This window comes from Acomys minous, assembly GCF_964271855.1.
Source record: "Acomys minous genome assembly, contig: scaffold_89, whole genome shotgun sequence".
Classification (NCBI taxonomy): Eukaryota; Metazoa; Chordata; class Mammalia; order Rodentia; family Muridae; genus Acomys; species Acomys minous.
Genome location: NW_028182122.1, coordinates 34,404 through 106,492, shown reverse-complemented (window position 1 = coordinate 106,492; position 72,089 = coordinate 34,404). Strand labels below are relative to the sequence as shown.

General features: G+C 39.7%; 1 protein-coding gene across 1 annotated transcript; it reads left to right on the top strand.

Annotated features, from left to right (window-relative positions):
• Positions 1-29,546: 29,546 nt before the first annotated feature.
• On the top strand, positions 29,547-63,364 carry LOC311591826 (protein disulfide-isomerase TMX3-like). The gene is made up of 16 exons (XM_084803446.1): positions 29,547-29,744; positions 30,602-30,656; positions 34,279-34,318; positions 35,570-35,693; positions 40,810-40,855; positions 42,079-42,159; positions 44,499-44,598; positions 45,235-45,312; positions 48,483-48,549; positions 49,932-50,030; positions 52,074-52,131; positions 52,280-52,333; positions 54,318-54,374; positions 57,153-57,282; positions 58,819-58,887; positions 60,423-63,364. Exons 1-16 carry the CDS (start codon positions 29,648-29,650, stop codon positions 60,678-60,680), a joined length of 1,413 nt encoding a protein of 470 aa, XP_084659572.1. The 5' UTR covers positions 29,547-29,647; the 3' UTR covers positions 60,681-63,364.
• The last annotated feature ends 8,725 nt before the right edge of the window (positions 63,365-72,089 follow it).

The following is a 72,089-nucleotide window of genomic DNA, read 5'->3' as shown; positions in this document are numbered from 1 at the left end:
GAAACACACTGTTTCTAAGGAAATGGGAACACACTGAGGAGACACTTGTGGGAGCTACTGTGACTAAAACTGAGCTTCCCTACGCACAGGGAAGCAAGAGAAATGCTGATTTCATCAAGCCCAGTTACATACTCAGAATCTGTACTACTGCGCAAATAGGCATGTCTCTTTAGGCAAAAAACTCATTTCTGACAAAGTTGCCCAAATGCATCTCAGAAGTGTGCAACTTGTTCATGGAGTTAGAAAACGTCGAGAAACCTTCGTTTCTGCCAGCGCTGTGCTTCTACACATGTATTTGCTGAACGGTGAAAGCGTACAGTAATGCAATTTTCTCCCAGCAAATACACTGTTTCTAAGGAAGTGGGAACACACTGAGGAGACACTTGTGGGAGCTACTGTGACTAAAACTGAGCTTCCCTACGCACAGGGAAGCAAGAGAAATGCTGATTTCATCAAGCCCAGTTACATACTCAGAATCTGTACTACTGCGCAAATAGGCATGTCTCTTTAGGCAACAAACTCATTTCTGACAAAGTTGCCCAAATGCATCTCAGAAGTGTGCAACTTGTTCCCTGAGTTAGAAAACGTCGAGAAACGTTCGTTTCTGCTAGCGCTGTGCTTCTACACATGTATTTGCTGAACGGTGAAAGCGCACAGTAATGCACTTTTCTCCCAGCAAATACACTGTTTCTAAGGAAATGGGAACACACTGAGGAGACACTTGTGGGAGCTACTGTTACTAAAACTAAGCTTCCCTACGCACAGGGAAGCAAGAGAAATGCTGATTTCATCAAGCCCAGTTTCATACTCAGAATCTGTACTACTGCGCAAATAGGCATGTCTCTTTAGGCAAAAAACTCATTTCTGACAAAGTTGCCCAAATGCATCTCAGAAGTGTGCAACTTGTTCCCTGAGTTAGAAAACGTCGAGAAAAGTTCGTTTCTGCTAGCGCTGTGCTTCTACACATGTATTTGCTGAACGGTGAAAGCGCACAGTAATGCACTTTTCTCCCAGGAAATACACTGTATCTAAGGAAATGGGAACACACTGAGGAGACACTTGTGGGAGCTACTGTGACTAAAACTGAGCTTCTCTACGCACAGGGAAGCAAGAGAAATGCTGATTTCATCAAGCCCAGTTACATACTCAGAATCTGTACTACTGCGCAAATAGGCATGTCTCTTTAGGCAAAAAACTCATTTCTGACAAAGTTGCCCAAATGCATCTCAGAAGTGTGCAACTTGTTCCCTGAGTTAGAAAACGTCGAGAAACGGTCGTTTCTGCTAGCGCTGTGCTTCTACCCATGTATTTGCTGAACGGTGAAAGCGCACAGTAATGCACTTTTCTCACAGCAAATACACTGTTTGTAAGGAAATGGGAACACACGTAGGAGACACTTGTGGGAGCTACTGTGACTAAAACTGAGCTTCCCTACGCACAGGGAAGCAAGAGAAATGCTGATTTCATCAAGCCCAGTTACATACTCAGAATCTGTACTACTGCGCAAATAGGCATGTCTCTGTAGGCAAAAAACTCATTTTTTACAAAGTTGCCCAAATGCATCTCAGAAGTGTGCAACTTGTTCACGGAGTTAGAAAACGTCGAGAAACGTTCGTTTCTGCTACCGCTTGCTTCTACACATGTATTTGCTGAACGGTGAAAGCGCACAGTAATGCACTTTTCTCCCAGCAAATACACTGTTTCTAAGGAAATGAGAACACACTGAGGAGACACTTGTGGGAGCTACTGTGACTAAAACTGAGCTTCCCTACGCACAGGGAAGCAAGAGAAATGCTGATTTCATCAAGCCCAGTTTCATACTCAGAATCTGTACTACTGCGCAAATAGGCATGTCTCTGTAGGCAAAAAACTCATTTCTGACAAAGTTGCCCAAATGCATCTCAGAAGTGTGCAACTTGTTCCCTGAGTTAGAAAACGTCGAGAAACGTTCGTTTCTGCTAGCGCTGTGCTTCTACACATGTATTTGCTGAACGGTGAAAGCGCACAGTAATGCACTTTTCTCCCAGCAAATACACTGTTTCTAAGGAAATGGGAACACACTGAGGAGACACTTGTGGGAGCTACTGTGACTAAAACTGAGCTTCCCTACGCACAGGGAAGCAAGAGAAATGCTGATTTCATCAAGCCCAGTTACATACTCAGAATCTGTACTACTGCGCAAATAGGCATGTCTCTTTAGGCAAAAAACTCATTTCTGACAAAGTTGCCCAAATGCATCTGAGAAGTGTGCAACTTGTTCCCTGAGTTAGAAAACGTCGAGAAACGGTCGTTACTGCTAGCGCTGTGCTTCTACACATGTATTTGCTGAACGGTGAAAGCGCACAGTAATGCACTTTTCTCCCAGCAAATACAGTGTTTCTAAGGAAATGGGAACACACTGAGGAGACACTTGTGCGAGCTACTGTGACTAAAACTGAGCTTCCCTACGCACAGGGAAGCAAGAGAAATGCTGATTTCATCAAGCCCAGTTACATACTCAGAATCTGTACTACTGCGGAAATAGGCATGTCTCTTTAGGCAAAAAACTCATTTCTGACAAAGTTGCCCAAATGCATCTCAGAAGTGTGCAACTTGTTCCCTGAGTTAGAAAACGTCGAGAAACGGTCTTCTCTGCTAGCGCTGTGCTTCTACACATTTATTTGCTGAATGGTGAAAGCGCACAGTAATGCACTTTTCTCCCAGCAAATACACTGTTTCTAAGGAAATGGGAACACACTGAGGAGACACTTGTGGGAGCTACTGTGACTAAAACTGAGCTTCCCTACGCACAGGGAAGCAAGAGAAATGCTGATTTCATCAAGCCCAGTTACATACTCAGAATCTGTACTACTGCGCAAATAGGCATGTCTCTGTAGGCAAAAAAACTCATTTCTGACAAAGTTGCCCAAATGCATCTCAGAAGTGTGCAACTTGTTCCCTGAGTTAGAAAACGTCGAGAAACGTTCATTTCTGCTAGCGCTGTGCTTCTACACATGTATTTGCTGAACGGTGAAAGCGCACAGTAATGCACTTTTCTCCCAGCAAATACACTGTTTCTAAGGAAATGGGTCCACACTGAGGAGACACTTGTGGGAGCTACTGTGAATAAAACTGAGCTTCCCTACGCACAGGGAAGCAAGAGAAATGCTGATTTCATCAAGCCCAATTACATACTCAGAATCTGTACTACTGCGGAAATAGGCATGTCTCTGTAGGCAAAAAACTCATTTCTGACAAAGTTGCCCAAATGCATCTCAGAAGTGTGCAACTTGTTCCCTGAGTTAGAAAACGTCGAGAAACGGTCTTTTCTGCTAGCGCTGTGCTTCTACACATGTGTTTGCTGAACGGTGAAAGCGCACAGTAATACACTTTTCTCCCAGCAAATACACTGTTTCTAAGGAAATGGGAACACACTGAGGAGACACGTGTGGGAGCTACTGTGACTAAAACTGAGCTTCCCTACGCACAGGGAAGCAAGAGAAATGCTGATTTCATCAAGCCCAGTTACAAACTCAGAATCTGTACTACTGCGCAAATAGGCATGTCTCTTTAGGCAAAAAACTCATTTCTGATAACGTTGCCCAATTGCATCTCAGAGGTGTGCAACTTGTTCTCTGAGTTAGAAACCGTCGAGACACGGTCTTTTCTGCTAGCACTGTGCTTCTACACATGTACTTGCTGAACGGTGAAAGCGCACAGTAATGCACTTTTCTCCCAGCAAATACACTGTTTCTAAGGAAATGGGAACACACTGAGGAGACACTTGTGGGAGCTACTGTGACTAAAACTGAGCTTCCCTACGCACAGGGAAGCAAGAGAAATGCTGATTTCATCAAGCCCAGTTACATACTCAGAATCTGTACTACTGCGCAAATAGGCATGTCTCTGTAGGCAAAAAACTCATTTCTGACAAAGGTGCCGAAATGCATCTCAGAAGTGTGCAACTTGTTCCCTGAGTTAGAAAACGTCGAGAAACGTTCGTTTCTGCTAGCGCTGTGCTTCTACACATGTACTTGCTGAACGGTGAAAGCGCACAGTAATGCACTTTTCTCCCAGGAAATACACTGTATCTAAGGAAATGGGAACACACTGAGGAGACACTTGTTGGAGCTACTGTGACTAAAACTGAGCTTCCCTACGAACAGGGAAGCAAGAGAAATGCTGATTTCATCAAGCCCAGTTACAAACTCAGAATCTGTACTACTGCGCAAATAGGCATGTCTCTTTAGGCAAAAAACTCATTTCTGACAAAGTTGCCCAAATGCATCTCAGAAGTGTGCAACTTGTTCCCTGAGTTAGAAAACGTCGAGAAACGGTCGTTTCTGCTAGCGCTGTGCTTCTACACATGTATTTGCTGAACGGTGAAAGCGCACAGTAATGCACTTTTCTCCCAGCAAATACACTGTTTCTAAGGAAATGGGAACACACTGAGGAGACACTTGTGGGAGCTACTGTGACTAAAACTGAGCTTCCCTACGCACAGGGAAGCAAGAGAAATGCTGATTTCATCCAGCCCAGTTACATACTCAGAATCTGTACTACTGCGCAAATAGGCATGTCTCTTTAGGCAAAAAACTCATTTCTGACAAAGTTGCCCAAATGCATCTCAGAAGTGTGCAACTTGTTCCCTGAGTTAGAAAACGTCGAGAAACGGTCGTTTCTGCTAGCGCTGTGCTTCTACACATGTATTTGCTGAACGGTGAAAGAGCACAGTAATGCACTTTTCTCCCAGCAAATACACTGTTTCTAAGGAAATGGGAACACACTGAGGAGACACTTGTGGGAGCTACTGTGACTAAAACTGAGCTTCCCTACGCACAGGGAAGCAAGAGAAATGCTGATTTCATCAAGCCCAGTTACATACTCAGAATCTGTACTACTGCGAAAATAGGCATGTCTCTGTAGGCAAAAAACTCATTTCTGACAAAGTTGCCCAAATGCATCTCAGAAGTGTGCAACTTGTTCCCTGAGTTAGAAAACGTCGAGAAACGGTCATTTCTGCTAGCGCTGTGCTTCTACACATGTATTTGCTGAACGGTGAAAGCGGACAGTAATGCACTTTTCTCCCAGCAAATACACTGTTTCTAAGGAAATGGGAACACACTGAGGAGACACTTGTGGGAGCTACTGTGACTAAAACTGAGCTTCCCTACGCACAGGGAAGCAAGAGAAATGCTGATTTCATCAAGCCCAGTTACATGCTCAGAATCTGTACTACTGGGCAAATAGGCATGTCTCTGTAGGCAAAAAACTCATTTCTGACAAAGTTGCCGAAATGCATCTCAGAAGTGTGCAACTTGTTCCCTGAGATAGAAAACTTCGAGAAATGTTCATTTCTGCTAGCGCTGTGCTTCTACACATGTATTTGCTGAACGGTGAAAGCGCACAGTAATGTGCACTTTTCTCCCAGCAAATACACTGTTTCTAAGGAAATGGGAACACACTGAGGAGACACTTGTGGGAGCTACAGTGACTAAAACTAAGATTCCCGACGCACAGGGAAGCAAGAGAAATGCTGATTTCATCAAGCCCAGTTACATACTCAGAATCTGTACTACTGCGCAAATAGGCATGTCTCTTTAGCCAAAAAACTCATTTCTGACAAAGTTGCCCAAATGCATCTCAGAAGTGTGCAACTTGTTCCCTGAGTTAGAAAACGTCGAGAAACGGTCGTTTCTGCTAGCGCTGTGCTTCTACACATGTATTTGCTGAACGGTGAAAGCGCACAGTAATGCACTTTTCTCCCAGCAAATACACTGTTTCTATGGAAATTGGAACACACTGAGGAGACACTTGTGGGAGCTACTGTGACTAAAACTGAGCTTCCCTACGCACAGGGAAGCAAGAGAAATGCTGATTTCATCCAGCCCAGTTACATACTCAGAATCTGTACTACTGCGCAAATAGGCATGTCTCTTTAGGCAAAAAACTCATTTCTGACAAAGTTGCCCAAATGCATCTCCGAAGTGTGCAACTTGTTCCCTGAGTTAGAAAACGTCGAGAAACGGTCGTTTCTGCTAGCGCTGTGCTTCTACACATGTATTTGCTGAACGGTGAAAGCGCACAGTAATGCACTTTTCTCCCAGCAAATACACTGTTTCTAAGGAAATGGGAACACACTGAGGAGACACTTGTGGGAGCTACAGTGACTAAAACTGAGCTTCCCTACGCACAGGGAAGCAAGAGAAATGCTGATTTCATCAAGCCCAGTTACATACTCAGAATCTGTACTACTGCGAAAATAGGCATGTCTCTGTAGGCAAAAAACTCATTTCTGACAAAGTTGCCCAAATGCATCTCAGAAGTGTGCAACTTGTTCCCTGAGTTAGAAAACGTCGAGAAACGGTCATTTCTGCTAGCGCTGTGCTTCTACACATGTATTTGCTGAACGGTGAAAGCGGACAGTAATGCACTTTTCTCCCAGCAAATACACTGTTTCTAAGGAAATGGGAACACACTGAGGAGACACTTGTGGGAGCTACTGTGACTAAAACTGAGCTTCCCTACGCACAGGGAAGCAAGAGAAATGCTGATTTCATCCAGCCCAGTTACATACTCAGAATCTGTACTACTGCGCAAATAGGCATGTCTCTTTAGGCAAAAAACTCATTTCTGACAAAGTTGCCCAAATGCATCTCAGAAGTGTGCAACTTGTTCCCTGAGTTAGAAAACGTCGAGAAACCGTCGTTTCTGCTAGCGCTGTGCTTCTACACATGTATTTGCTGAACGGTGAAAGCGCACAGTAATGCACTTTTCTCCCAGCAAATACACTGTTTCTAAGGAAATGGGAACACACTGAGGAGACACTTGTGGGAGCTACAGTGACTAAAACTGAGCTTCCCTACGCACAGGGAAGCAAGAGAAATGCTGATTTCATCAAGCCCAGTTACATACTCAGAATCTGTACTACTGCGAAAATAGGCATGTCTCTGTAGGCAAAAAACTCATTTCTGACAAAGTTGCCCAAATGCATCTCAGAAGTGTGCAACTTGTTCCCTGAGTTAGAAAACGTCGAGAAACGGTCATTTCTGCTAGCGCTGTGCTTCTACACATGTATTTGCTGAACGGTGAAAGCGGACAGTAATGCACTTTTCTCCCAGCAAATACACTGTTTCTAAGGAAATGGGAACACACTGAGGAGACACTTGTGGGAGCTACTGTGACTAAAACTGAGCTTCCCTACGCACAGGGAAGCAAGAGAAATGCTGATTTCATCCAGCCCAGTTACATACTCAGAATCTGTACTACTGCGCAAATAGGCATGTCTCTTTAGGCAAAAAACTCATTTCTGACAAAGTTGCCCAAATGCATCTCAGAAGTGTGCAACTTGTTCCCTGAGTTAGAAAACGTCGAGAAACGGTCGTTTCTGCTAGCGCTGTGCTTCTACACATGTATTTGCTGAACGGTGAAAGCGCACAGTAATGCACTTTTCTCCCAGCAAATACACTGTTTCTAAGGAAATGGGAACACACTGAGGAGACACTTGTGGGAGCTACAGTGACTAAAACTGAGCTTCCCTACGCACAGGGAAGCAAGAGAAATGCTGATTTCATCAAGCCCAGTTACATACTCAGAATCTGTACTACTGCGAAAATAGGCATGTCTCTGTAGGCAAAAAACTCATTTCTGACAAAGTTGCCCAAATGCATCTCAGAAGTGTGCAACTTGTTCCCTGAGTTAGAAAACGTCGAGAAACGGTCATTTCTGCTAGCGCTGTGCTTCTACACATGTATTTGCTGAACGGTGAAAGCGGACAGTAATGCACTTTTCTCCCAGCAAATACACTGTTTCTAAGGAAATGGGAACACACTGAGGAGACACTTGTGGGAGCTACTGTGACTAAAACTGAGCTTCCCTACGCACAGGGAAGCAAGAGAAATGCTGATTTCATCAAGCCCAGTTACATACTCAGAATCTGTACTACTGCGAAAATAGGCATGTCTCTGTAGTCAAGAAACTCATTTCTTACAAAGTTGCCCAAATGCATCTCAGAAGTGTGCAACTTGTTCCCTGAGTTAGAAAACGTCGAGAAACGGTCATTTCTGCTAGCGCTGTGCTTCTACACATGTATTTGCTGAACGGTGAAAGCGGACAGTAATGCACTTTTCTCCCAGCAAATACACTGTTTCTAAGGAAATGGGAACACACTGAGGAGACACTTTTGGGAGCTATAGTGACTAAAACTGAGCTTCCCTACGCACAGGGAAGCAAGAGAAATGCTGATTTCATCAAGCCCAGTTACATGCTCAGAATCTGTACTACTGGGCAAATAGGCATGTCTCTGTAGGCAAAAAACTCATTTCTGACAAAGTTGCCCAAATGCATCTCAGAAGTGTGCAACTTGTTCCCTGAGATAGAAAACGTCGAGAAATGTTCATTTCTGCTAGGGCTGTGCTTCTACACATGTATTTGCTGAACGGTGAAAGCGCACAGTAATGTGCACTTTTCTCCCAGCAAATACACTGTTTCTAAGGAAATGGGAACACACTGAGGAGACACTTGTGGGAGCTACAGTGACTAAAACTAAGATTCCCGACGCACAGGGAAGCAAGAGAAATGCTGATTTCATCAAGCCCAGTTACATACTCAGAATCTGTACTACTGCGCAAATAGGCATGTCTCTGTAGGCAAAAAACTCATTTCTGACAAAGTTGCCCAAATGCATCTCAGAAGTGTGCAACTTGTTCCCTGAGTTAGAAAACGTCGAGAAACGGTCGTTTCTGCTAGCGCTGTGCTTCTACACATGTATTTGCTGAACGGTGAAAGCGCACAGTAATGCACTTTTCTCCCAGCAAATACACTGTTTCTATGGAAATTGGAACACACTGAGGAGACACTTGTGGGAGCTACTGTGACTAAAACTGAGCTTCCCTACGCACAGGGAAGCAAGAGAAATGCTGATTTCATCAAGCCCAATTACATACTCAGAATCTGTACTACTGGGCAAATAGGCATGTCTCTTTAGGCAAAAAACTCATTTCTGACAAAGTTGCCCAAATGCATCTCAGAAGTGTGCAACTTGTTCCCTGAGTTAGAAAACGTCGAGAAACGGTCGTTTCTGCTAGCGCTGTGCTTCTACAGATGTATTTACTGAATGGGGAAAGCGCACAGTAATGCACTTTTCTCCCAGGAAATACACTGCTTCTAAGGAAATGGGAACACACTGAGGAGACACTTGTGGGAGCTACTGTGACTAAAATTGAGCTTCCCTACGCACAGGGAAGCAAGAGAAATGCTGATTTCATCAAGCCCAGTTACATACTCAGAATCTGTACTACTGCGCATATAGGCATGTCTCTGTAGGCAAAAAACTCATTTCTGACAAAGTTGCCCAAATGCACATCATAAGTGTGCAACTTGTTCCCTGAGTTAGAAAACGTCGGGAAACGGTCGTTTCTGCTAGCGCTGTGCTTCTACACATGTATTTTCTGAACGGTGAAAGCGCACAGTAATGCACTTTTCTCCCAGCAAATACACTGTTTCTAAGGAAATGGGAACACACTGAGGAGACACTTGTGGGAGCTACTGTGACTAAAACTGAGCTTCCCTACGCACAGGGAAGCAAGAGAAATGCTGATTTCATCAAGCCCATTTACATACTCAGAATCTGTACTACTGCGCAAATAGGCATGTCTCTTTAGGCAAAAAACTCATTTCTGACAAAGTTGCCCAAATGCATCTCAGAAGTGTGCAACTTGTTCCCTGAGTTAGAAAACGTCGAGAAACGTTTGTTTCTGCTAGCGCTGAGCTTCTACACATGTATTTGCTGAACGGTGAAAGCGCACAGTAATGTGCACTTTTCTCCCACCAAATACACTGTTTCTAAGGAAATGGGAACACACTGAGGAGACACTTGTGGGAGCTACTGTGACTAAAACTGAGCTTCCCAACGCACAGGGAAGCAAGAGAAATGCTGATTTCATCAGGCCCAGTTACATACACAGAATCTGTACTACTGCGCAAATAGGCATGTTTCTTTAGGCAAAAAACTCATTTCTGACAAAGTTGCCCAAATGCATCTCAAAAGTGTGCAAATTGTTCCCTGAGTTAGAAAACGTCGAGGAACGGTCGTTTCTGCTAGCGCTGTGCTTCTACACATGTACTTGCTGAACGGTGAAAGCGCACAGTAATGCACTTTTCTCCCAGCAAATACACTGTTTCTAAGGAAATGGGAACACACTGAGGAGACACTTGTGGGAGCTACTGTGACTAAAACTGAGCTTCCCTACGAACAGGGAAGCAAGAGAAATGCTGATTTCATCAAGCCCAGTTACAAACTCAGAATCTGTACTACTGCGCAAATAGGCATGTCTCTTTAGGCAAAAAACTCATTTCTGACAAAGTTGCCCAAATGCATCTCAGAAGTGTGCAACTTGTTCCCTGAGATAGAAAACGTCGAGAAATGTTCATTTCTGCTAGCGCTGTGCTTCTACACATGTATTTGCTGAACGGTGAAAGCGCACAGTAATGTGCACTTTTCTCCCAGCAAATACACTGTTTCTAAGGAAATGGGAACACACTGAGGAGACACTTGTGGGAGCTACAGTGACTAAAACTAAGATTCCCGACGCACAGGGAAGCAAGAGAAATGCTGATTTCATCAAGCCCAGTTACATACTCAGAATCTGTACTACTGCGCAAATAGGCATGTCTCTGAAGGCAAAAAACTCATTTCTGACAAAGTTGCCCAAATGCATCTCAGAAGTGTGCAACTTGTTCCCTGAGTTAGAAAACGTCGAGAAACGGTCGTTTCTGCTAGCGCTGTGCTTCTACACATGTATTTGCTGAACGGTGAAAGCGCACAGTAATGCACTTTTCTCCCAGCAAATACACTGTTTCTATGGAAAATGGAACACACTGAGGAGACACTTGTGGGAGCTACTGTGACTAAAACTGAGCTTCCCTACGCACAGGGAAGCAAGAGAAATGCTGATTTCATCAAGCCCAATTACATACTCAGAATCTGTACTACTGGGCAAATAGGCATGTCTCTTTAGGCAAAAAACTCATTTCTGACAAAGTTGCCCAAATGCATCTCAGAAGTGTGCAACTTGTTCCCTGAGTTAGAAAACGTCGAGAAACGGTCGTTTCTGCTAGCGCTGTGCTTCTACAGATGTATTTACTGAATGGGGAAAGCGCACAGTAATGCACTTTTCTCCCAGGAAATACACTGCTTCTAAGGAAATGGGAACACACTGAGGAGACACTTGTGGGAGCTACTGTGACTAAAACTGAGCTTCCCAACGCACAGGGAAGCAAGAGAAATGCTGATTTCATCAGGCCCAGTTACATACACAGAATCTGTACTACTGCGCAAATAGGCATGTTTCTTTAGGCAAAAAACTCATTTCTGACAAAGTTGCCCAAATGCATCTCAGAAGTGTGCAAATTGTTCCCTGAGTTAGAAAACGTCGAGAAACGGTCGTTTCTGCTAGCGCTGTGCTTCTACACATGTACTTGCTGAACGGTGAAAGCGCACAGTAATGCACTTTTCTCCCAGCAAATACACTGTTTCTAAGGAAATGGGAACACACTGAGGAGACACTTGTGGGAGCTACTGTGACTAAAACTGAGCTTCCCTACGAACAGGGAAGCAAGAGAAATGCTGATTTCATCAAGCCCAGTTACAAACTCAGAATCTGTACTACTGCGCAAATAGGCATGTCTCTTTAGGCAAAAAACTCATTTCTGACAAAGTTGCCCAAATGCATCTCAGAAGTGTGCAACTTGTTCCCTGAGTTAGAAAAAGTCGAGAAACGTTCGTTTCTGCTAGCGCTGTGCTTCTACACATGTATTTGCTGAACGGTGAAAGCGCACAGTAATGCACTTTTCTCCCAGCAAATACACTGTTTCTAAGGAAATGGGAACACACTGAGGAGACACTTGTGGGAGCTACTGTGACTAAAACTGAGCTTCCCTACGCACAGGGAAGCAAGAGAAATGCTGATTTCATCCAGCCCAGTTACATACTCAGAATCTGTACTACTGCGCAAATAGGCATGTCTCTTTAGGCAAAAAACTCATTTCTGACAAAGTTGCCCAAATGCATCTCAGAAGTGTGCAACTTGTTCCCTGAGTTAGAAAACGTCGAGAAACGGTCGTTTCTGCTAGCGCTGTGCTTCTACACATGTATTTCCTAACGGTGAAAGCGCACAGTAATGCACTTTTCTCCCAGCAAATACACTGTTTCTAAGGAAATGGGAACACACTGAGGAGACACTTGTGGGAGCTACTGTGACTAAAACTGAGCTTCCCTACGCACAGGGAAGCAAGAGAAATGCTGATTTCATCAAGCCCAGTTACATACTCAGAATCTGTACTACTGCGCAAATAGGCATGTCTCTGTAGGCAAAAAACTCATTTCTGACAAAGTTGCCCAAAGGCATCTCAGAAGTGTGCAACTTGTTCGCTGAGTTAGAAAACGTCGAGAAACGGTCATATCTGCTAACGCTGTGCTTCTACACATGTATTTGCTGAACGGTGAAAGCGCACAGTAATGCACTTTTCTCCCAGCAAATACACTGTTTCTAAGGAAATGGGAACACACTGAGGAGACACTTGTGGGAGCTACTGTGACTAAAACTGATCTTCCCTACGCACAGGGAAGCAAGAGAAATGCTGATTTCATCAAGCCCAGTTACATACTCAGAATCTGTACTACTGCGCAAATAGGCATGTCTCTGTAGGCAAAAAACTCATTTCTGACAAAGTTGCCCAAATGCATCTCAGAAGTGTGCAACTTGTTCCCTGAGTTAGAAAACGTCGAGAAACGGTTATATCTGCTAACGTTGTGCTTCTACACATGTATTTGCTGAACGGTGAAAGCGCACAGTAATGCACTTTTCTCCCAGCAAATACACTGTTTCTAAGGAAATGGGAACACACTGAGGAGACACTTGTGGGAGCTACTGTGACTAAAACTGAGCTTCCCTATGCACAGGGAAGCAAGAGAAATGCTGATTTCATCAAGCCCAGTTACATACTCAGAATCTGTACTACTGCGCAAATAGGCATGAATCTGTAGGCAAAAAACTCATTTCCGACAAAGTTGCCCAAATGCATCTCAGAAGTGTGCAACTTGTTCCCTGAGTTAGAAAACGTCGAGAAACGGTCGTTTCTGCTAGCGCTGTGCTTCTACACATGTATTTGCTGAACGGTGAAAGCGCACAGTAATGCACTTTTCTCCCAGCAAATACAGTTTCTAAGGAAATGGGAACACACTGAGGAGACACTTGTGGGAGCTACTGTGACTAAAACTGAGCTTCCCTACGCACAGGGAAGCAAGAGAAATGCTGATTTCATCAAGCCCAGTTACATACTCAGAATCTGTACTACTGCGCAAATAGGCATGAATCTGTAGGCAAAAAACTCATTTCTGACAAAGTTGCCCAAATGCATCTCAGAAGTGTGCAACTTGTTCCCTGAGTTAGAAAACGTCGAGAAACGTTCGTTTCTGCTAGCGCTGTGCTTCTACACATGTATTTGCTGAACGGTGAAAGCGCACAGTAATGCACTTTTCTCCCAGCAAATAGACTGTTTCTAAGGAACTGGGAACACACTGAGGAGACACTTGTGGGAGCTACTGTGACTAAAACTGAGCTTCCCTATGCACAGGGAAGCAAGAGAAATGCTGATTTCATCAAGCCCAGTTACATACTCAGAATCTGTACTACTGCGCAAATAGGCATGTCTCTGTAGGCAAAAAACTCATTTCTGACAAAGTTGCCGAAATGCATCTCAGAAGTGTGCAACTTGTTCCCTGAGTTAGAAAACGTCGAGAAACGATCATATCTGCTAACGCTGTGCTTCTACACATGTATTTGCTGAACGGTGAAAGCGCACAGTAATGCACTTTTCTCCCAGCAAATACACTGTTTCTAAGGAAATGGGAACACACTGAGGAGACACTTGTGGGAGCTACTGTGACTAAAACTGAGCTTCCCTACGCACAGGGAACTAAGAGAAATGCTGATTTCATCAAGCCCAGTGACATACTCAGAATCTGTACTACTGCGCAGACAGGCAAAACTAGTGCATTCTAAAGCACGTCTCTTTAGGCAAAAAACTCATTTCTGACAAAGTTGCCCAAATGCATCTCAGAAGTGTGCAACTTGTTCCCTGAGTTACAAAACGTCGAGAAACGGTCGTTTCTGCTAGCGAGGTGCTTCTACACATGTATTGGCTGAACGGGGAAATCGCACAGTAATGCACTATTCTCCCAGCAAATGCACTGTTTCTAAGGAAATGGGAACACACTGAGGAGACACTTGTGGGAGCTACTGTGACTAAAACTGAGCTTCCCTACGCACAGCGAAGCAAGAGAAATGCTGATTTCATCAAGCCCAGTGACATACTCAGAATCTGTACTACTGCGCAAATAGGCAAAAATAGTGCGTTCTAAAGCACGTCTCTTTAGGCAAAAAACTCATTTCTGACAAAGTTGCCCAAATGCATCTTAGAAGTGTGCAACTTGTTCCCTGAGTTAGAAAACGTCGAGAAACGGTCGTTTCTGCTACGCTGTGCTTCTACACATGTATTTGCTGAACGGGGAAAGCGCATAGTAATGCACTTTTCTCCCAGCAAATACACTGTTTCTAAGGAAATGGAAACACACTGAGAGGCCACTTGTGTGAGCTACTCTGACTAAAACTGTGCTTCCCAACGCACAGTGAAGCAAGAGAAATGCTGATTTCATCAAGCCCAGTTACATACTCAGAATCTGTACTACTGCGCAAATAGGAAAACTATTGCGTTCTAAAGCACGTCTCTTTAGGCAAAAAACTCATTTCTGACAACGTTGCCCAAATGCATCTCAGAAGTGTGCAACTTGTTCCCAGAGTTAGAAAATGTCGAGAAACGGTCGTGTCTGCTAGCGCTGTGCTTCTACACATGTATTTGCTGAACGATGAATGCGCACAGTAATGTACTTTTCTCCCAGCAAATACACTGTTTCTAAAGAAATGGGAACACACTGAGGAGACACTTGTGGGAGCTACTGTGACTAAAACTGAGCTTCCCTACGCACAGGGAAGCAAGAGAAATGCTGATTTCATCAAGCCCAGTTACATACTCAGAATCTGTACTCCTATGCAAATAGGCAAAACTAGTGCGTTCTAAAGCACGTCTCTTTAGGCAAAAAACTCATTTCTGACAGAGTTGCCCAAATGCATCTCAGAAGTGTGCAACTTGGTCCCTGGGTTAGAAAACGTCGAGAAACAGTCGTTTCTGCTAGCGCTGTGCTTCTACACATGTATTTGCTGAACGGTGAAAGCGCACAGTAATGCACTTTTCTCCCAGCAAATACACTGTTTCTAAGGAAATGGGAATACACTGAGGAGACACTTGTGGGAGCTACTGTGACTAAAACTGAGCTTCCCTACGCACAGGGAAGCAAGAGAAATGCTCATTTCATCAAGCCCAGTTACATACTCAGAATCTGTACTACTGCGCAAATAGGCAAAACTAGTGCGTTCTAAAGCACGTCTCTTTAGGCAAAAAACTCATTTCTCACAAAGTTGCCCAAATGCATCTCAGAAGTGTGCAACTTGTTCCCTGAGTTAGAAAACGTCGAGAAACAGTCATTTCTGCTAGCGCTGTGCTTCTACACATGTCTTTGCTGAACGGTGAAACGTCATAGTAAACCTAACCCTAACCATAATCCTTACCGTAACCCTAACACAAAACACTAACCCCTATCCCTAACCCTAACCCTATCCCTAACCGTAACCCTAACCCAAAACCCTAAACCCGAACACTATCCCTCAATCCTAAACCCTAACCATAACCCTAACCCAACCTTAACCCTAACCCTTACACCTAACCCTAACCCTAACCCGTGCCCTAACCCCAACCTCAACCGTAGCCCTAACCCTAACCCTAACTCTAACCCTAACTCTAACCCTAACCATAATTCTAATCCTAACACTAACCCTAACCCCAACCCTGACCCTGACCCTAACCCTAACCCTAACCCTAACCATAGCCCTAACCCTAATCCTACCCCTAATCTTAACCCTATCTCTAACCCTAATCCTAGCCCTAACCATAAACCTAACCCTAACCCTAATAATAACACTAACTCTAACTCTAACCCTAACCCTAACCCTAACCCTTACTTTAACCCCAACACTAACACTAACACTAACCCTAACCCTGAGTCCTAAACATACCCCTAATCCTAACCTTACCCTTAGCCTAAAACCTTACCCTTACCCTAACCCTAAACATAACCGTAACCCTTACCCTAACCTAACACTAACACTAAAAGTAATCGACGACTAACACTAACCCTGAGTTCTAAACCTAACACTAACCCTAACCCTAACCCTAACAGTAACCCTTATCCTAACCCTAACCCTGAGTCCTAACCCTGAGTCCTAACCGTAACCCTAACACTAACACTAAACCAAACCTCAACCCTAACCCTTACACTAACCCTAACCCCAACCCTAACCCCAACCTCAACCCCAACCGTAGCCCTAACCCTAACCCTAACCCTAACTCTAACCCTAACTATAACACTAACCATAATTCTAATCCTAACACTAACCCTAACCCCAAACCTGACCCTGACCCTAACCCTAACATTAACTCTAACCCTAACCCTAACTCTTACCCTAACCCTAACTCTAACACTAACACTAACCCTAACCCTGAGTCCTAAACATACCCCTAATCCTAACCTTACCCTTAGCCTAAAACCTTACCCTTACCCTAACCCTAAACATAACCCTAACCCTTACGCTAACCTAACACTAACACTAAAAGTAATCGAAAGACTAACACTAAGCCTGAGTTCTAACCCTAACACTAACCCTAACCCTAACAATAACCGTTATCTTAACCGTAACCCTGAGTACTAACCCTGAATCCTAACCCTAAACCTAACACTAACACTAAACCAAACCTCAACCCTAACCCTTACACTAACCCTACCCCAACCCTAACCCTAACAATAACCCTAAGCCTAACCCTAACCCTAAACCTAAGCCTAAGCCTAACCACAAGCCTTACCCTAACCATAACACTAACCCTAACACTACCTCTAATCCTAACCGTAAACCTAATCCTTACCCTAAACCTAACACTAACCAAAACCCTAACAATAACCCTAAACATAAGGCTAACAATAACCCTAACACTAACACTAACCCTAACCCTTACCCTAACCCTAAACCTAACCCTAACACTAACCCTAACCCTAAGAATAACCTTAAGCCTTAGCCTAAACCTAACCCTACCCCTAACCCAACCCTTACCCTAAACCTAACCCTGACCCTTACACAAACTCTAACCCAAACACTAACCCTAATCCTAAGCCTAACCATAAACAAAACCCTAACCCTAACCCTAACCCTAAAGTAACCCTAAGCCTAACCCTAATTCTGAGTCCTAACCCTAGCCCTTTCCCTAACCCTAACACTAACACTAACACTAACACTAACCATGACCCAAACCCTCCTTCCTAACCCTAACCCTAATCCTAACCCTTACCCTAAGCCTAACCCTAACAACAACCCTCACCAATATTCTAACCATAACCCTAACCCTAACCTTAACCCTGCCCCTAACACTAACCCTAACCCCAAACCCAACCCTAACTCTAACCCTAACCCCAACAGTTACCCTAAGCCTAAACCTAAACCTGAGTCCTAAACCTAACCCTAACCATAACCCAAACCCTAACTCTAACCCTAACCCAAAACCTATCCCTAGCCCTAACCCTAACACTAAACCTAAACCTGACCATAACCCTGAATCCCATCCTTTGCCCTAATCCTAACCCTAACCCTAACCCTGACCTTAACCCTAACAACGCTAAACCCTAACCCCTAACCCTACCTCTAACCCCATCCCTAACCCTAACCCTCACCCTAAACCCTAAACCCGAACACTATCCCTAAATTCTAAACCCTAACTATAACCCTAACCCAACCTTAACCCTAACCCTTACACCTAACCCTAAACCTAACCCGTTCCCTAACCCCAACCTCAACCCCAACCGTAGCCCTAACCCTAACCCTAACCCTAACTCTAACACTAACTATAACACTAACCGTAATTCTAATCCTAACACTAACCCTAACCCCAACCCTGACCCTGACCCTAACCCTAACCATAGCCCTAACCCTAATCCTAACCCTAACCATAAACCTAACCCTAACCCTAACACTAACACTAACTCTAACCCTAAATCTAACCCTAACCCTTACCCTAACCCTAACCCTAACACTAACACTAACCCTGAGTCCTAAACATACGCCTAATCCTAACCTTACCCTTAGCCTAAAACCTAAACCTTACCCTAACCCTAAACATAACCCTAACCCTTACCCTAACCTAACACTAACACTAAAAGTAATCAAAAGACTAACACTAACCCTGAGTTCTAACCCTAACACTAACCTTAACCCTAACCCTAACAGTAACCCTTATCCTAACCGTAACCCTGAGACCTAACCCTGAGTCCTAACCCTAACCCTAAAACTAACACTAAACCAAACCTCAACCCTAACCCTTACACTAACTCTAACCCTAACCCTAACAGTAACCCTAAGCCTAACCCTAACGCTAAACCTAAGCCTAAGCCTAACCCTAACCCTTACCCTAACCATAACACTAACCCTAACCCTAACCCTTACCCTAACCATACCACTAACCTTAACCCTACCCCTAATCCTAACCGTAAACCTAATCCTCACCCTAACCCTAACACTAACCCCAACCCTAAACCTAACCCTGACCCTTACACAAACCCTAACCCAAACACTAACCCTAATCCTAAACCTAACCATAAACAAAACCATAACCCTAACCCTAAGAGCAACCCTAACCCTAACCCTAATTCTGAGTCCTAACCCTAACCCTAACCCTAACCCTAACCCTAACACTAACACTAACCATGACCCAAACCCACAGAACGAACCCTAACCCTTACCCTAAGCCTAAACCTAACAATAACCCTCACCAATATTCTAACCATAACCCTAACCCTAACCTTAACCCTAACCCTAAAACTAACCCTAACCCCAAACCCAACCCTAACTCTAACCCTAACCCCAACAGTAACCCTAAGCCTAACCCTAAACCTGAGTCCTAAACATAACCCTAACCATAACCCAAACCATAACCCTAACCGTAACCCAAAACCTATCCCTAGCCCTAACCCTAACACTAAACCTAAACCTGACCATAACCCTGAATCCCAACCTTTGCCCTAATCCTAACCCTAACCCTAAATCTAACCCTAACCCTAACCCTAACGCTAAACCCTAACCCCTAACCCTAACTCTAACCCTATCCCTAACCCTAACCCTAACCCTAAACCCTAAACCTGAACACTATCCCTAAATCCTAAACCCTAACCATAACCCTAACCCAACCTTAACCCTAACCCTAACACTAACCCTAACCCCAAACCCAACCCTAACTCTAACCCTAACCCCAACAGTAACCCTAAGCCTAACCCTAAACCTGAGTCCTAAACATAACCCTAACCATAACCCAAACCCTAACCCTAACCGTAACCCAAAACCTATCCCTAGCCCTAACCCTAACACTAAACCTAAACCTGACCATAACCCTGAATCCCAACCTTTGCCCTAATCCTAACCCTAACCCTAACTCTAACCCTAACCCTAACCCTAACGCTAAACCCTAACCCCTAACCCTAACTCTAACCCTATCCCTAAACCTAACCCTAACCCTAAACCCTAAACCTAAACACTATCCCTAAATCCTAAACCCTAACCATAACCCTAACCCAACCTTAACCCTAACCCTTACACCTAACCCTAACCCTAAACCGTTCCCTAACCCCAACCTCAACCCCAACCGTAGCCCTAACCCTAACCCTAACCCTAACTCTAACCCTAACTATAACACTAACCATAATTCTAATCCTAACACTAACCCTAACCCCAACCCTGACCCTGACACTAACCCTAACCCTAACCCTAACCATAGCCCTAACCCTAATCCTAACCCTAACCATAAACCTAACCCTAACCCTAACACTAACATTAATTCTAACCCTAACCCTAACCCTAAACCGTACCCTAACCTAACCCTAACCCTAACACTAACCCTAACCCTGAGTCCTAAACATACCCCTAATCCTAACCTTACCCTTAGACTAAAACCTAACCCTTACCCTAACCCTAAACATAACCCTAAACCTTACCCTAACCTAACACTAACACTAAAATTAATCGAAAGACTAACACTAACTCTGAGTTCTAACCCTAACACTAACCCTAACCCTAACCCTAACAGTAACCCTTATCATAACCCTAACCCTGAGTCGTAACCCTGAGTCCTAACCCTAACCCTAACACTAATACTAAACCAAACCTCAACCCTAACCCTTACACTAACCCTACCCCACCCTAACCCTAACCCTAACCCTAACCCTAATAGTAACCCTAAGCCTAACCCTAACCCTAAACCTAAGCCTAAGCCTAACCCTAACCCTTACCCTAACCATAACACTAACCCTAAACCTGACCCTTACCCTAACCATAACACTAACCCTAACTCTAACCCTAATCTTAACCGTAAACCTAATCCTTACCCTAACCCTAACACTAACCCCAACCCTAACCCTAACCCTAAACATAAGGCTAACAATAACCCTAACACTAAAACTAACCCTAACACTTACCCTAACCCTAAACCTAACCCTAACACTAACCCTAACCCTAAGAATAACCTTAAGCCTTAGCCTAAACCTAACCCTACCCCTAACCCTAACACTTACCCTAAACCTAACCCTGACCCTTACACAAACCCTAACCCTAACACTAACCGTAATCCTAAACCTAACCATAAACAAAACCATAACCCTAACCCTAACCCTCAGAGTAACCATAAGCCTAACCCTAATTCTGAGTCCTAACCTTAACCCTTACCCTAAACCTAACACTAACACTAACACTAACACTAACCATGACCCAAACCCTCAGTCCTAACCCTAACCCTAATCCTAACCCTTACCCTAAGCCTAACCCTAACAATAACCCTCACCAATATTCTAACCATAACCCTAACCCTAACCCTAACCCTAATCCTAACCGTAACCGTAACCCTAACCCTAACCCTAACCCTAAACATAATTCTAACAATAACCCTAACACTAACACTAACCCTAACCCTTACCCTAACCCTAAACCTAACCCTAACACTAACCCTAACCCTAAGAGTAACCTTAAGACTTAGCCTAAACCTAACCCTACCCCTAACCCTAACCCTTACCCTAAACCTAACCATGACCCTTACACAAACCCTAACCCTAACACTAACCGTAATCCTAAACCTAACCATAAACAAAACCATAACCCTAACTCTAACCCTAAGAGTAACCCTAACCCTAACCCTAATTGTAAGTCCTAACCCTAACCCTTACCCTAACCCTAACACTAACACTAACACTAACCATGACCCAAACCCTCAGTCCTAAGCCTAACCCTAATCCTAACCCTTACCCTAAGCCTAACCCTAACAATAACCCTCACCAATATTCTAACCCTAACCCTAACCCTAACCCTAAGCCTAAGCCTAACCCTAACCCTAACCCTAACCCTAACACAAACCTCAACCCCAACCCTAACCCTAACCCTAACCCTAACCCTAACCCTAACGCTAACCCTAACCCTAACCCTAACCCTAACCCTAACAACCCTAACCCTAACCCTAGCCCTAACCCTAACCCTAACCCTAAACCTTACCCTAACCCTAACACTAACACTAACACTAACCCTGAGTCCTAAACATACCCCTAATCCTAAACTTACCCTTAGACTAAAACCTAACCGTTACCCTAACCCTAAACATAACCCTAACCCTTACCCTAACCTAACACTAACACTAAAAGTAATAGAAAGACTAACACTAACCCTGAGTTCTAACCCTTACACTTACCCTAACCCTAACCCTAACAGTAACCCTTATCCTAACTCTAACCCTGAGTCCTAATCCTAACCCTAACACTAACATTAAACCAAACCTCAACCCTAACCCTTACACTAGCCCTAACCCAACTCTAACCCTCACCCTAACCCTAACCCTAACAGTAACCCTAAGCCTAACCCTAACCTTAAACATAAGCCTAAGCCTAACCCTAACTCTTACCCTAACCATAACACTAACCCTAACGCTAACCCTTACCCTAACCCTAACCATAACACTAACCCTAACCCTAACCCTAATCTTAAGCGTAAACCTAATCCTTACCCTCACCCTAACACTAAGCCCAACCCTAACCCTAACCCTAAACATAAGGCTAACAATAACCCTAACCCTAACACTAACCCTAACCCTTACCCTAACCCTAAACCTAACCCTAACACTAACCCTAACCCTAAGAATAACCTTAAGCCTTAGCCTTAACCTAACCCTACCCCTAACCCTAACCCTTACCCTAAACCTAAACCTGACCCTTACACAAACCCTAACCCTAACACTAACCGTAATCCTAAACCTAACCATAAACAAAACCATAACCCTAACCCTAACCCTAAGAGTAACCATAAGCCTAACCCTAATTCTGAGTCCTAACCCTAACCCTTACCCTAACCCTAACACTAACACTAACACTAACACTAACCATGACCCAAACCCTCAGTCCTAACCCTAACCCTAATCATAACCCTTACCCTAAGCCTAACCCTAACAATAACCCTCATCAATATTCTAACCATAACCCTAATCCTACCCTTAACCCTAACCCTAACACTAACCCTAACCCCAAACCCAACCCTAACTCTAACCCTAACCCCAACAGTTACCCTAAGCCTAACCCTAAACCTGCGTCCTAAACCTAAACCTAACCATAACCCAAACCCTAACCCTAAACCAAAACCTATCCCTAGCCTAACCCTAACACTAGACCTAAACCTGACCATAACCCTGAATCTCAACCTTTGCCCTAATCCTAACACTAACCCTAACCCTAACCCTAACCATAACCATAACGCTAAACCCTAACCCCTAACCCTAACTCTAACCCTATCCCTAACCCTAACACTAACCCTAAACCCGAACACTATCCCTAAATCCTAAACCCTAACCATAACCCTAACCCAACCTTAACCCTAACCCTCACACCTAACCCTAACCCAAACCCTAACCCTAACCCTAACCCAAAACCTATCCTTAGCACTATCCCTAACACTAAACCTAAACTTGACCATAACCCTGAATCCCAACCTTTGCCCTAACCCTAACGCTAAACCCTAACCCCTAACCCTACCTCTAAGCCTATCCCTAACCCTAACCCTAACCCTAAACCCTAACCCGAACATTATCATTAAATCCTAAACCCTAACTATAACCCTATCCCAACCTTAACCCTAACCCTTACACCTAACCCTAACCCGTTCCCTAACCCCAATCTCAACCCCAACCGTAGCCCTAACCCTAACCCTAACTCTAACCCTAACTATAACACTAACCATAATTCTAATCCTAACACTAACCCAAACCCCAACCCTGACCCTCACCCTAACCCTAACCCTAACCCTAACCATAGCCCTAACCCTAATCCTAACCCTAACCATAAACCTAACCCTAACCCTAACACTAACCCTAACTCTAACCCTAACCCTAACCCTAACCCTTACCCTAACCCTAACACTAACACTAACACTAACCCTGAGTCCTAAACATATCCCTAATCCTAACCTTACCCTTAGCCTATAACCTAACCCTTACCCTAACCCTAAACATAACCCTAACCCTTACCCTAACCTAACACTAACACTAAAAGTAATCGAAAGACTAACACTAACCCTGAGTTCTAACCCTAACACTAACCCTAACCCTAACCCTAACAGTAACCCTTATCCTAACCCTAACCCTGAGTCCTAACCCCGAGTCCTAACCCTAACCCTAACCCTAACACTAAACCAATCCTCAACCCTAACCCTTACACTAACCCTAACCCCAACCCTAACCCTAACCCTAACCCTAACCCTAACAGTAACCCTAAGCCTAACCCTAACCCTAAACCTAAGCCTAAGCCTAACCCTAACCCTTACCCTAACCATAACACTAACCCTAACCCTAACCATAACCATAACACTAACCCTAACCCTACCCCTAATCCTAACCGTAAACCTAATCCTTACCCTAACCCTAACACTAACCCCAACCCTAACCCTAACCCTAAACATAAGGCTAACAATAACCCTAACACTAACACTAACCCTAACCCTTACCCTAACCCTAAACCTAACCCTAACCCTAACACTAACCCTAACCCTAAGAATAACCTTAAGCCTTAGCCTAAACCTACCCCTACCCCTAACCCTTACCCTAAACCTAACCCTGACCCTTACACAAACCCTAACCCTAACACTAACCCTAATCCTAAACCTAACCATAAACAAAACCATAACCCTAACCCTAACCCTAAGAGTAACCCTAAGCCTAACCCTAATTCTGAGTCCTAACCCTAACCCTTACCCTAACCCTAACCCTAACACTAACCATGATCCAAACCCTCAGTCCTAACCCTAACCCTAATCCTAACCCTTACCCTAAGCCTAACCCTAACAATAAACCTCACCAATATTCTAACCATAACCCTAACCCTAACCTTAACCCTAACCCTAACTCTAACCCTAACCCCAACGGTAACCCTAAGCCTAACCCTAAACCTGAGTCCTAAACCTAACCCTAACCATAACCCAAACCCTAACCCTAACCCTAACCCAAAACCTATCCCTAGCCCTGACCCTAACACTAAACCTAAACCTGACCATAACCCTGAATCCCAACCTTTGCCCTAATCCTAACCCTAACCCTAACCCTCAACCTAACCCTAACCCTAACCCTAACGCTAAACCCTAACCCCTAACCCTAACTCTAACCCTATCCCTAACCCTAACCCTAAACCCGAACACTATCCCTAAATCCTAAACCCTAACCATAACCCTAACCCAACCTTAACCCTAACCCTTACACCTAACCCTAACCCGTTCCCTAACCCCAACCTCAACCCCAACCGTAGCCCTAACCCTAACCCTAACTCTAACCCTAACTATAACACTAACCATAATTCTAATCCTAACACTAACCCAAACCCCAACCCTGACCCTCACCCTAACCCTAACCCTAACCATAGCCCTAACCCTAATCCTAACCCTAACAATAAACCTAACCCTAACACTAACACTAACTCTAACCCTAACCCTTACCCTAACCCTAACACTAACACTAACCCTAACCCTGAGTCCTAAACATACCACTAATCCTAACCTTACCCTTAGCCTAAAACCTAACCCTTACCCTAACCCTAAACATAACCCTAACCCTTACCCTAACCTAACACTAACACTAAAAGTAATCGAAAGACTAACACTAACCCTGAGTTCTAAACCTAACACTAACCCTAACCCTAACCCTAACAGTAACCCTTATCCTAACCCTAACCCTGAGTCCTAACCCTGAGTCCTAACCGTAACCCTAACACTAACACTAAACCAAACCTCAACCCTAACCCTTACACTAACCCTAACCCCAACCCTAACCCTAACTCTAACCCTAACAGTAACCCTAAGCCTAACCCTAGCCCTAAACCTAAGCCTAAGCCTAACCCTTACCCTAACCATAACACTAACTTTAACCCTAACCCTTACCCTAACCATAACACTAACCCTAACCCTACCCCTAATCCTAACCGTAAACCTAATCCTTACCCTAACCCTAACACTAACCCCAACCCTAACCCTAAACCTAAACATAAGGCTAACAATAACCCTAACACTAACACTAACCCTAACCCTTACCCTAAACCTAACCCTAACCCTAACACTAACCCTAAGAATAACCTTAAGCCTTAGCCTAAACCTAACCCTACCCCTAACCCTAACCCTTACCCTAAACCTAACCCTGACCCTTACACAAACCCTAACCCTAACACTAACCCTAATCCTAAACCTAACCATAATCAAAACCCTAACCCTAACCCTAACCCTAAGAGTAACCCTATGCCTAACCCTAATTCTGAATCCTAGCCCTAACGCTTACCCTAACCCTAACCCTAACACTAACCATGACCCAAACCCTCAGTCCTAACCCTAACCTTAATCCTAACCCTTACCCTAAGCCTAACCCTAACAATAACCCTCACCAATATTCTAACCATAACCCTAACCCTAACCTTAACTGTAACCCTAACACTAACCCTAACCCCAAACCCAACCCTAACTCTAACCCTAACCCCAACAGTAACCCTAAGCCTAACCCTAAACCTGAGTCCTAAACCTAACCCTAACCATAACCCAAACCCTAACCCAAAACCTATCCCTAGCCCTAACCCTAACACTAAACCTAAACCTGACCATAACCCTGAATCCCAACCGTTGCCCTAATCCTAACACTAACCCTAACCCTAACCCTAACGCTAAACCCTAACCCCTAACCCTAACTCTAACCCTATCCCTAACCCTAAACCCTAAACCCGAACATTATCCCTAAATCCTAAACCCTAACCATAACCCTATCCCAACCAGTGGAATCGCTCCGAAGAACTGAGTCTAAAAAGGTCTACTTCTCCTGTTCACATTAACCTCTTTTCTCTCCTATCTAGAGTAGGTAGGTTGGAAGGGAGGTAAAGCATTAAAGAACCCCAAATAAAGTAGGTTTGAAAAAGTTCAAAGCCTACATGCTCTGGCAAGGAATAACATCCAAAGGCCTTCCAGGTCTGGGTGATCTGGCTGGAATGATACACTTTTAATCCCTCTGACTGGAATACAGACATGCCCTTGGTACACACCTTTCATCTCAACAACACCATCTAATTGAAGGGCAAACAAAGTGACAAATCAGAGAAAATACTTGACAGAATGAGTCAGAGATAGGATATGCCCAACTCTCACAGGAACAGACAAAAAATAGAGGCTACTTAAGAGCAGTGCAGAAAGAGTAGAGAGAAGGAGAGGGAAGCTCAGTGAGCTCAGTTCAATTGAGTTCAGGCAACACAGTGGAGTTCAGCTGAGTTCATTTTGGTGCAGTTCAGCAAAGTGCAGTTTAATTCAGTTGAGTTCGTGTGGCTCCAATTCACTTCATTGCAGTCAGTGCAATCTGTTAAGGTAGTCTTTTACTCTCCTGAAGAAACTGATGTCTCCAAAGCTTATTGCCTCTGTCTGCTAATGTAGGCCTAGTGTTTGAAGCTTCTAGCCTCTGTACAATTTTATCTACATCTAGAATGTTTTCAGCCTCTGAGATTTACCGTTGAACAAACTCACCCACTATTGGTCTTTCTGAACTCTTGCTGGCAGGTTCAACTCAGCTGTTGTTGCTCAACTTTCTCTCCAAGATGACTTATTCAGCCTGGCTTCTCACTCAGCCTCTGACTGAATTGCTCTGCTTGGCCTCAAGCTAACTCTAGCAATCTGTCCTAATGTTTTGGCTCCTCCTCATTCTCTGGCTCATTCTGTCTTCACCTGTGTCTAGCTTGTTCTATCTTCAAGCCCTGTCTGTAAATCTCTCCTAGTAAAACAATTTCTGAATTCCACAAACTGAACTGCCACGAACTCAACTCCACTGCCTCTCAACTCATAACTCAACTGAATTGACTAGAACTCAGAGATCTACATATGTAGCTTTGGCTCTCCTGGACTCACTCTGTGGTCCAGGCTGGCATCAAAATCACGGAAATCCAACTGCCTCTGCCTCCTAAAGTGTTAGGTTCACAGGCATGTCTGCCACCATGCCCAGCTGCTGCCCTGAGTTCTTAGGTTTCAGAATTCTATCACTGGTTTACACCTTCAGATTATGGGTCTTACTTATCTTGTGAACCACATCCAATAAATCTTTTCCTACTGTTTTTGTTTTGCTGGAAAAGTATTGGTAATAACTGTTTTTTAATAAAAATAGATAGCATATCAGCACATTTTAGAAACTGATTCTACTGCTTTCTTTATGGAATTATTTAAAATCTGAATTAATTTATCTAAAGGCTAATTCTAAAATTGATTTCATTCTTGAATGTGTTTTCTTTATTTTTAATGTTTGAGCTTTAACTTTTTATATATTTACAAAGTTGTTCATCCTGCTAATTTATGCTGTATGTACAGCTGTATTAGTTACTTTTCTCATAGCTGTGATAAAATACTTGAAAGAAGTAATTGGATTTTCTTAAAAAATTGGTTTCAGAGGGTTTAGTGCAACATGACTGGGGAAGGTGCTGAGGCAGAGGTGGGTATAGGGCAACTGGTCACATTGCACTGGCAGTGAGGGAGCAGAGAGCCCAGGTGGTGTGAAACATGTAAGTCCTGATCCTAAGGCTCTGTTTCATCCAGCTAGGGACCATGTCCAACCAAATATTAGAACTTCTCTAAAGAGCACTACCAGCTGAGGAATAATTAATATACGAACCTGTGAGGGACTTTACTCACATATTCCTTTTTCCCTTTCTCCTTCCTCTACTCTTCTGCCTTTGTATGCTCGGTTTTCATAATATAAATTCTAAGAACTAATGTAATCCAAATCCTCTAGCACTTCATTCCTACTAAAAAAAATTTTTTTTCATCAAAGTCAGTGACTAACACAGGGACCGACTTACAAGTGTATTGTTTTCATAAACGTGTCGTAATAAAGTATGAAGGATGCTACAAACATTTTATACTAAGGATTTCGGTCTACAGATAATCAGGAAACAGTAAAAAACATAACCAAGAAGATATTATAATTAACTTCCTTTTTTTAAATTTCAGAAGAAGCAATTCTCTTTTTATTCTTTCACATTTTAAAAAGTATGATGAACTTGGATCAGTGTGTGCGTGCGTGCGTGCGTGCGTCCGTGTGTGTGTGTGTGTGTGTGTGTGTGTGTGTGTGTGTGTGTGTGTAAAATGCACTGAGTTTCACTGCCGCTGCTTACATAAGCATAACAACCTGCCACTTAAGAAAATGACACATACAACACTGGAGCAACCATTAACTGTTCATTGTTCTCCCATCCATAATGGCATAGTAATTAACCTATTTATAGGATTCTAAATAAGTATTTACACAAAGGGTGTCCGAGCTCAGCAATCTAGCCCTCTATTTTAAAGCACGATTTCCACCTATCAGTGTAACATCTCGGTGTACAAGTGAGTTCACTGGACTTAGTAGCAAGTTTAAAACATGAGACAAAACTCAAGCTTACAGTGCATGTTGGACCCTACCTCACCTACAGCATTAAGTTCACCCGACAATGCCGTATGTACATTCTGAGGAGAGTCCCATGGCACACTCGCACCGTCACAGGAAGAAGCCCACGCCTAGACCCACGCTCTTCAGAGCTCTGAGGGAGAAAAGGCTCCGTGGGAACTCGAATGCGCCTGCGCCTGCGTCGCGCCCTGCGCCTGCGTCGCGCCCTGCGCCTGCGTCGCGCCCTGCGCCTGCGTCGCGCCCTGCGCCTGCGTCGCGCCCTGCGCCTGCGTCGCGCCCTGCGCCTGCGTCGCGTCCTGCGCATGCTCAGCGGCTAAGACCTCCGGACTACCGGGACCCTGAAGGGCACCAGCCCGCCCCGCCCCGCCCCGCCCCGCCCCGCCCCGCCCCGCCCCGCCCCGCCCCGCCCCGCCCCGCCCCGGCGTTGTCTACCGCCCAGGTCTTCCTTGCTTTCTTTTCCGGGCAGGCGGGCCTTGGCTCCGGGGTTTGTATGTCTCCGGGCGCGCTCATCGCGGGGTCCACGCCACGCTCCATGGCGAGTGCTGCGGAGCGCAGGAGCTGGGCCGCCCTCTGGCTCTGCGCAGTGGGTGAGGAGCGCGCGGGGCGGTGGGGAACGGTGGGAGGTTGGGCCGGGTCGGGGTCGCGCCGCGGGGTGCTTAGAGTGTTCATCCGACCTCCTCCGTGGGTCGGGCTTCCTCAGCGGGACTCTGCGCTCGCAGACGCCCCGAGAGTACGGCTACCTTCTCTGCCACCAGGAAGTTTCCGTGACTCCATTGGTAGACGGACAAGGAATGTCGAGCCCCAATTAGCCATAGGTTACAGGGTCTTGTTACAGTAAAAGGCTTTCCTTGCCCAAGCTAAAGAAGAGGATGATGCCTAAGGGCAGATCCTAGTCAGATATCCAGAACTGTGGTATAAAGAGAAACCATGCGTCTTTTAAGCTCTCAGCCCTCTGCTGTCACGGATATTTGGGTTCTCTGTGGTTCACCCCTTGATTCAGCCACCTACTTAAAACCCTCAGTGAGCCAGTGTTAGAGGTGTGAGTCTTTTTCCTACCTATTTTGGTGAATTGTATTTGGACTTTATATCGAAGGGATAAATGCTACTAGAGAAAGGGGAAATTATTTTAATGTCTAGGGCAGAAAAATAGCGAAAAGGAAAAATAAAACGAGAGTGGAAATATGTAGAACAAACAACTATTATTATATGTACTTTCATAGTGCTTGTCCCTTGCAATATGATTGCATGCAGAGTAAATTTTTACTGATTGGATGAACTAATTATGCTTTTGTGTCACTTAAATCTTGTAATGGATCATTGGTGAGGTTTGGTTTTTTTTTTTGATAGATAGTAAAAAAAAAATTCAAACATTGAATAGGCAATTTAGACTAAAGGTAAAAACAAAGTAATGAATCATTTATCTTCTACATTTTGTCCTTTCCAGTTATTTTACTTGACCTGGCTGTCTGTAAAGGATTTGTAGAAGATCTAAATGAATCGTGAGTATACATATATGTGTAAAATACTGTTAAATACTGTTTAACTTTGCCTAACTCAGATGCCTTCTAAATATCCACACATGAATCTAATCTTTTAATAATAGGTGCTGTGGTGACTGATATTAACATTGTCAGTTTTGTTTCAGGAGTTGTATAGAGTGCCTGCCATTTACATGCAAAATGGAAGAGTGCTGCAGAGAGTTCTGCTAATAGTTATAAGGTGAAAACCCAACAAAAGTCTCCTTATTGTTTTTTTTTTTTTTTTTTTTTTTTTTTTTTGGTTTAATCATACAAAGTTAGCGCTGGAATTCGGTGCTTAATCTATAGTATAACAGGTTTATTCGTGAGATCTTGCTCACAATAGGTGGGAAAACTAGCTTCATTGCAAAATTCAAGGTCAGTATTTCTGCCTTCACGGCAACTGACAACAATCTCTTCCTTGGCAGGCCACATGGGTGCCTCTCCCATACCAGATTTGGTGTGCAATCAGTCTCTGGAGGGACTTGTAGCCAAGGACTCAAGCTTCCCATGCCAACCAGGCTCAGAAGTATACCAGCATTCCTAGCCTACTTGTTGGTACATTTTTTTTTTTTGGCATTTTTTTCATATACTTTGCTACTAAAATGTTCTTTTTGAAGTCTTTAACTTAGTTACTTTTCTACTTATAGAGAGGCAGAAATCTTTTCTTCTGTGTTCTTCATCAGTGAGATAGATTTCCCTGTCTGTACTTCATCTGCATGATACTTGTATGGTACTATTTCATGATGGAAACAAACACCACCTACCAAGGAGCTACTATCTTTTTTATCTTATATCTTTCATTGTTAACAGTAGATGAATCAGTACTTATTACTTCCAGTTTTGCTTTTCTGTGTGAAATGGTGTGGGCGTGTGTTTGTAGTTTGTATATGTGAGCACAGCCTTTGTATGCTTGTGCAGAGGACAGACGAATACTCTGGTAGTCCTGCTCTACTGCTTTATGTCTTTGAGACGGGGTCTTTCCATTAACCTGGTTCTGGCCAGTATCTAGTAGGCCCCAACACTCTTCCTGTCCCTACCCTGTAACACTGAGGATCCAGGCATGGTGTTAGCTTTTTTTGTGGGTGCTAGAATCTAAACCCTGATCCTGCTTGCACAATAAACTTTCTTACTCACAGAACAATTTCTTCAGACAATTTCAGTTTGTTCCTTGTCCGCATTATCCACCTTGGCACCCAACTGTGTGATAGAATGGCTGTAGTAAGTAGTATGGTCATTTGAATACAGGTACTTATGGATTACAAAGAAGTATGAACATCCCATGGGTTCTAGTCCTAGTGATGGGCATTGAAGTTGTGTTTGAAGATTATTTATAGAAACTATATGTTTTCCCAACAAGGAAAAAAAAAAAGAAACTATATGTTTAAGGAAAATTCTTTGATAACAAGAACTCAATGGTATCTTGTGGGGTATTTCACTTTCAACCACTTTTTCATACTTCTCTCTCTTTTTTTTTTTCTTTTTTTGCTTTTTGAGACAGGGTTTCTCTGTGTAACAGTGCTGGCTGACCTGGACTCTCTTTGTAGACTAGGCTAGCCTCAAACTCACAGTAATCTGCCTGCCTCTGCCTCCCGAATGTTAAGATTACAGGTGTGTACCACCACACCTGGCTTCACACTGCTCTTATAATGGTAACTGCCTGAGCAGGGGAGGTTTCACTTTGGGTAATCATTTTGCTCCTGAAGTGGATGCTCACCTGAAGGCTCTTTCATTACAAAATAGAGTACCTTGCTTGATGCCTGAATGTGAAAACTGAACTGTATCTTGTCATAGTGCCAGCCAGTGTTTTCACTCAGATATACAAGACAGTGCTCCATGAAAAGGGAATCCAACTGTGAAAAGACACCAAAACAGTATGGGGGGGAGCCCCATTTGTCACATCCTGGTGAAAGCTAAATATCCTGTGCAGGGAGACTTCCGAAGCCTAAAGGCATGCCATCCTCACCAGATGAAACATGTTGAACCCCTTATATTGTCTGTAATATTACTATAGACCTAAATGCAGTAATGTGTCTCTGGATGTGCATTGACATCCTCATGCTTTGTGCCGCCTTGCTAGGTGCTCTGCTGTATTTGCGTCCTGCTCAGACTTTCTGAGAGCATTGCATCTGATGGTGGCCCTAGAGTTTTGAGCTAACTAACTGATGGAATTTTACAAGTTCATTATAGCCTGGAATGTGAATCTCAGACATTGACCCCAATGCAGCAATTCTGGATTTGTTGCTTTTCACCAATATTTTATGAGAGCTGCATCCTTTACCAAAAAATGATGGGATTCCTCCTAAAATCCAAGTTCTTAATAAAAATAATGGGCCAATCTTTTTTAAAAATATATTTTATTAATTTATTCATATTACATCTCAATTGTTATCCCATCCCTTGTATCCTCCTATTCCTCCTTCCCTCCCACTTTCCCCCTACTCCCCTCCCCTATGACTGTGACTGAGGGGGATTTCCTCCCCCTGTATATGCTCATAGGGTATCAAGTCTCTTCTTGGTAGCCTGCTATCCTTCCTCTGAGTGCCACCAGGCCTCCCCATCCAGGGGACGTGGTCAAATATGGGGCACCAGAATTTGTGTGAAAGTCAGTCCCCACTCTCCACTCAGCTGTGGAGAATGTCCTGTGAAGGGGCCAATCTTATAAGCAGTGTTTTCTAAGTATAACCTTAGGCCACTGTGTTAAATTTCCTGCACAGGCTCAAAATAGAAGAGTGAAGAGCTTACACAAACATTGTCATCCCTCAAGACTCCTGGAGATTAGTTCCGGGATTTTAACAAAGTCTGGATGTTCAAGTACATTATATAAATTTATGATATGCTATATATGATAACTTATTTACATGTGTCTTTACACATATTACATATATATAACTTATTTGCATGTCTCTTGCACACATCTTCCTTTGTATTTTAACTCATTCCTAGAGTTCATGTAAAACCTAACAAAGTATAATGTAAATAGTTTTGCTGTATTGTTAATGGAATAAAGACAAGAAGCAAAAACTAATACTTGTTCAGTTTAGAGGAGCCCCTTGTTCCAAATGGAATACCAGATTAAGGAAACAGACTGCATTTGTGGTTTTCCCAAAAAGTTCTTTCTTTTTTATAGTTTTTCGATTTTTTATTTTTTTGGTCAATTTTCAATTTTAATTCTTAAAATGTTTACTGGATAGGATAAGATTTAACAGTCACTGAGTAAAATTTTTATGTAAAACTTTTATTCAAAGATTTTGTTCTGTAATGATTAGTTCAATATTTTTACTTAAGTGGCAGATTTATAAATTATACTAATTGTAGGGGGTCTGGAGAGATGGCTCAGAGGTTAAGGGTACTGACTGCTCTTCCAAAGGTCCTGAGTACAATTCCCAGCAACCACATTGTGACTCACAACCATCCATAGTGTGATCTGATGCCCTCTTCTGGCCTGTAGGTATACATGCAGGCAGAGCACTGTATATATAATCAATAAATCTTTAAAAAATAAATAAACAAATTATACAATTGCAATAATAAATATTATTGGCAGGGACAGTGTTTGTAAACAGAAATATAAAATCAGATTTATTTTTCCTTTTGTTTTTAGATTTAAAGATAATCGAAAAGATGACATATGGCTTGTTGATGTGAGTATGTAAATTTAAGTATCAATTTTGCTCTCTGCAAAGAGAACAAATTTGTTTTCTCAGATACTGATACTTGTATTCCCCCCATATGTATGTGGGTGTACATGTATGCATGCATATTTGTTAAGTGTGCATTCACTTGTGTGTGTTAGTGTACGTAGTGTATGTCTGTGCCTATGAAGGGCAGAGGTTGACACTGTGACTTCTTCAGTTGCTCAGCATCTTATATAATGTAAGACAGACTCTTTCACTGATGGAACTCAAGATTTTTTTCTATTTTGGTTAAGTATCTCCCCATCTTTCTCCTGTGTACTTAGACTTTTGTATTTAAATGACCCTGAGAATTTTCTAGTGCCTGGCACAGAAATTTATTTTGGATGAAATGCTGAGAATAGGGTTATTCTGTGGGAAGCTGTAACCTTTTCTTATAATGAGGTGTTGTAGATTATATTTTAAGGAGATTATGTTATGATTTCAGTGTAGACTTAATTCATCTCTTAATTATTTTGAGAACTTGAGTTATATTAATATAACAATAATATCAAACGTACTTTCATCCCAATACTGAGCAAAGCTAAATTTGGGGGTTTGCTCTAACAAATATCGGGGGGGGGGAGTTCGATCCATGAAATAGAACAAGATAGCAGAGTTGGTGACTGTTAAGGTAGAAGATAGGACCTGAGAATCTACTGCTTAAATCTTTCTTCTTTTATTTCAGTGTGAACGTTCCATACTATCAACTTTAAAAATAAGCCTTATTTCATGAAAATAAATAAATACTGTGTTAATATCATATAACCCAGGGATCTAATTAAATCTGATGGTTCTGTGATATGAAGGGCTATGGTTCTGATCAACCTGACTTGTCCCTGTGTCACATTTCTCAATGATCACCTCTACTCTGCTAGTGAAAACAATAGAACTAAGGAAATTCACCTACCTCTTAACTTTTTGTACTAAGAACATATTTTTTTATGAACACAGATTGTATGTGGTATGGTACATGCTTGTTTACTTAGTGTTTTTATATAAACATGGACACATTTGCACAGAATTAGAGACTTTGAGTCAATCACATTTCTATTCTAAATAGATATTGATAGTCAATTAAAATAAAGTTAAAATACTAGTTTTGAGGTATCTATCTATATTTATCTGTTTTGTTATATTGCTTGGATAAATTCTTTGAATATTATGATTGATCCTCATAGTGATGCAGCTTCTTAGTGTGTTTTCTTTCTTTCTGTATAGTTTTATGCACCCTGGTGTGGCCATTGTAAAAAACTAGAACCGATTTGGAATGAAGTTGGGCTTGAAATGAAAAGCATTGGTTCTCCAGTTAAAGTTGGAAAGATGGATGCTACTTCCTATTCTAGTAAGCTCATAGTTAATTATTTTATGGTTCTAATAATAGAAATATTTTAATTGAAACTGTTTTCAGGGTGAGTAGAAGAGATGTTTGTTTTATCATGTAAAATTATCATAATAACTTTAATAACTTAATACTTTAAGGTTATATACTTTGAGTTAAATGAATTAGCTATTAAAATTTTAATAAATAATGTGAGCTAATCTTATATTTTGGTTGTGAGCTTAGCCTTTAATGGCTGAGCCATCTCTCCAGCCCATGTGAGCTAATCTTAATCATAGTGTAGACATGCAAGCCATTGTTTGTTCCTAATTGAGTCCACATTGATCATAATATATTATAGGAGACTACTATAGAAAAGTTGATTTTGTAAGTGCAAGCTGAGGAAAAAAGATAGGGAAATAAGTAGAAGTTTAAAAGGTGGACTGAGTTAGAAAAAATAAGTGAGGGTTAGGAAGGTATTGAAAGTAGAAAATGAGATTAATAAATGGATGCAGAAACTGAATGAAGCTGAGACAAGTATAAGTACAATAAGCCAAATCTGCCCTGCTGCCTATTTTTATAAATAGAATTATTCGATGCCACAGTCATTTGTGTATTGTTATGTAGATTATTTTCATGCTTCTTTGTCAAAACTGAGTTGTGACAGAAACTACATGCCCCATAACATAATCTTCATTAAGAAGTGTCTTAAGGGAAATAATAAAAGAAGAAATTAAGCTTAGAGAAGTGTGAGGTATCAGAGCAATTTGGAAAGAGCTTCAGAGACAGTAAGGTTGGTACTGCCTATTGCTCTTGTGTGTGAAACTGGGAAGGCTTCTGAAGATCCTAAGCTTTGGCTTTATCAGTAAACATTTAATTGTGATATTTCTTTACTGGCTGTTTTGAAGTTTGAATGATGTGATACATGTAAAATCCTTTGTGTTCAATAAAATTAGTTTCCTTCTCTTTTACTTAGGAAAGAATTGTGTTATGTGGCAATATGTATGCTTGCTCTCTTTAAAATAAAACAAAAATGAGACAGGCTCTTTCCCTGTAGTTCAGACTGGCCTGGAACATTCTATTATGTCCCTGGACTCATATCACTCTTCTTCCTCAGTCTCCCAAGTACTAGCATTACAAGTATGAAGCAACACACCCAGCTACTTACTGTCCTTTTTTTTTTTCTTTAGGACAGTAAGTTTATGTTCTAGATTGTACTTTGGGTCAAGACAGGCCCATGTTTTTAATCTCAACTCTTACATCCTATTTTGTGGCTATGAAAGAAGCACTTAACCTAATTTTAGTTTTTTGATCGATCAGGGAGCAGTAATCTTTAGGGTGGTGAACATTGCATAATGTTTCATACTTAAAACCCATTGGTGTAGTAGATAGTGCATCTGATGATACAGAAGGAGCCATATTAAGAGTTTCCTACGTCAGGCAAAGTTTTACATTTTATCATTTGTCAATAGGGAGAGAACTCATTTGAGGAAAAGCAAATGACTTGATAAAAGAAATGTTTTGGGCAGAAACTTGTAAGATGAAGGAAAAGATCAATACATACAGAAGGATAATCTATATGAAATGTTATAGGTATTCTGTGTAGGGGCCTGGAAGCTTAGGCTTGAATGGAAACAGCAGAGCAGTAAAAATAATGTTCATAGTAATTTCAAGGCTGAAGGTATAGATGGGATAAACTGTAATCCTAGATGTACTGCTGTATTGCAAGCAGGACATTTTGCTTTTTGTTATGTTCAAGCTGTCAGCTAGTTTCAGTTGGCAGTTTTTAGTTTACTGATGTTAGTGAATTAGTGATCTAGAATGTAGATGAGTTGTCAGAGCTGGAATTACTAAACCAAATAAATGAACTTTTGAATACTAGAAGGAGATAAAATGACTGGCAGACCCTTGTTGTAGAGAGGAAGGATTATATGCTTGGATTGGTATGTTTGAATTAGTTTTTGACCGTATTAGAAGAGTCTGGCAAGATGGCTCTGTGGTTAAGAGCACTTTACTGTTGGAGAGGACCTACCTAGGTTTGGTTCCAAGCATCCAGTGGGTGGCTCATAACCACATTTAATTTCAGCTTCAGAGGAGCTCACACACATATTTACTTATGGTGCAATCATTCACTTGTCCACTCAATCAGATTATACTTCTTAACTATTTATGAGCCTCCATTCCAATCTTTAGAGATTGTTTAAAGGTCAAACAAGTTCCATTAGGCCAAGAAATGCTTAATAACCTATTAGAGAATGAGAAATAAACTAGTAAGTGCCAAAAAGTCTGGAAAATGGCAGATTAATTGATCATTTGAATCACTTATTGGAAAATACAATGGACATATAAAGAAAAGTCATTAGAAAAAATACATATAATACATGTAATGCATTTAAATTGTAAATATCTTAAAGATAAACTGTGTGATGCCTCAGAGATATTACATTAACTCAAAACACTTATATTATCTGATATTTTAAATTTAGTATTCATTAACTGACCCTTTTAAAGGGGTTCTGTGATTAGGAAAATTAGCCAAGTGAGAGATAGAATTCCTTGATGGTAGAACACTCCCTTGCATGTATAAAGCTAGTAAATTTTGTTTGGTAGTTCAGGTGAGAAAGTGTTTTACATGCTATGAATTCATTTATAATTTTCTTTTTAGCCACTCTAATTGGGACTTCCCCCCCCCCCCCACTTTGTTGTTTTGTTTTGTTTTGCTTTGTTGTTTTTCGAGACAGGGTTTCTCTATGTAATATCCCAGGCTATCCTGGAACTCTTTTTGTAGACCAGGCTGGCCTTGAACTCACAATGATCCACCTGCCTCTGCCTCTCAAGTACTGGAATTAAAGATGTATGCCTCCATGCCCATTGGTACATTTTAATTTCATAGGTGTGATTATTACAGCTTATATTTCTCGTTCACAAAACATTGTTATATAGAGCTGACCATACAGAAAATATGCATTTAACACATCTTGTGTAAACTGCATATCTTTGGGAAAGGGGAAAGAGAAACTCATACATATGGAACACTGTCACCTGCCAAGTATTTTACCTTGTGTGATACACTCTGTGGATATAGACCAGTGAAACTCTTCTACTTCCCCTTCCAACTTACAGCCCAACCAGAGCAGTAATACATTCTTTCTTCTTGTTGTTAAGATGTTTTTAATAATTATTTACTGTTAACAGTATTTTGTATCCTTTCGGCCTACAAAGCAAATAACTGACACAGGGAGACTGAAACTTTAAAGCTGCCAGCACTTTGCTGGGCAGAATCTGAACTGATTCTAATCTGCTCATAAACTAATCAAACTATTCTAAGCCTTGTAACATACATATATTCCAAGCACTTGCCACTATGACCCATTCCTCCTCCAACTGTCAAAAAACCTCTCCTCACTCCAGCCTTCAAACTGTCCCCTCCCCTCCAGGAAGTCCCGCCTCTCACTTACTGTTTTTCTGCCTAGCTGATTGGCTAAGCAGCGCTTTATTGATGGTTGATACAATTACTCACTCAGCATTCCTCCACAATGTACACAATGTTTTGTCTGCATGTACACCAGAAGAGGGCACTAGATCTCATTACAGATGGTTGTGAGGCACCATGTGGTTGTTAGGAATTGAATTCAGGACCTTTGGAAGAGCAAGCAGTGCTCTTAGTTCTTAGGAATCTTGTCACTAATTTAATAGGCCAAACATGGTCTATTACAAAAGTCATTCTTTCATAGAAAAGCTGTAAAGTCAGCATTCATTTACCTAGAAGATAACTTAATGAGTGTTCCTTCCATGATGGTATGTACCAGTTGCAGAATCATTTCCCTATAAGCCAGCACATGCCAGACACATTCTAGACATTGGTAATACACCATTGAACAAAGGGAAACTGGGCTCTTCCGGTACATAAACTAGAAAAGAAACAATATCCAATAAACATAAATAAGTTATTTTATCATTGAATATACCGTCTCCAATGTACTGTACAGAAAAAGAATGTACTTTTTAGTATGTTGATAAACATTGATAAGTATTCATAAACTGCTGTCTAGAGATCACATAGTTTTGTTCTTATAATTCTCAATGCTTCCTTAAATACCGCAAAACTTTAAATACAGACATTTTGATGCAATTGAGAGTTAAATTGATAAAGGACTGATTTTTTTTTAAGCCACCTGTCCTTGTTATTCTTTGTTGTCTGTACAGTTATAAACTTTTGACTATTTCATAGATACCTCTCCTGTGCATTTTGGACATTGTGTTTCTCAATATTTGGTCTGTCTACCTGTGTTAAGATTACCTGAGTACTCACTGTTAGTTTAGAATCCAGACACCCACACTGCCATATCATTTGAAAATATTTCAGAGTAGGTTATGAGAATAGTTTTGAAGGCATTTTGAATACTTCTACTGCAGAACTTAAGTTGAAGAACCATAAAGTAGAATATTGGTATGTAGTTACATGATTTGGGTTTGGTTTGAAAGAGGGCTATTCAAAGCAGTCATGTAGAAATAAGATTATTTGACAGTAGCTTATTCTCAGTTGTATAACTGTGACTGAAACAAATAGACACAATGAAACAAATCCCAGTGTATAGAACTTTTGAACTGGAACTTTGAATTAGTATGATTTATTTTTCTTTGTTTCAAATAGTGACAAATTTTTTATCCAGTTTTAATTAGTAATTAATCTAGCATGTCTTAAAACATCTACACATACACAAATATCTACTCTTCCAGGAATCAGTGCTAAAAGTATTTCTCATATAGACGTTAAATTGTATAGTTTCCTCAAATGTTTCTTTCTATTGTGGAGCCCCTAAAACCCTGCTTACTCTCCAGCCTACATACAGGCTTTACAGTAAGGATTATGTCAGCCTCACTTGCACTGGTACCATTCCTATTCCTTGTTCTTGTTAAAGGATTATGTTTGCAAATTTCCTTTCTAGACTGCAAAACATTTTAGTCTACGACTATAATTATAAGATAATGAATGCCATGGTTTTCTTCTTTGTGAGATTTAATACTTAAAAACAATCAAGTTTATATAGATATACTTTTTTCTGAATAAAAGGCTCATATTACTTAGTTTTCTCAGTTTAAAAGGAACTTAGAAATATTTATTCTTTTTCTTATCAAGGCATTGCTTCAGAGTTTGGAGTTCGAGGTTATCCAACAATTAAGCTGTAAGTTGAGTGTTGTATGTTTGTCTGTATGGTTTTAATAGTTCACTCTGCTTATATTTTACTTATTCTAGTACTTTCTTTGGAGGGCAAAGGTTTGGGTTCAGCCATTGTTTTTAAGCCAAGAGTACGATCAAAGGTGAGAAAGTTCACCTCTATACATCTTCATATTTAAGTGTGTGGTATACAGCTAATTCAGTAAATGTGTTCTGGATGTTTACTGTGTAACATGCACTTACACTTACACTTAAGGTGTACATCATAAATTATGAAAGGTCTCTTGAGGAGCCCCAGTATGTTTCTGCTTTGCCACTGCAAATCACATCTAAGAGATTTCATTCTTGTATAATTAATGACACTAACTTTATTAGAGAAAAATGATAAATATTCATTTTAATCTATGTGTACTAGAGAAATTAAGTTGGAAAACAATGTGGTGAGTTGGGAAAAAATGTTTTAAAATGATTTTGCTAAATTTTCCTGTTTTTTACATTAATCTTATTTTCGTGCTGTGAGCAGCTAAGCCATTTTTTTTTTCAGTTTTTTTATTTTAAGTAAACTAACTTTACCCCAATATTTTAAAACCCCCAATTTTTTATATTAGTCTGGGTTTTTTTAATTGACATTTTTCCTTTGTTTTTAGTTTTGTTTTGTTGAAAATGTTATTCTATTACAGTGTATGTTAATGGTCCTTTCTCTTTGTTATTAAGAGCTCTGTTTTTGTCTATTAATTGCTCTTTTGTATCTGTACAGTTGGTTAAATATAAATTTATTCATTGACATGTCTTTTGGAAGATAATCTGTGTTTTAGGAAAACTATTTTTATGCCTAATTCATGATGCATGTTGGGGGTTTTGCTACCACCAAAATAATCTAGTCCCTAGTCCTTTTATTTTCCGCTTGATGGAGAATAATTAAAATTACTCTGATTTAAGCTCTTGACTGTAAATGTACAAATTACTCACTTTTCTGAAGGTTCATACTATAACTCTACACTACAGATTAAAATGTATCTCTGATGTGTATGTGGCACATTGCCTTTTCCTGTGCATTGTAAGTTGCTGGTTCTCAGGGGACTCTGCACACTCTGCTTTACACAAGTGCGCTGCTCTTAAAGCTTCTTCTTATTTAGTGTTTTATGCATTTTAAGCTTATACTTTAGTAGAGGAGGATTGAGAGTAAATATGAGGACGATTAATTTCCAATTCTTATCTTTTATTTTTAAGATTAAAGGGAGACTTGGCATATAATTATAGAGGACCACGGACTAAAGATGATATAATTGAGTTTGCTCACAGAGTATCTGGGTAAGTTGAAAAAGCCTTTACTATATGATTTTAGTATTTGAAAGAAATGTATTTTAGTAGATTATATTGAACATACATATTTTAGATATTAAATGTGTTGTATACATTTATGAAAATATAAGGTTATATAGCATATGCAGTGAAGTTCTGTAAAGATAGATGATATAGTTTATGTTAATTTTTTTCTCCAATGAATTTTAATATATTTTCAAAATTTTTATTATAGATATAACAGTCTGTCCTATATATTAAGGACATCCTAAGCCCCTACCTCAACTCCTCCCAGAGATGCTTGAAACTGCCTAGTACCAGATCATATGAATGTTTTTTTTTCCTTTCTTTCAAAATATCTTGTACTTCTCGCTTTTCACTTAAAGGAAGCACTTGATTTCCTTTCTTTAGTATCTGGATTTCCAATGTCACTAACTTCTGCACTTTGTTCCATTGATAAACAAACTAAGGATTACTTGCTCACAGCCCTGAGTAATTTACTAGCTGTCTCTGTACTCTTTGAAGGAAAGCAGTGTACAGTGGGGCTTCCTGTTATTCAGAACAGTGCACAGTTTAACTTATGGACTGGTTCCTGTGGAAGTTTCTACTTAGTATTATCAGACCATAGTTGTTATGAGTAATTGGAAACATGGTAAAAGAAATTAGGAGTATCTGTTAGCAATTTCATGAATCTTATTTTTTAGAAATAGTTCTTATGTTGTAATGCCGTGTATCAACTTACATAGCGTCTTCTCTAATTTCAGAGTCTTAAAAGAAGCCCAGATGTTATTGCTCTTAGAGACTTGGGGTTTCATTTCTAGTTTGTGGTGATGAAAATATTTTTTTAAATACATCTAAATTAATTTTCTTTGCCATCACATTTTTTTTCAATGCTACCTGCAAAGTATTCTGGCAGTATTGGCTTAGCTAGTGACATAGTTAAACCCCAGTGAGCCATTTGCACTGAATTACCAATCTTTGACTTATTGCTGATCAGGAAGTAGATCCTTCACAAGCAGTTCTTGCTGATTTGAATGTGATTTTTCAAAAACAAGATATCTACATCTTGCTAATGTGTAAAGAATATCAGTGTTTATAATTATATTTGTAATATGCTTATGTGTATCTTTGTGAAGAGCACTTGTCAAGATCAATTTATATTGGCTTTAAAGTTCTACACACTTTATTAGCTTAATAGGATATATTGGTAATTATAAATAGCTTGAGGTTGAAACAGGATAGGTTCGCGGTGTAAAATTAAGCCTCAAAATATTTGTGTAAATGCACAGATTTAGGAATGATCTTTGTTATAGTTTGTGACTCTTATATGTAATTTCAACTGTATTTTCTCATTTTGATTGTATATTTCTCTTCATTTACTGTGTGAATAAATAAATTTTGAAACACGTTTATTTGAGGTAAATGACGCTAGTGGTATATACACTTGACTCTCCTGTGGCTTCAGGTAGTTTTATGTTTGGCAGTTATTGATTGCGTTTTTCTTTAACTGTAAGAAGAGATTCTCCTGATGTGAGAGTGCCTCTGGAGTAGGGGAGATTTCATGACTCAGTTTAGAGTTGCATCACTTGCTGGTTAATTATGAAGGGTTGAAGCAGAGGCTCGGGAGAATGATGCAATGACCTTAAAAACTGTGTGTTTTGAAAGTGTTCACTTCGCAAAATAGGTTCTGTTTATTTTATAAGTTTTGTCGACTAAAAGTATGATAATCTATACCATATTTTTAAAAAGAAAGCATTTATTTTATCTCTTAACTTTATAAGTGATATGTTTTATAGTAACCTTTATTGTCATTCATTTATCCATTTGTTTTAAAAATGACTGTTTATTAAATTTTGTAGGAAAGCTTTCTCTTTGTGCTTCCATTTTATTTTTCTGAAAATAAATAGTAATATAAATTAGAAGCTTGGGACTTTGACCTCTATAGGGTACTTAAGAAGTATGTAGTATTTAAATTGACACATATTATATAAATATTAACTCTTGTTGACTCCTGGGATACTATTTCTGTAAGTATGCTTTTGAAAAGGAAAGAATTCTCAGGTGAATTGTCTTGCTTTTAGCCAAGGACTATAAATGGATGATCATTCTATATCTCACTAATTTAAAATAGTGTCGATGATGTCTAAAATGATTTGAAGCTGTCAGATTTAATTTTGCATACTACATAGAATTTTACTATGTAGTACACAAGTACCATAGGCTGAAATTTTACTTGAGTGGGTTTGGTGATATACATAAGTGCAGATAATACATTGCTAAAACATGTCCCATAAGAATGAATTGTGCTCTATCTTTAGTTCACTACCATTTGTTTTGTTTTCACACAGGGCTCTGATTCGACCTCTTCCAAGTCAACAAATGTTCGACCATGTACGGAAGAGGCACCATGTATTTTTTGTTTATATTGGTGGAGAATCACCCTTAAAAGTATGACATTATCTTTTTTTCCACATGAACAGACATGTTGTAATTTTATGTTTGCTATGCAGCTATGATTCTTCCAAAACTTTGAAGCAAAATATTTTAGCTTATCTATTTTTCACAATGAAAACACTTTCTTTAGTCTCTCTTACTAAATTTACAATTATGAAATTATCAAATTGAAATTAAGTGAAATTTGGATAAAGCTTGCCTGCCTTAGTTTTTTTTTGCATCACTTTTTCGTACTTTAAGTGAAAGACTGAAAACTGTTGTTCAGATGTTACCTTTTTAAAGCAAAGCACTGTGCTTAAGTTTACTTAATGTATATGTGTATTTGTGTATACTTTTCTTATTGTCACCACCATCATCATTAATCATCATTGCTAATCTCTATTAATAAACCTGAGTCGACTTTGTGTTATAATTCATCAACTCTTTTTGAAGGGGAGGGTAGGATCACTTAGTTGCAATGGTGGTTTGCCTTCACAACAGTACATTTGTTTTAGTTATAGTGTCTTATTTCACTGAAAGGTAACATGGTAGGAAATCTTTATAGTATATTATAGTTAATTGGATTATTAAATAAGGAATAAATTTTTTATCTTTAATGTTTAAGATATCCTTTTTCTGTTCAAATTATAGGAGAAATACATAGATGCTGCTTCAGAGTTAATTGTGTATACATACTTCTTTTCTGCCTCAGAAGATGTGGTTCCTGAGGTAATATTTAATATTTGATTTAATGAATTTTGATTTGGTTCTACATGTCAGATTTATTTGTAATGTTGTATGAAAAGTTTTTTACTACTGATGTCAGACTGTTTATAATTCATGAACCAATGCTTCCACAATCATGGCACTTAGAGATTGTGGTTACATTACATTGGTGACCTTCTTTCTTTATGAAATAATATTGGTAAGCAGTGATATATATCAAACCCCAAAGGTGCTTTTAAGTAATAAATTATGTATTGTTGCAAATGCAGTCTACTCCTGGCCCCTCACACCCAGTAGTAAATAAATACTACAAAAACAAGACTCCAGAGATGCTACCAAAAGTAAGTGGACATTGTGAGAGTTGGGATATGTAGGGATGGACAGCTGTTTAATTTTTTTGATCCAAAAAGGTAAGGAAAGAGGGAGGTGTGAGCAGAAAATATTTGAACTGAAGCCTGCTTGATGTGAAAGAGCCTCACACAGGTCTATGGATAGAATATCAGAAAAGAGGAGATAATTCAAATGCCCAAGACAAGAGCATAACTTGCATATTTGAACAGCAGCACAGTAGCCAGTCTTCCTATATCACTGTGAGAAGGGGATAGAAGCAAGCAGAAGACAATTCTTGTTGTATATTTTACAGCATGTATAATGAAGGTGAAGTTCATAAGGAACTCAAGTCGGTTCATTTGAAAGTGCTAAGAGCACAATATTGTGAAAGTAGATTCACAGATCACTTAACCTTTGAACTTGGGAGTCAATAAGCAGGTGAATATGAAATAACTTAGAGTGTACTCTAGCACACTGGTTCTCAACCATCCTAATGCTATGATGCTTTAATACAGTTTCTCATGTTTTGGTAACCCAACCATAAAATGATTTTCATTGCTATTTCATAACTATAATTTTTGCTATTGTTATGAACCTTAAAATGTAAATGTCTGATATTCAGAATGTGTGATATTCAATCCCTGTGAAGTGGTAGTTTGACCCCAAAAGGGTCACGACCACAGCTTGAGAACCATTGCTTTAGTACATAGGTTTTTATGTTACAATGGAAATTCTGAAATGTTTTCAACATGTTAAAGAACCTCTACTTTTGCCAATCTAAATCCACTCCAGTTTACCTATTTTGGTAGAAGACATATTATTTTTTCAGAGCACATAATGTTCATACCCTTAATTTGTCATTTCTCCTTTTTTTAGATCTAAGTATTAATTTTTATATTTTACAGTCAGATCCTTCCATTTTGGTGTACAGATGTGTTATTTTTGGCACATGCAAATAGTTGTGTAACCACTATCTCTTTGAAGCTAAAGAATTAGCTGTACATGATATTTATTATACAACTGGAAATAGAGGCAGGAGCTCAAGGCTAGCCTGGGCTACAGTGAGACTTTATATTTTAAAAACAAAGAAAAAACTAAAACAATAGAGAGCAGACCAGCACCTCCTGTAATGTAAACGCCATGGAATGTAAGGAAGAGATAGATATGGAAATGGATTATCTGCTGTAAGTCCTTCCAAGAAAGGCCACTTCATTGCTTTGGAAGGGAGCAATGCCTCATGCTAACACAGAAACTTCCTAACATTTTTGTGGGTGAGTGGCCAAGAAAAGGCAAATCTAGTCATGATTGAGAGCTTTTTTACTACCCGATATTATGATAGTATTATGTAATTTTTAGTTACAATGTAGCAAGATCATTTATCATATTGCCTCTGTGCTGAGATGTACCTGAATCTATTCACTGTTACTTTTGGGTTACATATACTCATGGGTAATTGCCTAGCCTAATTTTTCATAATTTTACCTGTTTGAAATACATACAAAATAGAAGGAGGTACTTTTAGATGATTCCTTATGAATGCCAATAGTATTTAAAAAGTAGTTTGGAGAGTACTTGTTGCCTAATGTCATCCATAATTATCCTGGGAGGTAGATGTTGTCATTGGCTTTAAGTTTCTAGGCTGAGGCAGTTGAATCTAGATGAAGTAACTGAGTATCACAAAGCTGATGAGTACTGGGGAGTGATATCCTTAGGTAGACTGTTAAAGCATTGGTCCTACTGCTCTGTGCTCCAGAATTCCTCCATCTTTTCCTACTCAAAATATTATCCATGGTCTTATAGAAACTCTTAAGAGTGGTCCTTGTCTTTTCTTATGTCAGGCAGCATGCTTCCAGGGAGGTATCTGAAAACATAAAATTTAGCTGAATTTAAGATTGTACTCTTTCTAGTCTTCAGTAGCGTGGGTGAGGGGTTATTTCCTAGTTTTTTTCAATGCTTTTGAAATTAATTGTAGGTACTTAATGTAGAAAATAAAAATGGTTAATAATGTTTATTATTAAAAGCCTGTAATTGTTATGGTGGTATTATTCTCTAACCTGCTACCAAATCAATAAGTACACAGACACCTGATAGATTTTAGATAAGCCTTATTTTACCTGGGGCTGAGCAAATATTTCCCCTCTCAACTACCCTTCATCTCCCAGTCCCATATCCTATGCCAATTGCTCTAATAATTCCTATCTGGGCTACTTCCCCCCCATCCATAAATCATAAATACTTGCACGTGTTTCTCACCTGGGCTGCTTTGCTCCATCCATCATTAGAGCTGCTCCTCCAAGCCATTTGCTTCTTTTCCTATCTCCTCCCCATGAACCTTAGCTCCACCTCTCACTTCTGCCCTGCCCAGGCTTCAGCATTTTGTTTTGGTTTTTGATTTTTGGTTTGTTTGCTTTGTTTGTTTGGTTTTGGTTTTTTTGTTTTTTGGTTTGGTTTGGTTTTTGTTTGTTTGTTTGGTTGGTTTGGTTTTTCAAGACAAGATTTCTCTGTGTAGTCTTAGCTGTCCTGGACTTACTTTGTAGACTAGGCTGGCCTTGAACTCACAGTGATCCAATCTGCCTGCCTCTGCCTCCCAAGTGCTGGGATTAAATGTGTGTGCCACCACACCTGGCTTCAGCGGTTTTTTTTAACCAATCACCTTTAAATTAGGTAGAGCAAGATTTACACAGTAAGGGAAGATGTACCGGAGAATGTGCTTGTAAGAGAAAGCAAGCAGATCTCTGGAACAAAATAATTCGCAATCAAATACAAAGCACCAGATCATGCTATTACAGGTACTAATTGAATTATTGGCGTTAAAATTTCAAACTTCTGATGTTTTTCTGCAGTATGTGACACTGAAAGAGATTCCTGCTGTGCTTGTTTTCAAGGACAACACTTACTTTGTTTATGATGGTAAGTTCCAAAGCTTTAACTCACATAAGGCCTTTCATAATTAAAACATTGTTATAAGCAGGCATTTATAAAATATTGTGTAAGTGCTGCCACTTACAAAGTATCACATTTGATAGAATCATCTTTTAATCCTTCAGTAGATTTCCAACAATGTACTTCATTCTTAGTTGCTTCCATTGAGGTGTGTGTGTGTGTGTGTGTGTGTGTGTGTGTGTGTGTGTGTGTGTGTGTGTAATTATTTGCCACTTTAAGAAATAATCTGTATTCAATTTCTATACATTAAAATGTTCAGACTTAATTTTAGGAGGATAGTTAGCTTTCATCACACACCGATAAAATAAAATATCCTCAGCAGAATGAAACTCTTTACCTTCTTTAGGTATTTCTCCCCCTCTGTCAGAAAATACTTTATTTAAATTTTATTTTTATATCATCCATACATCATAAAAAGAAAGATATAATAAAACCCTCATACTCATAAATGGTTAACAGGACCTTACTGTAGTTGTTTCAGTTTTATTGTTTTTCTTTTGAAGTAATTCAAAGCAAATCCTAATGAAATTTTTTCACTGTGTTTCACTATCCTTCTTTTTAAAAATGGGGGTTATATTTTTTTAGGTAACCACTTGATTGTTGGACCACTGAAGAAAAAAATTATTTTCCTTGCTTTAGTAAAGGAACATGTTTTGATATTTTCTTATATTTTATGTCTTGATAACTGCAGAGAAAACTACACATCTCTAATTTTTGTCATTGTGTTCAATTGAACTAACTTGATACATAATTATCACTAGTGCTATACATTAGATGTCCTGCGTTACCCACCTAATGTTGCATAGTTATTTCTGTCCTTTAATTTATACAGGGGATAGTGTGGCAGATACATGACTGTCCTACATCATTAGAGTATTAGATAAAGTGATCTATACAGTGAAACATCAAAGTGCATTCATTCAGGAGATAGTTTTTGAATGTTTATAGTCATCACCAGTCAAATGAACTTGAGAAGAACTTGCATACATGAAAAGAGGAGAAAGGAAAGAACCCATATATTTGTCTGTACCTACCTTCTTTTTGGTTAAGAAAATGCTACTAGAAGTGTTCAATGTATACTTGACCATTGTTACTATTTTATGTATTTTTAAAGAAGAGTGTTTTCTTTTTTCTCCCAAGTTAAAATGTCTAGCAGTATCTAGACTCAGCCTTCAAATCTCTTATTCTAAACCTGCTAAGAGGCCCTTAATTCAGGCAACTATAAACTACCTAAGAACCAGCTTAAGGTTTTATAATTATAATACTGTTTTAGATACGTTATCACTTTGCTGAATTGAGACATTACAGCTGCCTTGTACGCTGATGTATTTCCTTTGCTTTGTTTCAAGAGTATGAAGATGGCGATCTGTCCACATGGATCAGCAGGGAGAGATTTCAGAACTACCTTACTATGGATGGCTTCCTTTTGTATGAACTTGGTGACACAGGTAACAAGCATATGGCCATTCCGCTTCATTACAGAATTTTTCTTTGAGTGCTTATTTACTGGTTCTTTTAAAGCTGCATTTCCTAATTAAAGTACACTTATGTTTGCTAGTTCTGCTTTCTAAGAGTTGAGACTTAGAGTACCACGGATATATACTTTCATATGAGGATCAGTGTAGCCAAAGAGGTTTACTAACACCTGATGGTGATGAGGAAGACAAGGGCCTGAATGATTCAAGAATAAGGGAATAAAAAACCAAAACCAAAACCAAACAAACAAAAACCATGAAGCTACAAGTTAAAGTGAAGCCTTCTCACTGTCTCCTAAGGTCTGCTGTTACTTGTGAGTGGGAATCAGTCATACTGTTCATTTCTTAAGGTCATATGATAGAAAATGACAAAGAAAGAAAAATAAATAGAAATATAAGAGTTAGCCAACATAGAAAGTTTAAAAATTATAAGAAGCTTACTTTATTAGGAGAGTATTGTATAGGCTTAGACCCCACTAAAGGTGGGACATCTATATGTTGTTACCACATGTGTTCCCTCTCACAGTTTCATGATCATGAAATGGAAATACAGCGATAGGGAAGAAACATTTGAAAATTAGACACAATTCAAATTAAGCACTGAAGCCAGGTGCTGTAGCACACGTCTGTAATGCCAGCATTCAGAAGGCAGAGAGGTAGATGGATATTTGTGAGTTCGAGCCAGCCTGATCTACAGAGAGAGGCCAGGACAGCCAGGACTCTATTACACAGGGAAACCCTGTCTTGGGGGGAAAGAAGAATAAGAAAAAAACAAAATGAAAAATTAAGCACTGAATAGTACATGAAATATTTCAAGAAATGAAATAATTCTTATAGATGATGTTTTCAACAAAAAGCTAACAGTGAATCAAGATTATGTAGATGTATTAGAGATGTATTATGCAGGGTGAGATTAGGAAAAGCATGAAAATAATGTAAATGATGCTAATTTTTTGGTTTTGGGATTTTGGGGGGGGGATTTTGGTTTGGTTAGTTTGGTTTGGTTTGGTTTTTAACTTATTCCTACATTTGTGTTTCTACCTCGAGTGAAACTATACTCAAGTATGTTTATGTATATAAATTCATTTAATTTTTCCTTATAAGTCAGAAAAACTTGCTTTCCTAAAATAAATGGGAGTTTGCTTATGTTCAGTTACATAAGTATTAGAGAGTGGTATCTCACTTTTATTCTCCCTGCTTGGTACAGTGCTGAGAACATAACCCACGTCAGCACCCCGAACACTACTGTTATTACATTGTTCTACCCTCCCGAACATTGTCAGTAGGCATATAACTTACTGTTTTACTTATACTTCGAAAGTAGTGTCACTCAATTTGATTCTATATGCCATCACTGGTGAAATTGTAACAGAGGAAATGGCTATGCAAAAATAATTTCCTTAGTGTTATAAACTACTAGGGCTTATTAGCAATTTTTAGTAAATGTTTTTAAATCAATGTCTTTGTTGTTGTTGTTGTTGTTGTTGTTGTTGTTGTTGTTGTTGTTGCTGCTGCTGCTTTTTCAAAACAGTGTTTCCCTGTGTAGCCGTAGCTATCCTGGATTCACATTGTAGACCAGGCTGGCCTCTAACATTGATCCATTTGCCTCTGCCTTCCTGAGTGCTGGGATAAAGGCATGTACCACCACATCTGGCAATGTCTTCTTTATGGTGTAGCTTTTGACAAAATATTTCATTACGTTGTTGGTTTGCATAAAATAATTTTAGAGAAATTAAAATAAAATTATTAATATTTACCTCCTAGAGGTAGAAGAAATGTATCATTTGAAGTTGACTAATTTACTGGTCTGGGCTGCAAATATGTTGGCTTAATTTTATGTAATGTGTAAATAATGATTGGCAAGTGAGAATTCTACCACTGAACCACCAATGCGTAAATGATGATTGGAATCTAGAAACATAGTCTGGTATCAGAAGTAATATTTGACAAGTATGGGTTATGTGAGTTATGTCTTTCTCAATTCAAGGAAATGAAAGATACTATTCTTAATTTCAGGAAAGCTTGTGGCTATTGTAGTCATTGATGAGAAAAACACATCACTTGAGCATACCAAGTATAGTTGCTTTGAAACAGATTTAAGCTTCAAATGCCATGCCAGCTTTGTGTAGTCTACATAGAGTGTCTTGCAACAGATGTTGTAATGGGATAGTTAAACCTTTTAATTGAAGAGGTGACATATTTATGTATTTATTCTTCTACAGATTAAAGTCAATTGTTCAAGAAGTTGCTAGAGATTTCAGAGACCACTTCCATAGGTATGTGCATGTTTTCTGAAAAGTTGACTTTGTTTGAAAGTTTGTCACTGTTTAATTCGGTTTATCAGTGAAGTAAATTAAAAGTAGTTAAGATCCCTAATCTCAAAAATTTAAGGCTGGCATCTTAGATGCTCTAAGGTCTAAATGCATGGGCTCTGACACAGCACTAAGTGGAAAATTCCACACCTGCCTTCCCATGATAGTGGTCAGAACACAAAGTCATGTTAAAGAATTGTGATACTTCCTTCATGGTATGTGTATAAGGTATATATGAGGAGGGAAAAATGAGTTCTGTATTTTTTTTAATTCACTTTATATCCTGTCATAGCCCCATCCCTCCTCTCCTCACAGGCCCACGCTCCCTCCCCCTCCTCCCTCCCCCATCCCCTCTTCCTCAAAAAAGGGGAACCTCCTTCCCTTCTATCCCAGCTCATCAAATCACATCAGGACTAAGTGTGTCTTCTTCCCCTGTGGCCTGCTAAGGTTGTCCCACCAGGGGGAAATGATCAAACAACAGCCAACAGAGTCCATGTCAGAGAGAGCCCCCACTCCTCTTACTAGTGGACCCACAGAAAGCCTGAGCTGCCCATCAGCTACATCTGTGTAGGGAGAGATGTGCAGGGATAAAGTTAGAGCAGAGATTGAAGGAATGTCCAACCAGTGCTTGGCTCAACCTAAGACCCACCCATGGGAGAGAGCCAGCCCTGACACTATTAAAGATATTCTTATCTAAAGATTTGCTTGCAGGCAGGAGCCTAGCATAGTTGTCTTCTGAGAGGCTCCACCCAGTAGCAGTTAGAAACAGTCGCAGCCAAACACAAGGCAATGTACAGGAATTCTTGTGGAAAAGGGGGAAGGGGAAAAGGACCTGGAGGTGACAGGAGCACCCCAAGAAGACCAACAGAGCCAACTGACAGCGCCAGCCTGGAGACTGAAGCACCAACCAAAGACTCTGCATGAGTTCTGTACTGAACATTTGGGTCCCTGCCCTAGGGAGCTCATTGTACGCAAATCCAAACCATGAAAACTCAGAAATGTCAAACACTTCTGGGCCCCAGCATTTCAGATAAGAGAGATCATATCTCATACTTTGAAAGGTAAATCAAGAATTAATTGACCTGGAGCTTCCAGTCAGCATGAGGACATATCTATGCCACATCTTAAAAGTTGGAGAAGCTGCTGCACCCAGTCATTTATAATTCATCCCATTCCTACTTCTTGAGAGTGTTTGACACATGTTTTATGGTAGAAGAATATTCACATAAATTTGCAAATTTGAAACAATTTAAATGAACACTCACATGCCAGGAAAGTGATTGTAAAAAAAAAAACTCAAAATACTAATGAAATGTAAAAAGTTACTTAGGAATAAGAATTTTTGCTGTATTTCATTTTTTTATGTTTGTTGCTGCTACCAAAACAGCAAGAGAAACCTCGAGGATTCATTATTTTCTTTGTATAAAATCTACTAAAAGTTCATTGTGCAATTCTCATGGTACATGGTAGCTGACCTCTTCTGAGTGATCCTATTTCACAGTAAATCCACTTTTTTTTTATTTTCTTTTTTGGTTTTTTGAGACAAGGTTTCTCTGTGTAATGGTCCTCGCTATGTGCAACTCTCCTTGTAGACCAGGCTTGCCTTGAACTCACAGAGATCCACCTGCCTCTGCCTCCCTGAGTGCTAGGATTAAAGGCGTGTGCCACCACACCTGGCTCACTTTCTTTAAATGTATTTTACTTGCAGCACATTTCATTCCCTGTCTTTTAAACATGTATAGTGAGGTGAAATGTCCAGTTTGTTGGTTGTGTATTTGCTTATCAAAACTGAGTAGAAAACACTCTGGTGTAAATGTCAGGGGTTCCATGTTCAGTGTTGGAAGTTTATGTGCTTACAAGTTCTAGTTTGTGGTGTGTACCTTTTTTCTCTTAATCCAATAGTGTGCTCTTTCTCTTCTTTCTCTTTGTTGTTGCTTGTGTCTTACAGAGATTTTCAGTTTGGCCATATGGATGGAAATGACTATATAAACACCTTGCTGATGGAGTAAGTAAAGTATTGATGGTTTTTCCACTTTGATATTACTAATTTTGAGAGATGGAGAGCGACTTAATTAGCTGGAAAAAACATACCAAAAAGCACTTTCTGTCATTTTCTGATGCTGACATCCCCCCAATAAATGTCTGATTTTATTTTATAAATCCTGTATTTTGAATTTATTAAGATTTAATTTTATTCTTTACTATAAAGATTGTCTCCCACTTCAACATAATAACATTTTCAAATCATTCTATAATAGGTAAATTTATAGTTTTTATAATACATATTTTAATAAGTTATTGTGGGCTGGTAAGGTTGTTCACTGAGTAGAGCCACTTCCTCATAGGCCTGACAACTTGAGTTTGATCCCCATATGCCACAAGGTGTCAGAAGAGGCCCAATCCTGAGAGTTGTCTGACTTCCACATGCAATAATCGAAGATGCTTGAAGTAATTGACAGTATTTTTTCTTTGTTCTTTTTTTTTTTTTCTTAATTTTCTTTACATCCCATTTCAATCCACTGCTCAGTGGAGCCTCTCAGAGGACACCTATGCTAGGCTTCTGTCTGCAAACATAGCAGAATATTGTTAATAGTGTCAGGGGTTGGCTCTCTCCCATGGGGTGGTACGAGGCTGTAGTTGGACTTTCCTTCAGTGTCTGCTCTGTCTTTATCCCTGCACATCTTGTAGGCAGGGTAAATTTGGGGTCGAAGTTTTTATGGGTGGGCTGGTGTTCCCATCCCTCCACTATGAGTCCTATCTAGTTAGAGGATATTCTTTAAATTTTAAAATTTCACGCCAGGTGTGGTAGTCGGAGGCAGAGGCAGGTGGATTGCTGTGAGTTCAAAGCCCGTCTGGTCTACAAAGTAAGTCCAAGCTACATAGAGAAACCATCTTGAGAAAATAAATAAATAAATAAATAAATAAATAAAATTTCACTGACAGATTCATGCAAGTGTAGAATAAATTTTAGATATTTTTTAACCATCTTTCCCTCCCTTTCTCCCCCACATCTTTCTCTGAAACACTTCTGCCCAATAAGTCTGAGTTGTTTGCATAAGTGTGTGATAGGTTATTGGTAACTTCACTGAAGAAAATTATAACCTCCTGACCCGAAAGCTACTAACTACCAGTAATCACACAGGAAGAGACAGGACCTCGTAGGCCCCTTCCTTGTGCATGATGAAATGCTGACAGACCCAGTCTCATGCAGGGCTTACACAGAGAACCACATGTTCAGTGAGTTCATAGTTGCAGCAGCTGTGTTATGTACAGCACTCATCTTTTTGCAGCACAACTCCCCATTCTTTAGAGTTTATGTTTTTTTCCCATTTCCACTTCCATCCCTCTTCCACATTGTTTCCCAAATGGCACTAAAGTTTTAATAATGTTTAAAAAAAAAAGAAAAAGAAAAAGAAAGGAAAACAATTGTTTATAAATTTCCTATTGCTCATAGAACAATTATTGTGTATAGAAGTTGTAAAGTTGATCTTGTATAAACCTAAGAGGAAAGATATTCTGTATAACCCTATAATGGAAATTCATTTTTTTTTCAGTATATGATAGGGACTTTGATAAGACCATTTAAGTTGATAGATTCATTTTTTAAATGTTTGCAGCATTCCGCAGCACTTTTGCTCCAATAACTAACATCATAATCCACGATGATAGTATCTAGCAGTAGGTAAGCATTTAATTCGTAGTTTAGTCAGTTGTAAGATCTTAGCTCAAATTACAGTCACAACATCATAGTCAGCTTAAGTTGTTAGGTTTGAAGGGTGTGTTTTAGTTTTTTTGTCTTTGACAAATACCTGAGGGAAACGTTTTAAAGGAGGTAAAATTTATTTTGGTATGTAAGTCTCAGTCAGTGTTGGTGGGTTCTGCTGCTTTCAGTCTGAATGAGGCAGATCATCGTGGCAGCAGGAATTGTATGGCTGATACTCCTCACCTTAGGTGACTAAGAAGTAAAAGTAGAGGAAGAGAAAAGGAAGCAGGAGAAACCTTCAGTGTCATGTTACCAGTGACTTGATAGATCTAGCCAGCTTAACTGTAGAAGACTCCTCTGCCTACAAAGATGATGTCACCAGCTGGGGGCCTTCACACACGAGCCTTTCCAGGCCATTTCATATTCAAGCCATGACAGCAGGGCTTAAGTGCCAAGGTGTGACCTGCCTGGTGAATGTTTAAGTACATTGGAAAATATATGTGTCCTCTTGTTGGGTAGAGTGACAGGAGACTACAGAGAATTCACAATAGTGTTTATTTAACATGTATGTTTACTCAGTGTATACAAGGAACCATTCTGAAGGGTTAGCTTGAATTTTCTCATGTAATTGTGTAGCAAGTTAGGTACTATTGGTTTCCATATTTTATAAGAAAAAAGCTTTACATGTAAGAAGCTAAAGTTCTTGACTAACATGCTGCAGTGTTAAGAGAAAGCTCCAGATTCAAACAGTGTGGTTCCAGAGACCACTCTCTTGCCTGTTGGGGTTTCTGAGTACCATCTGAGGTAGAGTTAAACGTTATTAGTATTCTGTATAGTACTGTGCAGAAATGTATACTTTGCACAGCACTTTTAATCACTTAGGTGTTGGTTTTTAGAATATTTTCATGCAATCTTGATTAATGGTAAAGTTTATACAAACTTTGAAAGCTTCCTGTAAACCACAGAGGTAAAGATATTAAAAATCTCTTTTCTTCTCTAACTATAGCTACTTAGATGTAATTGAGCGCTAGAGTATTTATTATTGCTGTGCTTAATATAAATTTTTATTTTTTTTTCTAGTGAGTTGACAGTCCCAACCATAGTTGTACTGAATACTTCTAACCAACAGTACTTTTTGCTAGATCGACATATTAAGGATGCCAGTGACATGGTCCAGTTCATTAACAGCATTTTGGATGGTACAGTACCAGTAAGTGTTTCAGATCCATTTCAGAGGGATGAAGGGAAAGAGGCACAAGAGAAACTAGCAGTTCTTTACCTTAGATCCTGAAAAGAGTAGGTATTCATTGCTTGGAGGGAAGAGGGAATCAGCTTCCACCCACTGCTTTCTCCTGCCTCATTCAGTCAGCCTATTAGAGCCTCACAGGGGCAAATGTCCCTCAAAGAGTTATTTGGGACACTGTTGCCTATCACAGTGATGGGGAAAGTATTCTTGGCCTCTAGAGCTGGTAGAGATATTAGGAGGTTTGTGACCCGGAATAATGCTTTTTTAGAGAATTTTCCTGGCATGACCCTTTGGAGTCAGTTGAATTAAGGACAACTGAATTAAGTTAGCCAGACTATGAAAACCAGTTTTTTAAACCATCAAGAAATGTATTGAGGGGCTGGAGAGATGGCTCAGTGGGTAAGAGCACCACCTGCTCTTCCAAAGGTCCTGAGTTCAATTCCCAGCAATCACATGGTGGCTCACAGCCATCCATAATGTAGTGTGATGTGATGCCCTCTTCTGGCCTGAAGGTGTACATGCAGACAGAACACTGTATACATAATAAATAAATAAATCTTAAAAAAAAAAAAAAAAAAAAAAGAAAGAAAGAAAAAAAAGAAATGTATTGAGAACCAGAGCTCCAGCAAAGAGTTCTAAAAATAATCATGTGAAAGAATTGTCATAAAGACTATGTGATCTTATTTTTTCCTTTTTCTATTCTTTTTGTTACTGTAATTCTTATTGTAGTATTTCTCAAACTAGGCTGCAACTCATTGAACAGTCGTGAAAACATATCTTAATTCAGTAATTTAAAAAAAAGTCAGAATGAGTCTTTGTTGCTTCAGTGATAATTTAATTATTGTTTTGTTTTTTACATGTTTTTTTCAGTTTTACACAGACTTTGGGAAGCTCCCTGAGTCACATAGTAGCAATATGTTACTGTGTTGAAGTGTTGTTTTGATTGAAAGAAACTGAGTTATAGTAGTGAGAGCCCTTTTGTTTGTGAGTTAGTGAAACCTGACCAGACTCTTGTAACAGATATGTCATTGGTCCTATAGCTTAGCAATTCAAAGAATGGTCCAGACTTCTGGGGTAGCTAGATGCCAAGGTTTGATATCCCCAGGAACTTTTCTCTGCACTCATCTCAGCACTATCTGTTGAGCTCCGTCTGCATGAAGATGTTCCTACTTAGTAAGAAAGTCTTTGGCCACACTGTAGCTAAGCAGCCAGAGAAACTCAGAGCTTGTGCAAGCCTAGGGAGGGTGGGCCACCTTCCAGCAAGCCACAAGGATTATAAGTAAAGGAAGAATGAATTGTTTAGAGTACGTTAACATGATAAGTAGGAATATATATATTTAACGTGAATATATAAGTGGTATAAATATTTAACATGATTTTTGGGGACTAGGGTATAATATTTTTTGAATCAATATTTTTACTTCTAGCTATATTTTTATGTACGTAACATAACGAACTACTAATATGTGTATAACTTGTCTTATTCTTATTAAATTAAAGGCCCAAGGAGGTGATAGCATTTTGCAGAGATTAAAAAGAATAGTATTTGATGCCAAATCTACAATTGTGGTAAGTTCTGGCAGTTAATTTAGTGTCTTCAATAACTGAAAATTTTGGCATTGTCAGTCTGCTCTCTGTTTCTTTCAACTTGCCTTCTTTCTTTAATACTTTATTTCTTTATATGGCAGGCTTAAATTGTAGAATTAAAATGTGAATTAATTCTCTAACAGTTCATTTGTTCATCCCAACTGTCTTGCTCCATGCCACTTTTCATTTGTTGAGGCAAAGGCAACCATGAAAATGTGGCCTTATTGGTAAGGAATAAATTTGGGTAATCTGAATTATCCATACATAACATCCTTCTGTTTATCACTATCCTGTTTCCACCTAAATGGTTTGTCCTCTTTGTATTTTGTCTGACAGCTGCCCTCACTTTCACTCAGGACCACACATCCTCTCAACAGTCTTCAGTCCACTACACAGTGTCACAACAGCCATCAGTTCTGAGCACTTCCTTTCCCTTTTCCAGTGATACTCACCAGAAGACCTCACCCATCTGAAGTACTTTCCTTACTGGCTTTTAAATATTGCTGAGGCTTTCTAGGGCTAGAGTCAGTAGTCATACATTGTCGTGTTCTGCTTCTTTCTCACTCATCCTCAAATTTCCACCTCTTATTCTGTGAATCAACCAAAATTACCTTTTGTTCTCTGTATTCTTTTAGAGTAACAGACCCAACCCATGAAATAAATCTTAGTGGTAAAACCAATTCACGTAACAGGAAATAGCACATAACATAAGAGGAAGTAGTAAATTAATAAAGCTTTACTAACAACCAGATGACTCAGATATTAGAATGTCATGTGAAGAGAGTATGTATAGGGCTGTAAATAGATGGCTCTGTAGTTAAGAGCTGGTACTTTTTACAAAGGACCTAAGTTCAGTTCCCAGCTCATAACCTCCCATGACTCCAGCTACAGGAGATCTGATACCTCTGGCCTCCAGGCACCTACACACACAGACATACACACATAAATCTTTAAGTATGTGTGTGTGTGTATGAGCATGAATATTAACTCTTTACCAGAAAGAACCCACAAGCAACTTCCTAGAGTTTAACACATAGATAATAATCATCTAAGAGATATTTATAGGCGATAAGAGAAAAAGAAAGGTCTTGATAATCAGACTATTTGATTGCTTATCCTGTTGCCTGTAGCCATTTCTGCACACATGCACACTTACATGTGCATATATGAGCATAGAATTTTTGTTTATGGAGTCTTTTTGTTTGTTTTTATTTTTCGAGTCAAGATTTCACTTGTAGTCCTCGCTGTCCTGGACTCCTCTTTGTAGACCTGGCTGGCCTCGAACTCACAGAGATCCACCTGCCTCTGACTCCTGAGTGTTGGGATTAAAGATGTGAACCACCACATCGGGCTTTATTTATTGAGCCTTTAACATGGTAGATACTGCTCAGGTATTGACAGTTATTCATTGCAACTGAGTTCAGTAACAGTGAGAGAAAAGTTGTGTGGCTTTAAATTTACATCATGTTTTTTATGTCAGAATTCCATTGAAGTGCAACTGAATTCTCTCCCCACAGTCTATATTCAAGAGCTCTCCACTTATGGGCTGCTTTCTCTTTGGCCTGCCGCTGGGTGTCATCAGTATCATGTGCTGTGGAATCTATACAGCTGACACAGATGGAGGCTATATAGAAGAGCGATATGAAGTGTCCAAAAGCGAAATGGAAAACCAAGAACAGATAGAAGAGAACAAAGAGCAGGAGTCCAGCAGTGGAGGGTCTCTAGTGCCTGCGGTGCAAGAGCCCAAGGATGTATTAGAAAAGAAGAAAGATTGAGACTTCACAGAAAGAAAATATTTGATAAGATTTCAAATTATTAAAGAGTATTTATTGAATTTAGATATTTAATCATGATCTATTTACAGAAGAGAACATGTTCTTTGTATTTTGCTAACAACTGCATGAATTAAAGTAATCCTTCCATAAATGGAAGCTGTTTGGAGCAAAGAGATGAAGAGTTTGTCCAGAACAAAGTCAAATCGTTCTGTCAACTATTGTTCAGATGCCCAGTGTCTGTACACCTGTCTATGTGTGTGTTCTATGGCAAAGTTAAGAAACTTTGGCAGAATTTTAACTTGACCATTAAGGTGGAAGATGTGTGTTTTGCAAAGAGAAATAATACTTTCACCTACTATACCAATTCTCCTATATTTTGGATAAAGTTTATATAAACAGATGAAATCTTTAAAATTTAGACATTTTAAGAGAAACTGGTAATTTTTCCATCTATCAAATTTAAAGTTCTAAGTTTAAAAGTAGTGATTTTATATATAGCATAATGATTTTATTTTACTAGTTGTTTTTAAAGGAGAAATGTTACTTTTTTACTTAAACTCCACTGCATTATTACGATACGGGCATATGGTACCATGAAGTAGGAGAAGGATCTTGTAATTGACCTTTACAAAATGACCAAGATATGTGTGGAGTGGGGGCTGAAGCTGTGCTGTTTAGCAGAGCACACTGTCCACTACTGCAGGAAAGAGAGGCCATCTCACTTTTAGCCAAAGCAGCCTGGTATTTTGTTTTGTTTCATTTTTATTTTATAGCTTGATATTACTTACAATATTTCTATTAATTAAAAATGTTTTCATAAGAAATACAAATTACATTTTATGATATGTAAACTAATAATTTAAAATTTACTGCCACACCTCTATTGTGGGAGACTATAATATATCAGTGATACAATCAACATGTTAAACTCAGATATCATGGATAGAGAGAGTTCTCTTCTCTAGCCCCTCACCTTTGCCTCCATGACAGTCACGACCTCTCATGTTTTATCAGAATGCAGTCATGCCTAACAGTAGGTATTTTGTGATAATATGTTTACTACAGATCAGTTTGTTAATTTTGAGGCCTTCGTTTTAGCTAATTTCTGATTTTTTATTAGGTAATGTTTAGATTCTGTTCTTTGACTACTTTAGGGTTTGTTAAAAGGATCCACTGTGCATTTACAGACATCGTGTGTAGTTCCAACAGTGACATTTCTTGGGGCTTCTGCTTTGGTTGCCAGGGGAGCTTCTGATCTCAGATGCAATACTAATCAGCACTGAACTTAAACACGTGTGTCTGGAGCTAGGGAATTGCTAATCATAGTCTGTGTCCAAGTGTTCCTTTTCATAGTCAAAAGCATCCATTTTTAACATTTAATCATCATTAACTTTATTGATAATGTTATAAATATGTAGTCACAGGGAATTTTTAGGAAATAAAAGAATATTCTCTAATGGAAACTGGAGATACGCACTGTTAAAAGTTATTGTGAGCTGTGCATAGTGGCACACGCCCTTAATCCCAGCACTTGGGTGGCAGAGGGAGGAGGATCGCTGAGTTCGGAGCCAGCCTGGTCTACAAAGGAGTCCAGCACAGCCAAGGCTACACAGAGAAACCCTGGCTCAAAAAAAAGTTACTGTGAAAAGTAAGCTCCTCCAAAGAATAAAGATGATTCTTTAGGAAGGTTCATGGTAGTGGGCCCAATGGTCAAGCCTTTTTATAGGAGAAAAGACCTGAAGTGCATAGAGATTCCTCATTTATGATCCTGTATGGTAAGGAGAGAGACAAGGGAAGTCCCACCAGTATATTTTAGTATTGTTCATCACTGTCAACTATGTATGTATTTTGTCTTGTCAATCATCCCTTGTAAATAAGTTCTTAGTAAGAAAAAAAGAATAACTAAAGCACAGCTTTGCATCAATGAACAGAAGTGCAAAGATAATTCTTTGTTTTCGGCAATATTTTTCTTTACGAATGAGTCCTTTGGTTCTCTGCTGCAAAACAACTTTATACTGATCCTCATAGTCTATTTATACTTTTAAAATGTGCATCGGATAAAACAAAATGTGTATGTGGATTGTAAGTAAAGTTTTTTGTATTGAACTCTTTTTTACTTGTTTATTCTTAAGGACATTTTTATTTGCATTGTCAGGTTGCTCACATAAAAACAAAACAAAACTAAAATTTGTTCATTCATGTGCTTTTCTCTTGAGTGTGTTATCATTCTGAATACTGTATGCTTATCAGGAGAACATACTTTAGAATCAAGGCACCCCTCTTCATAATGTAGTAAATGATTGATACTCTAATTCCCATGGCTAAAAACCAACAACAGAATCCTTTCAGGAAAGTGGGATTCTGCCTTTTTTTTTTTTTTCATGTGTAAAGATCTGATTTCTGAAATTCAAAATCGTAGCTCATTGGTGCTCAACAACATTTAAGAGTATTTCAGAGAATGTGCATGTTTAGCCCAGCAACCCCAGCACCTCTGCCCTGAAATTCCTCTTTGTTGTGTTTACCAATATTTTGTAGTTTCTATTGTTTGAAATTTGTTTGAGATTTACTAGGTCTAGAGGTTTTGATTTCTTCCTTACTCAGAGGACTTTTGGAACCTGGTTTAGAACTCATGTAAAAGATGCCAAATGAGTAAAAGTAATGGAAAAGTCTCTTGAAGAGCTGAAGCAATTGTGTGTGTTGTTTGTTTTTACCCAGTTTTATTGCTCATGATGTTTCTAATATTTTGACTTGGTAGCTCTTTATTTTAAGAAAATAATATTTTCCAGCACTCGGAGGCAGAGTCCGGCCAATACATGTAAGTTCAAGGTCAGCCTGATCTTCAGAGTGAGGCTACACAGAGAAACCCTATTTTGAAAAGAAAAGTAATAATATTTTCATCAGTGTTTCATGATGAGATGAACGGGGGTAGGGGAGAAACCACTCACCTATTCTTACACAGAAATTGTTAAGTGTGGACTGTTTAGACTTAAGTGGCAGGACTGAATTTGCCATTTTCTTTTTATAAATATATATTTTTTCTGAATGTGCCTGAGCCCCAAGAATGAGAAAAAACAATAATTAATTGTAGAAATAATACATTTTCTAGTTTGGACTAAGCTATAAAGGTTTTTGAAAGTGTATTACTGTTAACTTGTCGAATTGTGATACTCTGCCTTATGACATCAATTGGAAACCTTTGTTTTTCTAAAATAAAGTAACTAAAAACATCATTGCATAACTGCTACCTTTAATACGTGTTTTTCAGAAGTTTGCCATTTGACTAGTTGTCTAAACAAAATAAGCTATAACTAATATTCCATACAATACTTTCATTTTAATAAGACATAGCTTATTAATAATCACAGAAATTTTAGATTTAAGCAGGCTTAGAAGAGAATTATATCCAAAACCCCAACACCCCTTTATCTACTTTTAATTTTATAAAACCTAATTTCTACAAAATTCAAAGTTAAAACTGGTGAACTTTGAATTAATAAATTAACGATTCTGAATACCATACTGTCCTGACCTCTCATTTTTATTATCAATGAACAGGCAATTTAAAGCATTGGAGGGGTGGCTATTTGTGTTTGATTTTTTTTTTCAACATTAAGTAAAGCACGTACATTATGAGTACATAAGTTTTACACAAATGTTAATTTTAAATTCCTGACATCAGATATGTTTTCATGAGGTGTTGAGACCAAGAATAACTGAGCTCAAAATATGAATTTGAACTTGATTTGCAGCTTATGAGCAGAAACAGACAGCTCAGCTATGTGTGAAGGAGGTGCCCTGTGTTATAAGTGGGTGGGGCACCATCTGTACGGGAGTTTTCTCCACCCTTGTGAAGTTAGAAAAGCCAGTTAACCTGTCCCACTTCCGAATTACCTGTGTCTTGAGGATAATGCTGCCTATCTGTGGATTTTTTAAAGTTAGAAGACCCCATGACTGACACAGCCACAATTCATTAATTGAGGATTACTGTTTAAATTTAATTGACTTCTCATTTAGAATTCTATCATTGACCTCAAGGAGAGGAAGGATCTAATAACAAATATTTAAGTTTAGTTACCTATGAAAATCCACTGGAACCAGGCGGTGGTGGCGCACACCTTTAATCCCAGCACTTGGGAGGCAGTTGGAGGCCAGCCTGGTCTACAAAGCGAGTCCAAGACAGCCAAGACTACACAGAGAAACCCTGTCTCGAAAAACGAAAAAAAGAAAATCCACTGGGTTTTGTGCTTTTTAAATGAAAGTGATCACACACAAGGAAATGTAACCTGCCAGTTATTGATTAATATTTATGAATATCTTATTTAAAGTTCTGTATGATTTAGACAATTAGATGCAGATATGTCACCATAGGTGGAGTCTGAGGTTTCAGAAGGTACCTGTGGATCATGATGCAGATCTCAGGTTCTCCAGCACCATGCCTACCTGACACATACTCCCTTTTGGTGATGATGGTATCTTTGGAAGCTGTAAGCAAACCCCTGACTAAATGCTTCCTAAGTTGACTTGGGTGTATTGTTTTATTACAGTAAATGATAGCCCTAAGATAGTTTTCTTGTGCCTTTATCTAGGAGAATACTCTGGACAGGTGAGTTGGGGAAGTGGGTTGAGAACAGAGCTGATTTCCACACTGGAGTACAAGCAATTGGTGTGCATATGTAACTTGATATTTGAATGACTTTAGAAGAAAACTTGCTAAAATGACATTTTTCTGCCTTTGTGGAATAGTAGGAAAATAGTTTGCTATGCTGGAATGGAAAGAAATATGTAATCTAAATTGGACTGGGGATGAATGTTCTAAGTGGGAGCTGGAGACATCTCTCCCTAGTTAAGAGCATTAGGAACATACTAGGAACATACATAGTTCCAGAATATCCAGGTTCAATTCTCAACACTTACATGGTTGCTCACAATGTTCTGTAACTCCAGTTCTAGAGGATCTGATACCCTTTTCTGGTTTCTGCAGGTGCTACACAAACATGGTACACAAAGACACGTGTTAGTAGGCACTCCTACATTAAGTAAATTTTGTTTTGCTTATCAAAACAATTGGAACAAAATGTTTTACACCTTGATTGTTATGATGCTAAGCAAGTAACTCAAGATAATTCTTACTTCCAGCAAAGGAGACAGGTATGATAACCATGCTACAATCCACAGAACCAAAGGAAGCTAAGTAACGAGGGCCACGGGGGATGCTTGAATCTCACTGAGCAGGGGAAATAAGGCAGACATAGGAGTGGAGGGAGGGAACAGGGTTGGAGGAGGGGAGCAGGAGAGATAAAGTGGAGGGGCCAGAGGAGAGAGAACTGGAATGGGGTTTGTGGGGGACAAGCTAGAAACCTAGGAAAATGGAGTATCCCAGGAATCTATGAGGTGATCCTGGCTAGGACTCCTAACAGTGGGGGAAATGGAGCCTGAAATGGCCATTTCCTATGACCAGAAAAGACTTCCAATGGAGGGACTGGGCCACCAACCCAACCACAAAACCTTAGACCCACAAATCTGCTAACAAGATTTGTAAGGGTAAAGATGGAGCAGAGATTAAAGTAACAGCCAGCCAATGACTGGCCAAACTTGAGACCCATGCTTGTAAGAGCAAGACCACTCCCGACATTATTAATGATATTCCAGAAAGGTGCCTGGCATGGCTGCAGAGACCCACAGCCAAACACTGGGCAAAGCTTGGGAATTCTATGGAAGAGGGGTACAAAGCATTGAAGGAGCCAGAGAGGTCAAGAACACCACAAGAAAACATACAGAATCAATTAATCTGGGCCCATAGGGACCCAAAAGACTAAATCACATAATAGCATACATGAGACCCTAGCAGTGAAAGCTAGGAGCTATATCTGACTCTGTTACCTGCCTTTGGATCTTGTTCCCCTACCTGGACTTCTTGGCTAGCCACTTTGGGAAAGGATATGCCTAGTCCTACTGCAACTTGATATACCAGGTTGGGTTGCTATCCATGAGAGGCCTCCTTTTCTCAGAGTCTTTTCTGAGGATATGGGGAGGATTGTATGGGACATGGGACTGGGGGGGGGGGCGGCATGGGGGGAACAGACTGAAAGAGGATGCTTCGATCCGAATGTAAATAAATTTTAAAATATTTTTTTTCTTTTAGTGTGGTCCTTCTGACTTAGTTGTCTTTGTGTTTATAATGCAGATATAGTATGTGCTTATGGGACTATTAACAGTCCCTGACCTAAAATAACTATTTACAATAAATATGAGCCAGTGTCTTAGTGAGAAATGAATGCAGATGTTGAGTGTGAGAATTATATAGAAAAGGTCCTATTGCTCTGTGCCAAAGTGGGGAATGCCTTGCAAACACAAATCAGATACCTGATATTGAGGTACATGGTTTTGTGAGAATTTAATAATTATCAGTACACTTAAAGCACTGCTTGTTTACACCATTGCTTTTCTTTAAAACTTTCAGGACACATTATAATTTCTTCATAAGCATTTTCTTATCAGCTTGCAGATGAAAATTACCTTCATGTCTTCTAGAACTCTGAGAATGTTCTTCAATATTATGGTCTTCCTAATTGTAGCCTAAAACATAATACCAGAAAATATGGAAATTAGGCAAATTTTAACTTACTATCTTCAGTGAACCTGATTAATTCACCTCATTCTTCCTTGTCCTCAATTAAAATTACAGAAGAGCATCAATAACAAAGAAACAGTTGTCTCTTTGTTTTAAAAAAGTCTTACCTATAACAGTGAGGTTCCTGTAGGTCTCCAGCATCACATCTTTGTAGAGACTCTTCTGGGAAAGATCCGGCAAAGCCCACTCTTCCTCAGTGAAGTTCACATGCACATCATCATAGGTCACTGTAACCTTAAATATCCTATACATGGTATAACAGAAAGCATGAAACTTATAATGCTGCAAATGTATATTCATTTACAATATATTCATATAATTCTAGTGCTTCCATGACTTATTTCCTGACACAGAAGTTCTAATGTAATCACCAAGTCATTTTAGAAGGAAACTGAATAATGAGGTTCACCTCTATCATTTCTGAGCCCTTTGAATAGGATAGAGCCTTGCAAGATAAATGCCAATTCACAGAGAAGGGGGAAGAGAGAGAGAAACACATCAGAGAAACTGTATGAACAATTACTAATAACAAAAAATGATGAGCAAGCTTGGTGTATTCACTCATTCCCTTAATCCCAGCACTCAGGAGGCAGAGGCAGGTTTATTTCATTGAGCTTGGTGCCAGCCTAGTCTACACAATGAGTTCCAGAACAGCAAGAGGTACATATTGAGTCTGACTCCCCTGCAAAAATCAAACAAACAGAAAAGAGAACTCTTTACTGAAGTTCCTACTAAGAATTATACATTCACTCCAGTTCTGTATTCATCCTATAAACTTGAAGTGCCCCAGATTAAACTGTAACACTAGTAAGATCTTACTAAAAGAAAATGCATGTTTAAACAGCTACAAATAGACAGATGAAAATACTAGCAATATGTTGATCATAAATAAGCAGCATAGGGCAGGAGAGAGGTCTCACCAGTTAAGAGCTCTTGATGGTCTTGCAAATAATTGGGGTCAATTGCTAGTCTTTACATGGGGCTCACAATTATCCTCAAAGTTTGAGAGTTCTGAGGCCATCTTCTGACTACAGTGAAGAGGAGGCACACATGATATACATATTTATGCATACAGGTAAAATACTCATCTTCATTCAAAAAATCCTTAACAGATTAAGAACACTGACTATTCTTCCAGAGGTCCTGAGTTCAATTCCTAGCAACCACATGGTGACTCACAATCACCTATAATGTGATCTGATGTCTTCTGGCCTGCGGGTGAACATGCAGGCAGAGCACTGTATACATGATAAATTAAATATTTAAAAATTTTTTCAGAACAAACACAACAGATAGGAAGAATGTCACAAACCTGCAATCCAATGATTCAGAAGGCCCAGGTAGTATTAATGTAATTAATATGTACTATTCTGAGAAATAGAATATACTTTCTGCAAAATTTCAAAATTCAAGATGTAGATGAAGCCCAACACATGGTTGGCATGTACAAAAACATATATTCTACATATATCAGCTAATAATGAACAAAACAAGCCAGGCATGCTGACCCGCATCTAATCCCAGTACTCTGGAGCAGAGTCAGGTGGATCTCTAAGAACAAGCCCTGTCTGGTCTACATATCAGGGCTACACAGAGAAACTTTGTCTTCAAAATCAAAACCAGAAACAACAAAGTTAAAAATATAAATATACCAAGCTAGCAAAATAGCTTAGCATTGAATAGCACTTGCTACTAATGTATCTTATATGATTTAGGAGTAATGGTGAGAGCATGACAGCACAGGAAGGAAGCTGACTGGTCGATTTCAAACACAATACAGTAGATACAAAGAACAGGGAATGGGTTGAATCTATAGGCACTCAAATCCCACCTCAATAAGGAATCTAGAAAGGCTCCCCCTACAAAAGCTCCCAAAAGCTCATCAAAGAAAACCACAGATGGGAAGAAATACATAGATATATTTCTCCAAATGTTTAAAGGATGTAAAGATATTTATGTCACATGTAAATGCTCTTAAAAAGGTGACTTCTGCAGAGGAAGAATTCAATAATGAAATAGATAGAATGATTCATTCTGTGAGCAGTCAGCCTCTTTCCCCAGCCATTCCTGTCATTTTCCAATGGTCCCATGAATAAAGTGGCCATAGTGGCAGATGTTTACATAGTAACTTTCATGTACATAATTGCTTCTGCCATAACCATCATCCATGGATGTGCAGAATGCCTTATCCCCTGCAATAGTATTCCACACAGTGTTGCTCCTGACCAAGGAACTCACTTCAAAACAGAGAAAAGAGATAGTGGGACCAGTATCATGGATTCCACTGGTATTGCTATGTTCCTTGGCATCCTGAATCAGCTGATCTGATAGAAAGATGGAATGTTCTTTTGAAGATACCATTGCAAAGCAAATTAGGTGACAGGCAGCTGGAGAGCTGGAGCAGGGTCCTCCAGAAGGCTGTATATCCTTTGAGTTAGCATCCAATATATGGAATGGTTTATCTCATAACCAGGATCCATGGGTCCAGGATTTAAGGGGTGGAAAAGGGAATTGTCCTAATCACTATACTACTGGTGACCCCTTAGGGAATGCTTTGCTCTCTCTTCCTGTGACCTTAAGTTCTGCTGGCCAGAAAGTTATAGTTCCAGAGAGGTGAGCGCTCCAACCGGGAGCTAAAACAAGCAGTTCATTGAACAAGAACCTCAGGTTGTGGTGATCCTCAAGCATAAAATCATTTTCACTGCTACTTCATAAGTGCAATATTGCTACTGTTATGATTTGTCATGTAAATATCTGGTATGCAGATGGTCTTAGGCAATTCCTGTGACAGGGCCTTTAGATCCCCAAAGGGTTTGCAACCCATAAGTTGAGTGCATTTAGTGATTTAGTGCATTCCTTGCTACTACAATGCCTTGTGATTAAAGGCAGTGGGAACCTACAACAGCTTAATCCAGAGGGATGACAAAAGGCACAGACCTCTCAGGAGTGAACATATGACTCACTCCTCTAGTAAAAGCACTGAGATCTGCTGAGGTTATGGCCAAGGGTGGAGGAAATACAGAAAGGATGTTAAGGGAAGGTAGTTATAGTACCAGCTAAAGCTATATGACCAGTTACAGAAAGGAGTTTTATAAGTGATATGAGTGTTCCTGTTATATTTTGTTAACAATGTGTTTGTACAGATATTTGTGCTTTCTTTCCTTAATTTCTTCTTTAGGTGAGGTAAATCAAGTAAGAGAATATTAATGGTTATCATGTTTAAATTTGAGATACCAAAATAATGTCCCCCGAGGACATTGCAACCTATTCTAACATTATAATGAGCTTACCGTTGTACAAAAGATACTTATATCACATTAGGCATAATTAGGGTCTGGTTTGGTATATAATGTGTTTTCCTTGGACTTGGAATAGTTAGTTACATCATAGTTAGGCATTATTATGACCTGGTTATTGTTTTCATTTGTGAAATTAATGATAGCATAAAAAGATGGACTGTGTGTCAAGTTGACCTGGGATGGAACTGTGATGGTATGATGGTTCTTTTTGGTTGTCAACATTATTACATCTGGAATTAACTATAACCCAAAAATGGAGGGACACACCTGAGAGGGCCTAACCCTAACCCCGCCCCTGCCCCCCCTGTTAATGAGAAGTGGGAAGATCTACATGTAATCCACAACTTGGAGGTAGGAAGAAATGCCCTTAATCTGGATCTTGATGGAGAGGGGGGCGCAGACACCCTTTAATCCAGTTGTTTTGAAATAAAAAACCCTAATCTGGGCTACACCTTGTGCTGGAAAGTCCATATAAAACATAGAAGAATGAAGCTTTTACTCTTTCTTTGCTTGCTCTCACCTTTGTAGCAAGTCCATTCCTTCACTGGCATTAGTGCCTACTTCTTTGGGATTCCAGCCTATACTGAAGTTGCACTGTGACATCTAGGCTCCTGCAGTGAGGACCTACTGGATTCTTGGACATTGCCAGGGTAGATGGCCATTGTTCAACGAGCTGGTCCACAGCCTCTTTTTATAAATAGAGAAATTGATTCTATCAGTTCTGTTATTCCATAGAACCCTGACTAATAATATATTGGGTATACAAAGAATACCATTTAGAGCCATTTGTGACTCAAAATCATCTCAGCTCAGTTATAAATTACTTTTGATAGATTTTCATGATTAAAATGGAAAATTTTAAGCAAATAATATGTTGGTTTGAACTCTATAATAGCCTTACGAAAGTCTTATTAAACGTTAAGGTAGACCATAGGGAGAAGAGCTGCCGAAATGTCCTCTAATCTGCAATGGATGGTCCCTGGGAAGTGCTCCAGTTTCCTGACCAAGAGGAATAAGCAGACGCTCGTCACCAAGCCTAATAATCTGAAGGCCACAGTTCCTTCCACTACTATGGGCTAATTCACTGCCAAGACTGTGGGAGTGGAGCCCGAGGCCAATGGCAAAGGTGTCGTGGTGGTCATGAAACACAGGGCCAGGCAGTGGTGGCGCATGCAGGCAAAGGCAGGCAGATCTCTGCGAGTTACGGCCTGCCAGGTCTACAGGGCGAGTTTAGGACAGCCAAATCTACACACAAAAAAAAACCCTGCCTAGAAAAAGAAAGAAAGAAAGAAAGAAAGAGAAAGACAGAAAGAGAAAAAGAGAAAGAAAAAAGAAAAGAAAAAGAAAAGCAGAGCAGATCCGGTCAGTGAAAACCAGCTCTACCTGGAGCCAGAGATTGAGAGAGGTTTAAAGTGGGCTCTCCCCAACTCCTCCACTTGCTGATTTAATTTACTTTTTCTCTCCCCACTGTCTTGAGTT

Bases quoted from the DNA above. Each gene is read 5' to 3' on its own strand.
- LOC311591826 (XM_084803446.1), top strand. From the start codon at position 29,648: ATGTCTCCGGGCGCGCTCATCGCGGGGTCCACGCCACGCTCCATGGCG. The intron at 52,132-52,279 runs GTATAGTTGCTT...ATTCTTCTACAG, and splicing joins ACATCACTTGAGCATACCAA to ATTAAAGTCAATTGTTCAAG. The intron at 57,283-58,818 runs GTAAGTGTTTCA...ATTAAATTAAAG, and splicing joins TTTTGGATGGTACAGTACCA to GCCCAAGGAGGTGATAGCAT.